General features: G+C 40.9%; 1 long non-coding RNA gene across 1 annotated transcript; it reads left to right on the top strand.

The window, feature by feature from the left end:
• The first annotated feature begins 22,874 nt into the window (after positions 1-22,874).
• On the top strand, positions 22,875-71,881 carry LOC129329591 (uncharacterized). Its single transcript, XR_008596996.1, has 3 exons — positions 22,875-22,947; positions 60,722-60,904; positions 71,693-71,881. It is a non-coding gene; the product is annotated as an uncharacterized LOC129329591 (long non-coding RNA).
• The last annotated feature ends 208 nt before the right edge of the window (positions 71,882-72,089 follow it).

Here is a 72,089-nt window from a genome sequence, read left to right as displayed (position 1 = left end):
GTTATCTCCTGTTTCCTATCTCTTTCAATCTCTAGCTATCATTTTCTCTCTTTTCTCTCTCTCTCTAAAGTTTTCCGTATAGTGTTCTCTAATTATCATCTATGTGTATCTATGTGTAAGTTTTTCTAATGTTTTTGTTTTTCTCTCCTTTCTAGCTATCTTTTTCTTTCCGACTCTATATGTATTCACATTCTTTCCCTTACTTTCCATTTGTTACTCTCTATCTCTTTTTTTCTAGGGCTTTCCACCACTATCTATCTAAAGCTATCTCTTTCTTTGTCTATCTGCCCTTTCCTATCTCTTTCTCTCTAGCTATCATTTTCTCTCTTTCTGTATCTATTTCGCTATAGTTTTATATCTATCGTTATATATCTATCTCTAACTAACTTCACTTATGTGTATATATGTGTATATATATCAATCTGAATCTCTCTCTTTCTCTTCCCTTTCCTATCTCTTCCCTATCTTTAGCTATCATATTCTTTTTCTACATCTCTCTATCGTTTTCTATATACCGTTCTCTCTCTTCATCTATGTGTATGTACGTTTATCTATCTTTTTCTAATGTATATGTTTTTCAAACGCTCTATCTGCCTTGTTCTACCTTGTTCTGTCCCACTCTATATGTATATGTATTTGTATATGTATTTTGTTTTCTTTCAATCTTTCTATCTATCATGTTCTGTCCGATTGTATGTGTTTGCATTTGCATTCTCTAGCACAGTTGATCTCTATGTAGCCTTTCTATCTGTTTCTCTTAGAGTCTATTTTCTACTTTCTATCTCTGTTTGTTTCTTCCTATGCCTTTCCACCACTATCAATCTGAATTTTATGTATATCTGCCCTTTCCTATCTCTTTAAAACAAAAACATTAGAAAAACTTACACATAGATACACATAGATGAAGACAATTAGAGAACACTATACAGAAATATTTAAAGATAGAGAGAAAAGAGAGAAAATGATAGCTAGAGATTGAAAGAGATAGGAAACGGGAGATAACCATAGATTCAATTTGATAGAGGTGGAAAGCCATTGAAAGAAAGACAGATATAGAAACAAAGTGACAGTAAGAGACATATACAGAGAAACAGACAGAAAAGGCTACATAGAGATCAACTGTGCTAGAGCTAGGAACACTGCGAACACTTTACATACATATAGAATCGGACAGAACAAGGGAGAGAGAAAGAGAGAGAGAAAGAAGGCGAGAATGCTACAAAGATACAAAGTCGGGAAGAACTAGATAAATAAAGACGGATTGGGGAAAAAAAGTGAACGCTACAAATACACAGCCATGAAAATGGAGATAGAAAATAATAGGAAGAGCTAGATACAGAGATACTAGCTCTAACAGTTTCTAGCTCTAACACAATTGATATCTTATGTAGTCTTTTCTAGCTTTCTCTCTATCTGTCTCTTAGTCTCTGTTACTTTCTATCTCTTGCTGGTTATGTCACTACTCTCTCTTTCTAGGTATATCTGCCCCACTCTATATCTGTCTCTTGCTCTTTCTATATCTATCTCTGTTTTCTATGTACCGTTCTCTATTCTCTATTTGACTATTCGACTATATTCCACTATTCTCTATTCTATGTTCCACTATTTACCATTCTCTAACTATACATCTATATGTACGTTTGTGAATCTCTTTTTCTAATGCTTTTGTTTTTCAATCCTTCTTTCATCTTTTTATCTACCGTGTTCTGACCAACTCTATATTTACCATAGAAAACAGATTTTTACAGATATATATATACACATAGAATACAAAGGTATCTAGAAAACAAAAGCGATCGATATAGAAAGAGACAGAAATAGATAGGAAAGGGCAGATCTACATAGAAAGAGATAGATTGAAAGAAGTGGAAAGGTACAGGGAAAGAGAGATAAAAAGTAACAAATAGTAAGAGACAAATACAGAGAAACAGATGGAAAAGGCTACATCGAGATCACCTCTATCCAACTGTGTTTGCATCCTCTTTCTAGTTCTAGCACAGTTGATCTCTATGTAGCCTTGTCTATCTGTTTCTCTGTATCAGTCTCTAACAGAATTTATCTCTTTCTATGTATAGCTGCCCTTTCCTGTCTCTTTCTATCTAGATCATTTTCTCTATCTCCATCGTTTTCTCTGTATCGTTCTCTATCTTCATCTATGTGTGTCTATCTTTTTCTAATGTTCTTGTTTTGCTCTCCTGTCAATCTTTCTATTTATCTATCTATCTATCTATCTTGTTCTGTCCAACTCTATATATTTGGAGCATTCGCATTCTGTTTCTAGCTCTAGCAGTTGCTCTCTGTAGCGTTTTCGATCTCTTTCTCTGAGTGTCTCTTCTTGTCTGTTACTTTCTATTTCTTTCTTTCTGTCTTTCTACCATCTATATGAATCTATTTCCTATCTCTTTCTGTCTCGAGCAATCACTTCCTCTCTCAATAGCTATACCGTTTTCTTTCTTCATCTATGTGTATCTATCTTTTTCTAACTTTTTTCTAGCTATCTTGTTCTGGCCGGCCCTTTTGCTTCCTGTCTATTCTCTATCTGTTTCTTACTATATTTTATATTTTATACTATATACTATACTATATTTTTCCACCACCATATACCTGAAACTATCGTCATCTATGTATATCGTCATCTTTTTCTAATGAAACTATCGTCATCTTTTTCTCATGTTTTTGTTTTTGTCAACTTCTCTTTCTATGTATATCTTCCCCTTCTAGCTTAAGCTATAATATTCTCTCTTTCTATATCTATCACTATAGTTTTTTATATACCTTTCTCTATCTTCATCTACGTGTACATGGTTCAAGCTCTGGCACAGTTGATCTCTAAGTAGCCTTTCCTTTTTGTTTCTCTGTATGTATTTCTGACTTTCTAGCCCTATGTTTCTTGTTTTTCCAGCACTATCTATCTGAATCTTTCACTTTCTATGCATATCTGCCCTTCCTTATCTCTTTCTCTAGCTATCATTTTCTCTAATTTCTCTCTCTCACGTTTTCTAAGTACATTTCTATCACTATCTTCATCTATGTGTAACTATCTTTTAAAAATGTTTTTGTTTTTCAAGCCTTTCTATCTATCTTGTACTCTCTGACTCTCTATGTTGCATTCGCACTCAGCTAGCTAGCTAGCTAGCTAGCTAGCTAGCTAGCTAGCTAGCTAGCTAGCTAGATAGATAGATAGATAGATAGATAGATAGATAGATAGATAGATAGATAGATAGATAGATAGATAGAAAAGAGATCAACTCTGCTAGATAAGAAATAGAATGCGAATGATACAAATACATATAGAGCACGACAGAACAAGATAGACAGATCTTGAAAGATGGAGAGAAAATCAAAAACAATAGAAAGTAGAAGCACATATATAGAAAATGATAGAGATAGATATAGAAAGAGAGGAAGTGATTGCTAGACATAGATAGAGATAGGAAAAGGCAGATGTACATAGAAAAAGATAGCTTCAGATTGATAATGTTGGAAAGACATAGAAAGAAAAAGCTAGAAAGTAACAAATAGAATGTAAGAAACCGATACAGAGAAAGAGAGAGAAAAGACTATGTAGCAATCAACTGTGCTAGAGCTAGAAAGAACACGAATACATGTAGCATTGGACAGAACAAGAACAAACCAGAAAGAAGGCGAGGAAAACAAAAACGTTAGAAAAAGATAGATACACATAGATACACAGACGAAATTAATTAGAGAAAGTGAGAAACAGAATGCGAAAAGCATTGATACAGAGTCGGATGGAACAAGATAGATAGGTCGATAGAAAGGAGAGAAAAACAAAAACATTAGAAAAAGATAGATACACAGATGATCATTAGAGAAAGGTATACAGAAAATGTTAGATATGGAATGAGAGAAAATGATAGCTGGAGATAGAAAGAAAAAGGACAGATATGTATAGATAGATTCAGATAGGTAGTGGTGCAAAGAAACAGATACATATTTAAAGGAAAAATAGACAGTAAGAGAGATACAGAGAAAAAGATATAAAAGGCTACATAGGGATCAACTGTGCTAGAGGTACAAACAGAAAGTGACGGTATATATGGGTATAGAGTCGGACAGAACAAGATAGATTGACAGATAGAAAGGAGGAGAGAAAAACAAAAACATTAGAAAATGATAGTGATAGATACAGAGAGAAATTGAGGGAAGATATGCATAGAAAAATACAGAGAGAAGAGATGTTTTAAAAGAAATTGAAAAGTCTACATAGAGAGCAACAGCTAGAAAGTGAATGCTAGAAATATATACAGAGAGAGATTAGTACAGATAGTGGTGAAAAGATTTAGGAAGAAAGATATAGATAGAAGTAACAAATAAATAGACAAATACATAGAAAAAGATGGAAAGGCCTACAATGTGAACAACTGTGCTAGAGCTAGAAAACATACATAAACATAGATGAAGATAGTTGGAGAAAGACGTGGGAAATGATAGAGATAGAAAAAGAAAGAGAGAAAATGATAACAAGAGACAAAGAGACAGGGAATTTTATACATAAAATTCAGATTGATAATGGTGGAAAGGCATAGGAAGAAACAGACAGAGATAGAAAGTAACAAATAGATTCGGACAAGAAGATAGATAGAAAGACAGAATGATAGAAGAAGCAATGAAAAACAAAAACATTAGAAAAAGATACCTTCATACACATAGACGATGATAGTTAGAGACAAGCATATAGAAAAAGGGAGAGACATACTGTATCTGGAGACAAAAAGAGATCGTATAGGGCAGATAGACATAGAAAGAGATCAATTCAGATAGATAGTGGTGGAAAGTAACAAACAAGAGTAAGAGACTGAGAAAAACAGATAGAGTAGGCTACATAGAGATCTACATATATAGAGAGAGTCAGACAGAACAAGGTAGATAGATTGAAAAACATGCGTTTGAAAAACATACGTTTAAAAAACATATACATTAGAAAAAAGATGAAGATAGAGAAAGGTATATAGAAAACGTTAGCGAGATGTAGAAAAAGAGAATATAATAGCTAAAGAAACAGAGATAGATATCTTCTCTTCGCTATCTCTTATTACTTATCCTAACCTCCCTATCTTATTCTTTACAAAATCAGTTCTAAATTTCACCCCTTTTCTACTATATTATAGTCCAAGCTTAGATTAAAATAGATATAAATTGGTATAATGGTAAAGTCACTTCTCTCTTCTGTTTAAAATGTCTTGTTTTAAAAATTCTCAAACTGCCACAGTTCTCCTTTCACCCCATTTTTTTTCAAAAATTGTTTCAATTTCGCCCAGTCCGCCAAATACTGTCCCGAATCCAGGTCTTTGAGTTTTCTTGTCATTTTATCCATCTCTGCCATGTACAACAATTTATAAATCCAGTCCTCTACAGTAGGTACTTCTTGCATTTTCCATTTCTGCGCATACAGTAATCTTGCTGCAGCTGTCATATAAAATAACAATGTTCTATTTTGCACTGGAACATTCTCCATTCCCAAGTTTAGTAGCAGCAGTTCTGGGTTCTTATTTATTTGGGTTTGTAACACCTCATTAATTACTTCTATTATATCTCCCCAGTACTTCTTCGCTACTTCACAAGTCCACCACATGTGGTATAATGATCCTTCGTGCTTTTTAGATTTCCAGCTCTTATCTGACATATTAGCGTTCCCCAGCACAATTTTCTTCGGTGTTAGGTACCATCTGTATATCATCTTGTATAAATTTTTCTAATATTCGTACACGTTGTAATCTTAATTGTATTCTTCCAGAAGTGCTCCCATGCCTCCATTGCTATTTCTTTATGAAAATTTATTGCCCACTTCACCACCTGTACTTTCAACTACTTCATCCAGTATACCATTTTAGAAGTATCTTGTAGACCTTTGAAATTTGTTGCTTATCTTCTTGTAGCATTACTTCTTCCAATTCTGAATTTTCCATTCTTATTCCTCCTCTTGAACAGTCCGATTTGTAAAGATCTCTAATCTGTCTGTATTGAAACCAGTTATAACAAGGAGACCATTCTTCTTCTGATTTTATTTTTGGCATTAAATATTGTATTTGTATTATCTCCTTGTAGGTTAAGCATTGCTGTTCGTTCTCAACAGTTCTCGGGTCTATTACTTCATACGGGACCACCCAAGAGGGGATTTGATCTTCCAGATACATCTTATATTTCTTGCAGATTGTGAAGAGGCTGCTACTAAACTTGGGAATGGAGAATGTTCCAGTGCAAAATAGAACATTGTTATTGTTTCTATATACCTTTCTATATACCATTTTCTATATACCTTCATCTATGTGTATCTACCTTTTCTAATGTTTTTGTTTTCCTCTCCTTTCTGTCTATCTATATATCTTGTTCTGTCCGACGCTATATGTATTTGTAGCATTCTCATTCTGTTTCTAGCTCTACCACGGTTGATCTCTAACGTAGCCTTTTCTATCTGTTTCTCTGTATCTGTCTCTTACTGTCTATTTGTTACTTTCTGTCTTTATCTGTTTCTTTCTAAGGCTTTGCACCACTACCTTTCTATCTGTCAATCTATCTTGTTCTGTACGACTCTGTACCCATTTATACCATCGCATTCTGCTTCTACCTCTAGCACAGTTGATCCCTATGTAGTTTTTTATATATCTCTGTATCTGTCTCTTACTGTCTATTGGTTACTTTCTATCTCTATCTGTTTCTTTCTGGCTTTCCACCACCTTTAGGTTACACAGCAGGGCGGCACACCAAAGGGCATGGCAGCAGTATCTTACACAAAAATAACACAACTCACTTCACATTAAAGAATCACCCGAAAAAATTGCTGTCAAAAGCACTTTATTTCTTTAACTGCTTTAGGTTACACAGTAGGAAAGCAGTGTACTACACAAAAATAACACAACTCACTTCACATCAGAGAATCACCCAAACACAATTGCTGTCAAAAATTGTGAAGTGGGTTGTATTCTCTACACTGCTATCATGCCCTGTTGTGTCCTCCTACTGTGTAACCTACAGCTGTTCAAGAAATAAAGTGTTTTTGAAAGGAATTGTGCTTTTGTGATTCTCTGAAGTTAAGTGGGTTGTGTTATTTTTGTGTAAGATACTGCTGCCATTCCCTTTGGTGTGCCCCCCTGCTGTGTAACCTAAAGCTGTTCAAGAAATAAAGTGTTTTTGACAGGAATTGTGCTTTTGTGATTCTCTGATGTTAAGTGAGTTGTGTTATTTTTGTGAGGTGGAATGTTAGAATAACCTTTGGTGTGCCCCCCTGCTGTGTAACCTAAAGCTGTTCAAGAAATAAAGTGTTTTTGACAGGAATTGTGCTTTTGTGATTCTCTGATGTTAAGTGAGTTGTGTTATTTTTGTGAGGTGGAATGCTAGAATGCCCTTTGGTGTGCCCCCCTGCTGTGTAACCTAAAGCTGTTCAAGAAATAAAGTGTTTTTGACAGGAATTGTGCTTTTGTGATTCTCTGATGTTAAGTGAGTTGTGTTATTTTTCGGTGTGGGGGACTGCTGGTGTAATGTGTCATAATGCTTTACCTACTTGTACTTTGAAAGGGAGAAAATAATTTCTTAAAAACTTTATTTTGTGTTGTTCGTGTTTTACTCTTTGTTGTGCAGTTGGTTCCCATCATAGGGAACAATGGGGCTGGCTGGCCAGCCATCTCTGTAGGTGGAGGGGGAATTTGAGGGAGGGTGTCTGTGGTTCAGGTGCTCTTTCACAGGGACCAGCTGGCACTCAGAAGTGTGCCCACCATTGTGGCACCCCTGGGCTGTGCAGAATTGCCCAGGGAAAGAGAGTTTAGAAGTTCCCAGCATAGGGGACAAAGGGAGAGGGCTGGCCTTTGCCAGCCTGTTCCTGGGGTTATGGGTGTGGGGCTGCTGGGGGTGGATTTGGGTCTGTGCGTGGCAGCTGGGGGGGGAATGGGATTGTGTGGGGCTGTAAGGGGTGGACTTTGGGGGCTGAGAGCACCTACTTGGGGAGGCCATGAAATGCCCCCCCCAAGTGGGAGCAGGCTGTGCCTTGGTGGGGGGTGGGAAGAAAGGTGGGAGAAGGGCCCCTGAGGGTAGGGGGGCATTTTGCATGCAAAATGCCACCCCTGGCAAGACAAGCCTCCCCCAGCTGTAAGTAGTAGAGAAAAGAGCACCTACTTGGGGAGGCCATGAAATACCCCCCCAAGTGGGAGCAGGCTGTGCCTTGGTGGGGGGTGGGAGGAAGGGTGGGAGAAGGGCCCCAGAGGGTTGGGGGGCATTTTGCATACATGCAAAATGCCACCCCTAGCAAAGAAAGCCTGCCTCTTCATTTTTTCCCCATAGGAAATAAGGAAGAAAAAGATGAGCAGCAGCAAGCTAACAATATGCTCACCCTTCTCTTTCTTATGCGAGGATAGGGGCCCCCCAAAGTCCAATCGGTCTGATTGGACTTTGGGGTTGTTAGAGAGGAGTTAGAGGAAGGTCCCCACCAATTTTGGCTTGATTCGGTGGGAATATGCCTCCCCCAGGCATCCGGGAAGACGGAGGCATTTTCCCATTGAAAAAACCCGAAAGAAACCCGAAACAACCCGAAACAAACCCGAAACGCTAAACCCGAAACGGCTAGCCGTTTCGGGTTTTGCTGTTTCCGAAACAGATTCCGAAACAGAGTGCCTTTGCACACCCCTAATATCTAGAGATAGGACTAGGGAAGGGAAGCTATGCATAGAAATATACATAGAGTCATTTTCAAAGAAATAGAAAAGGCTACAAAGTGATCAACTGTGCTAGACCTAGAAATTATGCGAATGTACTTATAGAGTCGGACAGAACAAGAGAGAGAGAGAGATAGGCCATTTCCACACATGTTGAATAATGCACTTTCAATGCACTTTCGTAGTCCTTTAGAAGTGGATTTTTTGTTCCACACATGGAAAATCAGTTTCAAATCTTCATGAAAGAAAGAGAAAATGATAGCTAGAGCTAGAGATAAGGACGGGCAGATACATTGAAAGTGAAAGAGTCAGATAGATAGTGCTGGAAAAACAAGAAACATAGGGATAGAAAGTCACAAATAGACAGGAAGAGAAATACAGAGAAACAGAAAGGAAAGGCTACTTAGAGTTCAACTGTGCCAGAGCTTGAACCAAAATGCGAATACTACAAATACATACAGAGTTGGACAGAACAAGATAGATAGATAGATACATAGATAGATAGATAGATAGATAGATAGATAGATCTATCTATCTATCTATCTATCTATCTATCTATCTATCTATCTATCTATCTATCTATCTATCTATCTATCTATCTATCTATCTATCTATCTATCTATCTATCTATCTATCTATCTATCTATCTATCTATCTATCATCTATCTGTCTGTCTGTCTGTCTGTCTGTCTGTCTGTCTGTCTGTCTGTCTGTCTGTCTGTCTGTCTGTCTGTCTGTCTGTCTGTCTGTCTGTCTGTCTGTCTGTCTAGCTGAGTGCGAACGCAACATAGAGAGAGAGTACAAGACAGATAGAAAGGCTTGAAAAACAAAAACATTTTTAAAAGATAGTTACACATAGATGAAGATAGTGATAGAAATGTACTTAAAAAACGAGAGAGAGAGAGAAATGAGAGAAAATGATAGCTAGAGAAAGAAAGAGATAAGGAAGGGCAGATATGCATAGAAAGTGAAAGATTCAGATAGATAGTGCTGGAAAAACAAAAAACATAGGGCTAGAAAGTCAGAAATAGTCAGAAAAAAGTCAGAAAATAGTCAGAAAAAGTCAGAAGAGACATACAGAGAAACAGAAAGGCTACTTAGAGATCAACGGTGCCAGAGCTTGAACACATAGATGAAGATAAAGGTATATAAAAAACAATAGTGATAGATATAGAAAGAGAGAAAATTATAGCTTAAGCTAGAAGGGGCAGATATACAAAGAAAGAGAAGTTGACAAAAACAAAAACATGAGAAAAAGATGACGAAAGTTTCATTAGACAAAGATGACGATATACATAGATGACGATAGTTTCAGGTATATGGTGGTGGAAAAATATAGTAAGAAACAGATAGAGAATAGACAGGAAGCAAAAGGGCCGGCCAGAACAAGATAGCTAGAAAAAGATAAAGATAGATACACATAGATGAAGAAAGAAAACGGTATAGCTATTGAGAGAGGAAGTGATTGCTAGAGACAGAAAGAGATAGGAAAGGGCATATATTCACAGAAATAGATTCATATAGATGGTAGAAAGACAGAGAAAGAAATAGAAAGTAACAGACAAGAAGAGACACTCAGAGGAAGAGATCGAAAACGAGATCGAAATGCTCCAAATATATAGAGTTGGACAGAACAAGATAGATAAATAGAAAGATCGACAGGAGAGCAAAACAAGAACATTAGAAAAGATAGACACACATAGATGAAGATAGAGAACGGTATAGAGAAAACAATGGAGATAGAGAGAGAAAATGATCTATATAGAAAGAGACAGGAAAGGGCAGCTATACATAGAAAGAGAAATTCAGATAGATATAGGAAGAAACAGAAAGACTGTTAGAGACTGATACAGAGAAACAGATAGACAAGGCTACATAGAGATCAACTGTGCTAGAACTAGAAAGAGGATGCGAACACAGTTGGATAGAGTTGATCTCGATGGAGCCTATTCGGTCTGTTTCTCTGTATCTTTCTCTTACTATTTGTTACTTTTTATCTCTCTTTCACTGTACCTTTCCACTTCTTTCAATCTATCTCTTTCTATGTAGATCTGCCCTTTCCTATCTATTTCTGTCTCTTTCTATATCGTTCGCTTTTGTTTTCTATATTCTATTTTGTTTTCTATATTCATTACAGATATGTATATATCTGTAAATCCTTTTCTAATGTTTTCTATGGTAAATATAGAGTTGGTCACGGTAGATAAAAATATGAAAGAAGGATTGAAAAACAAAAGCATTAGAAAAAGAGATTCACAAGTGTACATATAGATGTATAGTTAGAGAAAGGTAAATAGTGGAACATAGAATAGAGAATAGTGGAACATAGTCGAATAGTCAAATAGAGAATAGAGAACGGTACATAGAAAACAATTAGAGATAGATATAGAAAGAGCAAGAGACAGATATAGAATGGGCAGATATACATAGAAAGAGATAGTAGTGGAGAGAGACATAACCAGCAAGAGATAGAAAGTAACAGAGACTAAGAGACAGATAGAGAGAAAGCTAGAAAAGACCACATGATATCAATTGTGTTAGAGCTAGAAACTGTTAGAGCTAGTATCTCTGTATCTATCTCTTCCTATTATTTTCTATCTCCATTTTCATGGCTGTGTATTTGTAGCGTTCACTTTTTTTCCCCAATCCGTCTTTATTTATCTAGTTCTTCCCGACTTTGTATCTTCGTAGCATTCTCGCCTTCTTTCTCTCTCTCTTTCTCTCTCTCTTGTTCTGTCCGATTCTATATGTATGTATAGCGTTCGCAGTGTTTCTAGCTCTCTATGTATGCCTTTTCTGTCTGTTTCTCTGTATATGCCTCTTACTGTCACTTTGTTTCTATATCTATCTTTCTTTCAATGGCTTTCCACCTCTATCAAATTGAATCTGTCTCGTCTATGGTTATCTCCCGTTTCCTATCTCTTTCAATCTCTAGATATCATTTTCTCTCTTTTCTCTCTATCTCTAAAGTTTTCTGTATAGTGTTCTCTAATTATCTTCATCTATGTGTATCTATGTGTAAGTTTTTCTAATGTTTTTGTTTTTCTCTCCTTTCTAGCTATCTTTTTCTTTCCGACTCTATATGTATTCACATTCTTTCCCTTACTTTCCATTTGTTACTCTCTATCTCTTTCTTTCTAGGGCTTTCCACCACTATCTATCTAAAGCTATCTCTTTGTTTTTCTGCCCTTTCCTATCTCTTCCCTATCTTTAGCTATCATATTCTTTTTCTACATCTCTCTATCGTTTTCTATATACCGTTCTCTCTCTTCGTCTATGTGTATGTACGTTTCTCTATCTTTTTCTAATGTATATGTTTTTCAAACGCTCTATCTGCCTTGGTCTACCTTGTTCTGTCCCACTCTATATGTATATGTATATGTATATGTATATGTATATGTATATGTATATGTATATGTATATGTATATGTATATGTATATGTATATGTATATGTATATGTATTTGTATATGTATTTTGTTCTTTCTTTCACTCTTTCTATCTATCATGTTCTGTCCGATTTTATGTGTTTGCATTTGCATTCTCTAGCACAGTTGATCTCTATGTAGCCTTTCTATCTGTTTCTCTTACAGTCTATTTTCTACTTTCTATCTCTGTTTCTTCCTATGCCTTTCCACCACTATCAATCAGAATTTTATGTATATCTGCCCTTTCCTATCTCTTTCTGTCTCTTGTTATCATTTTCCCTCTTTCTTTATCTATCTCTATCGTTTTCCACATATCTTTCTCCAACTATCTTCATCTATGTGTATGTATGTGTATCTGTCTTTTCCCCCTCAATCCATCTTTCTATCTATTTATGTATCTATCTATTCTATCTATTTATGTATATTTCTATCTATTTATGTATCTTATGTCCAACTTTATATTTATTTTTAGCATTCACATTCTGTTTCTAGCTCTAGCACAGCTGATGTCTGTGAAGCCTTTTTCTATCTTTTTCTCGGTATCTGTTTCTTACTTTCTATTTGTTATTGTTTCTTTCTGTGTATTTCCACCACTATTGCTCTGAATCTAGCTCTTTCTATGTATATCTGCTTTTTCTTATCACTTTCTATCACTAGCTAACTTTCTACATCTCTCTCTCTTCTGTTTTCCATATACTGTTCTCTAAATATCTCTAACTATCTTTCTAACTAGAGATAGATATAGAGTTGGACAGAATTGACAGAGGATTGAAGAACAAAGGCATTAGAAAAAGATACACATACATATATATGGATCAAGATAGAGAATGATAGCAATGTATATAGAAAGTGGGGGAAATGACAGCTAGAGATAGAAAAAGATAGGAAAGGGCTGATAGAGATTGAGATAGATACAGATAGATAGTGGTGGAAACACATAGAAACACATAGCTGGAGATAGAAAGTAAGAAATAAACAGTAATACACAGATACAGAGAAACAGATAGAAAAGGCTACTTAGTTAGAAAAGGCTACTGTGCTACAGCTAGAAAAGAAAGCAAATGCTTCAAATAGATATAAAGTCAAACGGAACAAGAAAGACAATTCAAAATACAGAGAGGAAGCAAAAACATTAGAAAAAGATAGATCCACGTAGATCAAGATAGGGAAAGGAATATGGAAAATGATAGAGATATAGAGAGAATGATAGCTAGAGGCAGAAAGAGATAGGATAGGACAGAAATACATAGAAAGAGAGAGATTCAGATAGTTAGTGGTGGAAAGGCACAGAAAGATACAGATAGAAATACAAGGTAACAAAGAGACAGTAAGACAGATACAGAGAAACACAGAGAAAAGACTACATAGAGCTCAACTGTGCTACAGCTTGAAAAAGCATGCGAACACTACAAATAGATACAGAGCTGGACAGAACAAGATCCATAGATAGAATGTCGGATTGAAAAAAAATTAGAAAAAGATAGATACACAAATATACATAAAAATGAGTAAGGTATGTAGAAAACAATAGAAATAGGTATAGAAAGAGAGAAAAGGACAGCTAGAGATAGAAATAAGAAAGGCCAGATATACATAGAAAGAGACACATTGAGTGGTGGAAACATAGAATGACAGCTAGAGACTGAAAGTTACGAATAGACAGTGAGAGAGATACAGAGAAACAGAATGCGAATGCTAGAGCTAGAAACACAATGCGAACACTATAAATGGATATAGAATTGAACAGAACAAGATAGATAGATAGAAAGAAGGATTGGAAAACAAAAGCACTCAAAAAAGATACAAACGTATAGTTGCAGAAAGGTACATAGTTAGAGAATGGTACATAGAAAACGATAGAGATAGAAATAGAAAGAGAGAAAAAGACAGAGCTAGAAAGGGCAGATATACATAGAAAAAGAAAGTAAGACAGAGATAGAAAGTAACAAACAAGAGTAAGAGACTGAGAAAAAGCTACATAGAGAAAAGGCTACATAGAGATCAACTGTGCTAGAGCTAGAATCAGAAAGCAAATGCAAATATAAAGTCGGACAGAACATGAAAGATAAAAGGAAGGATTGAAAGAATGAACAAATTCATATACATATAGGGTCAGAACAAAGTAGATAGAAAGAGCGTTTGAAAAACATATACATTAGAAAAAGATAGATAGGTACGCATAGACGAAGTTAGAGAAAAGTATATAAAAAACGAAAGAAAAGAAAATGATAGCTAAAGATAGACAGAGATAGGAAAGGAAAGATATACCTAGAGAGAGATGGATTCAGATTGATAATGGTGGAAAGACAGAAAAAAACAGATAGAAAGACAAAGTAACAAATAAACAGTAAACAACAGATACAGAGAAATAGAAATGGCTATATAGACATCAATTGTGCTAGAACTAGAAAGCGAAAGCAACAAATAGATATAGATTCGGACGGAATAAGATAGATAAATTGATAGAAAGAAGGACTGAAAAACAAAAACATTAGAAAAAAATACACCTATATACACATAGATGAAGTTAGTGAAAGATAGGTATATAACGATAGAGATAAAACGATAGAGATAGATTCAGAAATAGAGAAAATGATATCTAGAGAGAGAAAGAGATAGGAAAGGGCAGATATACAAAGAATGAGATAGCTTCAGATAGAGAGTGGTGCAAAGCCTTCAGATAGAAAGTGGTGCAAAGAAAGATAGAAAGTAACAAATAGACAGTAAGAAGCAGATACAGAGAAACAGATAGAAAAGGCTACATAGAGGTCAACTGTGCTAGAGCGAGAAACAGAATGCAAATGCACCAAATAGATAAGAGTCGGATAGAACAAGATAGATAGGTTGATAGAAAGAAAGGAGAGAAAAACAAAAGCATTAGAAAAAGATAAATACACATAAATGATCATTAGAGAAAAGTATATAGAAATTGCTAGAGATGGATATAGAATGAGAGAAAACGATAGCTATAGAAAGAAATAGGAAAGAGCAGATATACATGGAAAAGGTAGATTCAGATAGGTAGTGCTGCAAAGACTTAGAAAGAAACCGATAAATACAGAAAGTAACAAATAGACAGTAACAGACAGATACAGAGAAACAGATAGAAAAGGCTACGTAGAGATCAACTGTGCTAGAGCCAGAAACAGAATGTGAATGCTTCAAATACATGTAGCGTTGGACAGAACAAGATATATCGATAGAAAGGAGAGTGACAGCTAGAGACTGAAAGTTACGAATAGACAGTGAGAGAGATACAGAGAAACAGAATGCGAATGCTAGAGCTAGAAACACAATGCGAACACTATAAATGGATATAGAATTGAACAGAACAAGATAGATAGATAGAAGGATTGAAAAACAAAAGCACTCAAAAAAGATACAAACGTATAGTTGCAGAAAGGTACATAGTTAGAGAATGGTACATAGAAAACGATAGAGATAGAAATAGAAAGAGAGAAAAAGACAGAGCTAGAAAGGGCAGATATACATAGAAAAAGATAGAAAGTAAGACAGAGATAGAAAGTAACAAACAAGAGTAAGAGACTGAGAAAAAGCTACATAGAGAAAAGGCTACATAGAGATCAACTGTGCTAGAGCTAGAATCAGAATGCAAATGCAAATATAAAGTCGGACAGAACATGAAAGATAGAAGGAAGGATTGAAAGAACGAACAAAATACATATACATATAGAGTCAGACAGAACAAGGTAGACAGATAGAAAGAGCGTTTGAAAAACATATACATTAGAAAAAGATAGAGGAACTTACATACACATAGACGAAGATAGTTAGAGAAAGGTACATAGAAAACAATAGAGCAATATAGAAAAAGAAAATGATAGCTAAAGATAGACAGAGATAGGAAAGGAAAGATATACCTAGAAAGAGATGGATTCAGATTGATAGTGGTGGAAAGACAGAAAAAAACAGATAGAAAGACAAAGTAACAAATAAACAGTAAGCGACAGATACAGAGAAATAGAAATGGCTATATAGACATCAATCGTGCTAGAAAAAGGTAGATTCAGATAGGTAGTGTTGCAAAGCCTTAGAAGGAAACAGATGAATACAGAAAGTAACAAATAGACAGTAACAGATACAGAGAAACAGATAGAAAAGGCTACGTAGAGATCAACTGTGCTAGAGCCAGAAACAGAATGTGAATGCTTCAAATACATGTAGCGTTGGACAGAACAAGATATATCGATAGAAAGGAGAGCTAGAAACAGAACGTGAATGCTACACATAGATATAGATTCGTAGAGAACAAGATAGATAGAAAGATAGAATGATAGGAAAGAATGAAAATCAAAAATATTAGAAAAAGATAGATACACCTTCATGCATATAAGGTGATGATAGTTAGAGATAAGTATATAGAAAAGGGGAGAGAAAACTGTATCTGGAGACAGAAAGACAGATGGGAAAAACAAAACATTAGACGGGAAAAGAAAAAAAGAATAAATAGACGCACATAGATATGCGATTGCGCATAGGGAGTAATGGAAATCATCCTTGCCCATAAGGAATAAGGCAAACAGCGATTGCCCATAGGCAAATAGATATAGATTCCCATCTGTCTTTCTGCCTGTAGAGAATAATAGAAAAAGTGACTGCCCCTAGGGAAAGAATGGAAAGCACGACTAGGAATAAGGAGTAATGCAAATTCTGCTTGCACATCGGGAATAATGAGGACAGAGATTGCCTAGGGGGAATAATGGAAGCCATGATTGCCAATAGGTAAAAAAGGAGACAGCGATTGCTCATAGAGACTAATGGAGACAGTGATAGCCCATACGGAATAATGCAAATCATACTTGCCCGTAGGGAAGAATGGAAAGCATTCTTTCCATAGGGAATAATGAAAAAAAGATTGCCCATAGGGTATAGTGGAAACCATGATTGGGTTCCATTAGGACCCTTAGGATATAAGGGAAACACTGATTGCTCCTAGGGAATACTGCAGAGGGAAAATGCCTATTGGGAACAATGGAAGGCACACTTGCCCAGAGGCAAGCGGAGAAAGCGATTGCCAATAGGGAATAATGGGAGCCACGCTTGCCGATAGGGAATAATGGAAACAGCGATTGCCTTTAGGGAATAATGGAGATCATGCTTACCCATAGGGAATAATGGAAATCGTGCCATTGAAAATAATGGGATTGCCCGTAAGGAATAATGGGAACAGTAATTGCCCATAAGGAGAAATGGAAAGCTCACCTGCCCATTGGAAATAATGGGAAAGCAATTGCCCATAGACAGCAATTGCCTTTAGGGAATAACCAGAATCAAGGTAAACCACCTTCAGATGCTGGTCTGACAGATTTTTACAAGCATCTGATGCTGCCTTATTTTGCATCAGACTATTCGTTTATCTGTCCAATTCAGTATTGCCTCCTCTGACTGGGAGGCACTTGTCCCTACAGGCACGGCCCATTCACGGAACCCTGGCAGCTTTCCCCCAAGGTTCCTCATGTCTGTTTGTAAAATGGATCTGGCTATCTTTCTGGGAGTGCACTTTCCCTGGTATTTTCTCTGCTGCGGGTTGACAGAGAGCGACTTTTGCATTCTTGTGCATGTTAAAGCGCTCTAAGGAAACCTCCGATCACCACCCGGCTCCTCCTCTGAAGCTCTCAGCATGTGATCGTGCATGAGCAAAGCAAAAAAAAAGATCTGCAAAGGAGGCGGGCGACAATGACGAAAGTGCCGGATCTCCCCTCCCAAGCCACTTTTTTTACGAGCTGCGGAGGCTATCCTGCAAGGTAAGCGCTTTTCGGGAGTGTGTTTAGAGGCTGAGTTTTCAGAGTATCTCACCAAAGACAATAAATGGGAAAAGGGCAAGAACGACCGACTGTGTGGAAAGGGCCTGGTAGTGACTTCCCAGAATATTTCAGGGGAAGATCTTTCAAATTACCTCGTGCCTGATCCATTTGTCTGGAGATGCCAGACATATATCACATTGGAGGAAGAGCAGCTGCAAGAGCCACTGTAGTTGACACCATTGGGTCCTATAATCACATTTCCTGGGCAGATATGAGGGCAGAGTTGGCATCTGGGTCTGTTGCAGGGTCTGGTAACTGTGTTGGTGACTCTGCTAGCCGATTCATGGTTGTTGACCAGGGCCAAAGCTTTTACATCCCTGGAAGGCTTAAATGTAATGAAGAGCCCACATGTGTCTCATGAACCAATTCAGTCAAAGAACTGCTCCAATTCTGATTTAGGTCTAGATATTTGCAAACCCGTGCCTAATAGGTCAATTTCAGATTCCTGGTCAGAAGTCAATACAATCTTAAAACATATAACGGGGGGAAATCCACAGATCAGTCCCAGGCTTACTGTACTCAGACCGTACAAATGTGGCTGCTGTTTTTGTTAAATGGTTGTATTTCGTTAATATTTCATCTTGACGAGAATCAATGAGCCCTTTCCCTATTGCTTTCCCTATTGTTCTTTATGGGCAAGCATGGTTTCCATTATTCCTTAGGGGCAATTGATATTTTCATTATTCCCTGTGCGCAAGCATGCTTCCTATGATTCCCTATGGGCAATTGCTGTCCCCATTATGCTCTTTGGGCAACCGTGGTTTCCAATTTTCTCTAAGGGCAATAGCTGTTTCCATTATTCCCTATGGGCCCTCAATGTTCTTGTTATTCCCTATGGGCAAGCATGCTTTCCTAAATCCCCTATGGGCAATCGCTCTCGCCATTCTTCCCTATGGGCAAGTATGGTCCCCATTATTCCCTATGGGCAATTGCTGTCTCCATTATCCCCTATCTGCAAGCATGCTTTCCATTATTTCCTATGGTCGAACGCTCTCTCCATTATTCCGTAAGGGCAATCGCTATCTCCGTTATGCCCTATGGGCAATCGCTGTTCCCATTATTCCCTATAGGCAAGCATACATATTGCCTATGGGCAATCGCTGTTTGCCTTATTCCCTATGGGCAAGGATGATTTCCATTACTCCCTATGGGCAATCGCATATCTATTTATGTGCGTCTATTTTTTCTAATGTTTTTGTTTTCCCGTCTAATGTTTTGTTTTTCCCGTCTGTCTTTCTGTCTCCAGATACAGTTTTCTCTCCCTTTTTCTATATACTTATCTCTAACTATCATCGTCTATATGCATGAAGGTGTATCTATCTTTTTCTAATATTTTTGATTTTCATTCCTTCTTTCCTATCATTCTATCTTTCTATCTATCTTGTTCTCTACGAATCTATATCTATGTGTATATCCATTTATAGTGTTCGCATTGTGTTTCTAGCTCTAGCATTCGCATTCTGTTTCTCTGTATCTCTCTCACTGTCTATTCGTAACTTTCAGTCTCTAGCTGTCATTCTATGTTTCCACCACTCAATGTGTCTCTTTCTATGTATATCTGGCCTTTCTTATTTCTATCTCTAGCTGTCCTTTTCTCTCTTTCTATACCTATTTCTATTGTTTTCTACATACCTTACTCATTTTTATGTATATTTGTGTATCTATCTTTTTCTAATTTTTTTTCAATCCGACATTCTATCTATGGATCTTGTTCTGTCCAGCTCTGTATCTATTTGTAGTGTTCGCATGCTTTTTCAAGCTGTAGCACAGTTGAGCTCTATGTAGTCTTTTCTCTGTGTTTCTCTGTATCTGTCTTACTGTCTCTTTGTTACCTTGTATTTCTATCTGTATCTTTCTGTGCCTTTCCACCACTAACTATCTGAATCTCTCTCCTTCTATGTATTTCTGTCCTATCCTATCTCTTTCTGCCTCTAGCTATCATTCTCTCTATATCTCTATCATTTTCCATATTCCTTTCCCTATCTTGATCTACGTGGATCTATCTTTTTCTAATGTTTTTGCTTCCTCTCTGTATTTTGAATTGTCTTTCTTGTTCCGTTTGACTTTATATCTATTTGAAGCATTTGCTTTCTTTTCTAGCTGTAGCACAGTAGCCTTTTCTAACTAAGTAGCCTTTTCTATCTGTTTCTCTGTATCTGTGTATTACTGTTTATTTCTTACTTTCTATCTCCAGCTATTTCTTTCTATGTGTTTCCACCACTATCTATCTGAATCTATCTCTATCTCTATCTGCCCTTTCCTATCTTTTTCTATCTCTAGTTGTCTTTTCCCCCTCTTTCTATATACATTGCTATCATTCTCTATCTTCATCCATATGTGTATCTTTTTCTAATGCCTTTGTTCCTTAATCCTCTCTCAATTCTGTCCAACTCTATAGCTATCTCTAGTTAGAAAGATAGAAATATTTAGAGAACAGTATATGGAAAACAGTAGAGAGAGAGATGTAGAAAGTTAGCTAGTGATAGAAAGTGATAAGAAAAAGCAGATATACCTAGAAAGAGCTAGATTCAGAGCAATAGTGGTGGAAATACACAGAAAGAAACAGAAAGAAACAATAACTAATAGAAAGTAAGAAACAGATACCGAGAAAAAGATAGAAAAAGGCTTCACAGACATCAGCTGTGCTGGATCTAGAAACAGAATGTGAATACTAAAAATAAATATACAGTTGGACATAAGATACATAAATAGATAGAAATATACATAAATAGATAGAATAGATAGATACATAAATAGCTAGAAAGATGGATTGAGGGGAAAAAGACAGATACACATACATACACATAGATGAAGATAGTTGGAGAAAGATATGTGGAAAACGATAGAGATAGATAAAGAAAGAGAGAAAATGATAACAAGAGACAGAAAGAGATAGGAAAGGGCAGATATACATAAAATTCAGATTGATAGTGGTGGAAAGTGGTGGAAAGGCATAGGAAGAAACAGACAGAGATAGAAAGTAGAAAATAGACTTTAAGAGAAACTGATAGAGAAACAGATAGAAAGGCTACATATAGAGTCGGACAGAACAAGGTAGAACAAGGTAGATATAGAGCGTTTGAAAAACATATACATTAGAAAAAGATAAACATACATACACATAGATGAAGAGAGAGAATGGTATATAGAAAACGATAGAGAGATGTAGAAAAAGAATATGATAGCTAAAGATAGGGAAGAGATAGGAAAGGGAAGAGAAAGAGAGAGATTCAGATTGATATATATACACCTATATACACGTAAGTGAAGTTAATTAGAGAGAGATATATAATGATAGATATAAAACGATAGCGAAATAGATACAGAGAGAAAATGATAGCTAGAGAGAAAGAGATAGGAAAGGGCAGATATACAAAGAAAGAGATAGCTTTAGATAGATCATATGGAAAGCCATAGAAAGAAAGAAAGAAAGAGATAGAAAGTAAATGGAAATGGAAAGTAAGAGAAAGAATGTGAATACATATAGAGTCGGAAAGAAAAAGATAGCTAGAAAGGAGAGAAAAACAAAAACATTAGAAAAACTTACACACAGATGTACACATAGATGAAGATAATTAGAGAACACTATACAGAAAACTTTAGAGATAGAGAGAAAAGAGAGAAAATTATAGCTAGCGATTGAAAGAGATAGGAAACGGGAGATAACCATAGAAGAGACAGATTCAATTTGATAGAGGTGGAAAGCCATTGAAAGAAAGATAGATATAGAAACAAAGCGACAGTAAGAGACATATTCAGAGAAACAGACAGAAAAGGCTACATAGAGATCAACTGTGCTAGAGCTAGGAACACTGCAAACGCTATGCATACATATAGAATCGGACAGAAAAAGAGAGAGAGAAAGAGAGAGAGAAAGAAGGCGAGAATGCTACAAAGATACGTCATTTTTACTAATAAAATCCTCCATTTCCTGGCCAGATCTCATGCTCTTTCTTACTCCACCAAACTCAAATGTCAGTCCCTCTGGTATTTCCCATTGGTATTTTACTTTCATTTCTTTTAACATCTGGACTAGCTCTCTGTATTTCTTTCTTTCCAACAACACCGATCTGGGCAGTTCCTTCATAATTCTTACCGCCTTTCCATCAACTTCTAGTGGATCCTGAAACTGTTTGGTCACAATTAGTTCTCTTGTATTTCTTGTCGTAAATTGCACAATCATATCCCTTGGTAACTTCCTCTGAGACGCAAATTTTGAATTAATTCTCTACACCACATCTATGAGAGCTGCAATTTCCTCTTCCTCCTTCCCCAGGTACTCTGCCAAAATTTCTGTAATCTGCTCTCGGGCGGTCTTTTCCTCTGTTTCCAGGATCGAACTAAATCTTAGCTGTTTTTCCATTTGTTTACTTTCCGTGATGGTCACTCTCGCTTTCACTCCTCTCATCTCTGTCCTCTGCAGATCCATCATGTTTTCTACTACCTTCACTCTCTGCTGCGTATCTGATACGTCTTTTACCAGTTCTGCCATTTCCGATTTAAGTGTCTCTTTAAAGTCTCTAAAGTCTTTTGCCATCTCCTGTATCATACCTTTGAGCTCTTTATTGCCTTCTGTAACTTCAGAAACTTTTTTATCCAGATTCTCCATCGCAGCTTGCCACTCCTTCTTCGACATCGAGGGGCTAGATTTACCATGCTCCCACGAGTCTGCCCTTTTCCTTAAATCCGTGGTGCTGATTTATTACTACCAATTGCTTTAAAAAGTCCCAATTTACTGAGTTTTTGTTAAAAGTTGTTTTGCTCAGTCCAAAATGTCGGGCGTTTTTTCTCTATGATTTTAACTTGAAGCAAACGCCCTTACCTTCTTCCAAGATGTCCTACTTAATGTTTCCTTGAAGCCAAAACTTTGCCCTTCTCTGAAATGGCGAACTTCCACTTCCTGTATTAACACAGAGCGCCTCTTGCCAGTCTCTTTATGGTCCTGACGTATTTCCTGTTTTTTTAATGTTTGCAGCAGTTCTCACGATATTCAAGCTTTCCCACAGTCCAGTATCTCTTCCCACCTCAGGTATGTAAACAATATCCAATTTTCCACCTTAACTACTGTTTAAAATGTCACTTTTTAGATTTTCCCTTGCCGGAATCTTCCCCTTCACTAAATCAGTCTGTTGCAGCTTTTAAGTAGCGTTTTAAACTTCATTATTTGCTTAAATCTATCCCGGTTTGAGAGATAGCAATCTTTACCTTCTTAAACGTCTTTTCTTGGTTTGTAATCTCTGCTTCTTTTAATCAAACTAATCCGTTTCCCTTGCTGCTTAACGAAGCTCGGGCATGCAGCTCGGGCATGCAGGTCAATACAATTGACTCCTGAGCCGCTGCAGAGATCTTAGCAAATCTGTCTTCGGGTGGGACCTCCAGGGCGGGAGGGAGCTCGTTGCTTAGAGCCCCCCACCACCCAAGATCGACGCGCCCTCAGATGCAGTGCGTACTTGCCTGTTCTCCGCCTGAGAACAGGGGGCCGCGGGCAATCTGTGCCCCTCCAGCCTCCACAAACAGCGGCACGGACAGTTCAGCTCTTAGAGCTGCTTTAGACCTTCATGGATCCCGAACCGGAAGTCTCTCTATCGTTTTCTAAGTACATTTCTATCACTATCTTCATCTGTGTAGCTATCTTTTAACAACGTTTTTTTCAAGCCTTTCTATCTTGTACTGTCTGACTCTATGTCGCATTTGCACTCAGCTGAGAGAGATAGATGAGAGAGAGAGAGAGATAGTAACAAATTAAGAGACATATATAGAGGAACAGATAGAAAAGGCTACATTGAGATCAACTGCTAAATAAGAAACAGAATTCGAATGATACAAATACTTATAGAGCAGGACAGAGCAAGATAGACAGATAAATAGATTGAAAGATGGAGAGAAAAACAAAAACATTAGAAAAAGACAGATACAGAGAGATGAATATCATTAAAGAAAGGTACGTAGAAAATGTTAGAGATAGATATAGAATAAGAGAAAATGATACATATAGAAAGATAGGAAAGAGCAGATATACATGGGAAGAGATAGATTCAGATAGGTAGTGGTGCAAAGCCTTAGAAAGAAACCGATAAAGACAGAAAGTAACAAAAAGACAGTGAGAGACAGATACAGAGTGACAGATAGAAAAGGCTACGTAGAGATCAACCCTGCTAGAGCTAGAAACAGAATGAGAATGCTACAAATACATATAGCGTCGGACAGAACAAGATATATAGATAGACAGAAAGGAGAGGAAAACAAAAACATTAGAAAAAGATAGACGAAGATTGTGAGAGAAACGTATAAAGAAAACGACAGAGAAAAAGAGAGATGATGATATCTAGAGAGAGATAGGGAAGGGCAGATATACAAAGAAAGAGATAGATTCAACTCGATAGTGGTGGAAAGCCAGAAAGAAACAGATAGAAAGACAAAGTAACAAATAAACAGTAAGCGACAGATACAGAGAAACAGATAGAAAAGGCTACGTAGAGATCAACCGTGCTAGAGCTAGAAACAGAATGCGATGGTATAAATGGGTACAGAGTCGGACAGAACAAGATAGATTGACAGACAGAAAGGAGAGAAAAACAAAAACATTAGAAAAGGTAACACATAGATGAAGGTATATAGAAAATGGTATAGAGAAAGGTATATAGAAAGTGATAGATACAGAGAGAAATTGATAGCTAGAGATAGGACTAGGGAAGGGAAGATATGCATAGAAATATACATAGAGACATTTTCAAAGAAATAGAAAAGGCTACAAAGTGATCAACTGTGCTAGACCTAGAAAGTATGGGAAAGTACCTATAGAATCGGATGGAACAAGAGAGAGAGAGAGATAGGCCATTTCCACATACGTTGAATAATGCACTTTCAATGCACTTTCGTAGTCCTTTAGAAGTGGATTTTTTGTTCCACACATGGAAAATCAGTTTCAAATCTTCATGAAAGAGTATTGAAAGTGGATTCTCCAACGTGTGTGGAAGCAGCCAGAGAGATACTTGCTACTGTCTATCTCTATCTTTCTTTCTATAGCTTTCCACCACTATCAAGCTGAAGCTATCTCTTTCTTTGTATATCTGCCCTTTTCTCTCTCGTTCTCTCTAGATATCATTTTCTCTATTTCTGTATCTATCTCTATTGTTTTATATCTATCGTTATATATCTGTCTCTAGCTAACTTCACCTATGTGTATACATATATTTCTAATTTTTTTTGTTTTTCAGTCCTTCTTTCTATCTTCTGTCTATGTATCTATCTTCTTCTATCCGAATCTTTTGCTTTCGCTTTCTGTTTCTAGTACAGTTGATGTCTATATAGCCTTTTCTATTTCTCTGTATCTGTCTCGTACTGTTTATTTGTTACTTAGTCTTTCTATCTGATTCTTTCTTTCCACCACTATCAATCTGAATCTCTCTCTCACTATCTAGCTAAAGACAGAAAGAGATAGCGAAGGGAAGATATCTATCTCTGTTTCTTTAGCTATTATATTCTCTTTTTCTACATCTCGCTAACGTTTTCTATATACCTTTCTCTATCTTCATCTTTTTTCTAATGTATATGTTTTTCAAACGTATGTTTTTCAAACGCATGTATATGTTTTTGAATCTATCTACCTTGTTCTGTCTGACTCTATATGTATATGTAGATCTCTATGTAGCCTATTCTATCTGTTTTTCTCAGTCTCTTACTCTTGTTTGTTACTTTCCACCACTATCTATCTGAATTTATCTCTTTCTATGTCTATCTGCCCTATACGATCTCTTTTTGTCTCGATACAGTATCTGTCTCTCCCTTTTTCTATATGCTTATCTCTAACTATCATCGTCTATGTGTATGAATGTGTATCTATCTTTTTCTAATGTTTTTGTTTTTCATTGCTTCTTCTATCATTCTGTCTTTCTATCCGACTCTATCCGACTTCTTCTGTCCGACTCTATTTGTTACTTTCTATCTGTCTGTTTCTTCCTATGCATTTCTACCATTATCAATCTGAATTTTATGTACAAAATTCCCTATCTCTTTTTCTTTTGTTATCATTTTCTCTCTTTCTTTATCTATCTCTATCATTTTCCACATCTTTCTCCAACTATCTTCATCTATGTTTATGTATGTCTTCTAGCTGTAGCACAGTTGTTCACATTGTAGCCTTTCCATCTTTTTCTATGTCTTTGTCTTTGTCTATTTGTTACTTCTATCTATATCTTTCCTCCTAAATCTTTCCACCACTATCTGTAATAATCTCTCTCTGTATATATTTCTAGCATTCGCTTTCTCTTTCTAGCTGTTGCTCTCTATGTAGCCTTTTCGATTTCTTTTAAAACATCTCTTCTCTCTGTATATTTCTATGCATATCTTCCCTCAAGTTCTCTCTGTATCTATCACTATCATTTTCTAATGTTTTTGTTTTTCTCTCCTCCTTTCTATCTGTCAATCTATCTTGTTCTGTCCGACTCTATACCCATATATACCGTCGCTTTCTGTTTCTACCTCTAGCACAGTTGATCCCTTATGTAGCCTTTTATATCTTTTTCTCTGTATCTGTCTCTTACTGTCTATTTGTTCCTTTAAATATGTATCTTTCTTTGCACCACTACCTATCTGAACCTTTCCTTTCTCTTTCTATCTCTAGCTATCATTTTCTCTCATTCCATATCTAGCATTTTCTATATACCTTTCTCTAATGATCATCTATGTGTATCTTTTTCTAATGTTTTTGTTTTTCTATCCTTCTTTCTATCGACCTATCTATCTTGTTCTATCCGACTCTATATCAATGCTTTTCGCATTTTGTTTCTCTAATTAATTTCATCTGTGTATCTATGTGTATCTATCTTTTTCTAATGTTTTTGTTTTCCTAGCCTTCTTTCTGGCTTGTTCTTGTTCTGGAAAGGAAAGGCTACTTAGAGATCAACTGTGCCAGAGCTTGAACCATGTACACGTAGATGAAGATAGCAAAAGGTATATAAAAAACAATAGCGATAGATATAGAAAGAGAGAAAATTATAGCTTAATCTAGAAGGGGCAGATATACATAGAAAGAGAAGTTGACAAAAACAAAAACATTAGAAAAAGATGACGATAGTTTCATTAGAAAAAGATGACGATATACATAGATGACGATAGTTTCAGGTATATGGTGGTTGAAAGATATAGTGAGAAACAGATAGAGAATAGACAGGATGATCAAGATAGGGAAAGGTATATGGAAAATGATAAAAGATATAGAGAGAATGATAGCTAGAGGCAGAAAGAGATAGGATAGGACAGAAATACATACAGAGAGATTCAGATAGTTAGTGGTGGAAAGGCACAGAAAGATACAGATAGAAATACAAGGTAACAAAGAGACAGTAAGAGACAGATACAGAGAAACAGAGAAAAGACTACATAGATCTATCTATTGCCTATGGGCAATTCCTTTCTCCTTTATTCTTTATGGGTAGTCGTGCTTTCCGTTATTCCCTAAGAGCAATTTCTCTCTGCAGTATTCCCTGTGGGCAATCGGAGTTCCCATTATTCCCTAGGAGCAAACGAGCTTTCCATTCTTCCCTATGGGCAATGACTCTCTCCATTCTTCTCTATGGGCAATCACTGTTTCCATTATTCCATACGGGAAAGCGTGCTTTCCATTATTCCATGTGGACAATCACTGTCTCCAGTATTCTGTAAGAGCAATTGGTGTTTTCAATATTCCCTATGGGCAATCGTCATCTCCATTGTTGTGTATGAGCTATCGTGGTTTCCATTATTCCCTACGGGCAATAGCTGTTTCCATCACTGTTTTCAGAATTCCCTAAGGGCAATCACTGTACCTATTATACCCTATGGGCAAGCATAGTTTCCATTATTCCCTATGAGCAAGCATGGTTTCCATTATTACCTATTAGCAATTGCTTTCCCTTTTTTTCTTTATGGGCAAGCATGGTTTCCATTATTACTTAGGGGCAATTGATATTTTCATTATTCCCTGTGCGCAAGGATGCTTCCTATGATTCCCTATGGGCAATTGCTGTCCCCATTATGCTCTTTGGGCAACCGTGGTTTCCAATATTCTCTAAAGGCAATAGCTGTTTCCATTATTCCCTATGGGCCCTCACTGTTCTCATTCCTTATGGGCAAGCATGCTTTCCTAAATCCCCTGTGGGCAATCGCTCTCGCCATTCTTCCCTATGGGCAGGTATGGTCCCCATTATTCCCTATGGGCAATTGCTGTCTCCATTATCCCCTATCTGCATGCATGCTTTCCATTATTTCCTATGGTCAAATGCTCTCTCCATTATTCCGTAAGGGCAATCGCTATCTCCGTTATGCCCTATGGGCAATCGCTGTTCCCATTATTCCCTATAGGCAAGCATACATATTGCCTATGGGCAATCGCTGTTTGCCTTATTCCCTATGGGCAAGGATGATTTCCATTACTCCCTATGGGCAATTGCATATCTATTTATGTGCGTCTATTTTTTCTAATGTTTTTGTTTTCCCGTCTAATGTTTTGTTTTTCCCGTCTGTCTTTCTGTCTCCAGATACAGTTTTCTCTCCCCTTTTCTATATACTTATCTCTATCATCATCTATATGCATGAAGGTGTATCTATCTTTTTCTAATATTTTTGATTTTCATTCCTTCTTTCCTATCATTCTATCTTTCTATCTATCTTGTTCTCTACAAATCTATATCTATGTGTAGCATTCAAGTTCTGTTTCTAGCTCTTCTTTCTATCGATATATCTTGTTCTGTCCAACGCTACATGTATTTGAAGCATTCACATTCTGTTTCTGGCTCTAGCACAGTTGATCTCTACGTAGCCTTTTCTGTTTCTCTGTATCTGTCTGTTACTGTCTATTTGTTACTTTCTGTATTCATGTTTCCTTCTAAGGCTTTGCAACACTACCTATCTGAATCTACCTTTTTCTAGCACGATTGATGTCTATATAGCCATTTCTATTTCTCTGTATCTGTCGCTTACTGTTTATTTGTTACTTTGTCTTTCTATCTGTTTTTTTCTGTCTTTCCACCACTATCAATCTGAATCCATCTCTTTCTAGGTATATCTTTCCTTTCCTATCTCTGTCTATCTTTAGCTATCATTTTCTTTTTCTATATTGCTCTATTGTTTTCTATGTACCTTTCTCTAACTATCTTCGTCTATGTGTATGTAAGTTCCTCTATCTTTTTCTAATGTATATGTTTTTCAAACGCTCTTTCTATCTGTCTACCTTGTTCTGTCTGACTCTATATGTATATGTATTTTGTTCGTTCTTTCAATCCTTCCTTCTATCTTTCATGTTCTGTCCGACTTTATATTTGCATTTGCATTCTGATTCTAGCTCTAGCACAGTTGATCTCTATGTAGCCTTTTCTCTATGTAGCTTTTTCTCAGTCTCTTACTCTTGTTTGTTACTTTCTATCTCTGTCTTACTTTCTATCTCTTTGTGTATATATCTTTTTCTAATTTTTTTTCAACCCAACTTTCTATCTATGGATCTTGTACTGTCCAGCTCTGTATCTATTTGTAGTGTTTGCATGCTTTTTCAAGCTGTAGCACAGTTGAGCTCTATGTAGTCTTTTCTCTGTGTTTCTCTGTATCTGTCTCTTACTGTCTCTTTGTTACCTTGTAATTCTATCTGTATCTTTCTGTGCCTTTCCACCACTAACTATCTGAATCTCTCTCTTTCTATGTATTTCTGTCCTATCCTATCTCTTTCTGCCTCTAGCTATCATTCTCTCTATATCTCTATCATTTTCCATATACCTTTCCCTATCTTGATCTACGTGTATCTATCTTTTTCTAATGTTTTTGCTTCCTCTCCATCTTTCGATCTATCTTTCTTGTTCTGTTTGACTTTATATCTATTTGAAGCATTTGCTTTCTTTTCTAGCTGTAGCACATAAGATACATAAATAGATAGAAATATACATAAATAGATAGAAAGATGGATTGAGGGGCAAAAGACATACACATAGATAAACATAGATGAAGATAGTTGGGGATTATGTGGAAAACGATAGAGATAGATAAAGAAAGAGAGAAAATGATAACAAGAGACAGAAAGAGATAGGAAAGGGCAGATATACATAATATTCAGATTGATAGCGGTGGAAAGGCATAGGAAGAAACAGACAGAGATACATAGACTGTAGAAAGCCATAGAAAATAGACTGTAAGAAAAACAGATAGAAAGGCTACATAGAGATCAACTGTGCTAGAGAATTTAAATGCAAACACATAAAATCGGACAGAACATGATAGCTAGAAAGATTGAAAGAAAGAACAAAATACATATATAAATACATATACATATAGAGTGGGACAGAACAAGGTAGAACAAGGCAGATAGAGCGTTTGAAAAACATATACATTAGAAAAAGATAGATAAACGTACATACACATAGATGAAGAGAGAGAACGGTATATAGAAAACGATAGAGAGATGTAGAAAAAGAATATGATAGCTAAAGATAGGGAAGAGATAGGAAAGGGAAGAGAGAGAGATTCAGATTGATAGTGAATCTATCAGATTGATATATATACACATATATACACATAAGTGAAGTTAGTTAGAGATAGATATATAACGATAGATATAAAATGATAGTGAAATATATACAGAAGGAGAGAAAATGATAGCTAGAGAGAAAGAGATAGGAAAGGAAAGAGATAGGAAAGAAAGAGATAGCTTTAGAAAGATAGAGGTGGAAAGCCATAGAAAGAAAGAGATAGAGAGTAACAAATGGAAAGTAAGGGAAAGAATGTGAATACATATAGAGTCGGAAAGAAAAAGATAGCTAGAAAGGAGAGAAAAACAAAAACATTAGAAAAACTTACACATAGATACACATCGATGAAGATAAGTAGAGAACACTATACAGAAAACTTTAGAGATAGAGAGAAAAGAGAGAAAATAATAGCTAGAGATTGAAAGAGATAGGAAACGGGAGATAACCATAGAAGAGACAGATTCAATTTGATAGAGGTGGAAAGCCATTGAAAGAAAGATACATATAGAAATAAAGCGAAACAGACAGAAAAGGCTACATAGAGATCAACTGTGCTAGAGCTAGGAACACTGCGAACGCTATACATACATATAGAATCGGACAGAACAAGAGAGAGAGAAAGAGAGAGAGAAAGAAGGCGAGAATGCTACAAAGATACAAAGTCGGGAAGAACTAGATAAATAAAGACGGATTGAAAAAAAAGTGAACTCTACAAATACACAGCCATCAAAATGGAGATGGAAAATAATAGGAAGAGCTAGATACAGGGATACTAGCTCTAACAGTTTCTAGCTCTAACACAATTGATATCTTATGTAGTCTTTTCTAGCTTTTTCTCTATCTTAGTCTCTGTTACTTTCTATCTCTTGCTGGTTATATCTCTCTCCACTACTATCTCTTTCTATGTATATCTGCCCATTCTATATCTGTCTCTTGCTCTTTCTATATGTATCTCTAATGGTTTTCTATTTACCGTTCTCTATTCTCTAATCGATTAGTCCACTATTCCACTATATTCAACTATTCTCTATTCCATGTTCCATTATTTACCATTCTCTAACTATACATCTATATGCACGTTTGTGAATCTATTTTTCTAATGTTTTTGTTTTTCAATCCTTCTTTCATCTTTTTATCTACCTTGTTCTGACCAACTCTATATTTACCTTAAAAAACATTAGAAAAGGATTTACAGATATATATATATATATATACACATAGAATACAAAGGTATATAGAAAACAAAAGCGATCGATATAGAAAGAGACAGAAATAGATAGGAAAGGGCAGATCTACATAGAAAGAGATAGATTGAAAGAAGTGGAAAGGTACAGGGAAAGAGATAAAAAGTAACAAATAGTAAGAGACAGATACAGAGAAACAGATCGAAAAGGTTACATCGAGATCAACTCTATCCAACTGTGTTCGCATCCTCTTTCTAGTTCTAGCACAGTTGATCTCTATGTAGCCTTGTCTATCTGTTTCTCTGTATCAGTCTCTAACAGTCTTTCTGTTTCTTCCTATATCTATCTGAATTTATCTCTTTCTATGTATAGCTGTCCTTTCCTGTCTCTTTCTATCTAGATCATTTTCTCTCTCTATCTCCATCGTTTTCTCTATACCGTTCTCTATCTTCATCTATGTGTATCTATCCTTTTCTAATGTTCTTGTTTTGCTCTACTGTCGATCTTTCTATTTATCTATCTTGTTCTAACTCTATATATTTGGAGCATTCGCATTCTGTTTCTAGCTCTAGCAGTTGATCTCTGTAGCGTTTTCGATCTCTTTCTCTGAGTGTCTCTCCTTGTCTGTTACTTTCTATTTCTTTCTGTCTTTCTATCATCTATGTGAATATTTCTGTGAATATATGCCCTTTCCTATCTCTTTCTGTCTCTAGAAATCACTTCCTCTCTCAATAGCTATATCGTTTTCTTTCTTCATCTATGTGTATCTATCTTTTTCTAACTTTTTTCTAGCTATCTTGTTCTGGCCGGCCCTTTTGCTTCCTGTCTATTCTCTATCTGTTTCTCACTATATCTTTCCACCACCATATACCTGAAACTATCGTCATCTATGTATATCGTCATCATTTTCTAATGAAACTATCGTCATTTTCTAATGCTTTTGTTTTTGTCAACTTCTCTTTCTATGTATATCTGCCCCTTCTAGCTTAAGCTATAATTTTCTCTCTTTCTGTATCTATCGCTATTGTTTTTTATATACCTTTCGCTATCTTCATCTACGTGTACATGGTTCAAGCTCTGGCACAGTTGATCTCTAAGTAGCCTTTCCTTTCTGTTTCTCTGTATGTCTCTTCCTATCTATTTCTGACTTTCTAGCCCTATGTTTCTTGTTTTTCCAGCACTATCTATCTGAATCTTTCACTTTCTATGCATATCTGCCCTTTTCTCTTTCTTTCTCTAGCTATCATTTTTTCTCATTGCTCTCTCTCTCGTTTTCTAAGTACATTTCTATCACTATCTTCATCTATGTGTAACTATCTTTTAAACATGTTTTTGTTTTTCAAGCCTTTCTCTCTATCTTGTACTCTCTGACTATGTCGCGTTCGCACTCAGATAGATAGATAGATAGATAGATAGATAGATAGATAGATAGATAGATAGATAGATAGATAGATAGATAGATAGATAGAAAAGACTACATAGAGATCAACTCTGCTAGATAAGAAATAGAATGCGAATGATACAAATACATATAGAGCAGGACAGAACAAGATAGACAGATCTTGAAAGATGGAGAGAAAATCAAAAACAATAGAACGTAGAAGCACATATATAGAAAATGATAGAGAGAGATATAGAAAGAGAGGAAGTGATTGCTAGACAGGAGGAGATAGGAAAAGGCAGATGTACATAGAAAAGGATAGCTTCAGATTGATAATGTTGGTAAGACATAGAAAGAAAAAGCTAGAAAGTAACAAATAGACTGTAAGAGACAGAGACAGAGAAAGAGAGAGAAAAGACTATGTAGCGATCAACTGTGCTAGAGCTAGAAAGAACACGAATACATGTAGCATTGGACAGAACAAGAACAAGCCAGAAAGAAGGCGAGGAAAACAAAAACATTAGAAAAAGATAGATACACATAGATAAACAGACGAAATTAATTAGAGAAAGTGAGAAATAGAATGCGAAAAGCATTGATATAGAGTCGGATAGAACAAGATAGATAGGTCGATAGAAAGAAGGAGAGAAAAACAAAAACATTAGAAAAAGATAGATCCACATAGATGATCATTAGAAAAAGGTATATAGAAAATGCTAGATATGGAATGAGAGAAAATGATAGCTAGAGAACGGAAAGGTCAGATATGCATAGATAGATTCATATAGGTAGTGGTGCAAAGAAACAGATAGATATTTAAAGGAACAAATAGACAGAAAGAGACAGATACAGAGAAAAAGACATAAAAGGCTACATAGGGATCAACTGTGCTAGAGGTACAAACAGAAAGCGACGGTATATATGGGTATAGAGTTGGACAGAACACGATAGATTGACAGATAGAACGGAGGAGAGAAAAACAAAAACATTAGAAAATGATAGTGATAGATACAGAGAGAAATTGAGGGAAGATATGCATAGAAATATCAGAGAGAAGAGATGTTTTAAAAGAAATTGAAAAGTCTACATAGAGAGCAACAGCTAGAAAGAGAAAGCGAATGCTAGAAATATATATATAGAGAGATTATTACAGATATTGGTGGAAAGATTTAGGAAGAAAGATATAGATAGAAGTAATAAATAGACAAACAAATACATAGAAATACATAGAAAAAGATGGAAAGGCTACTATGTGAACAACTGTGCTAGAGCTAGAAGACATACATAAACATAGATGAAGATAGTTGGAGAAAGATGTGGAAAATGATAGACATAGATAAAGAAAGAGAGAAAATGATAACAAGAGACAAAGAGATAGGGAATTTTATACATAAAATTCAGATTGATAATGGTGGAAAGGCATAGGAAGAAAGACAGAGATAGAAAGTAACAAATAGATTCGGACAGAAGAAGATAGAAAGAAAGACAGAATGATAGAAGAAGCAATTAAAAACAAAAACATTAGAAAACGATAGATACACCTTCATATACATAGACGATGATAGTTAGAGATAAGTATATAGAAAAAGGGAGAGACGGATACTGTATCTGGAGACAAAAGAGCGTATAGGGCAGATAGACATAGAAAGAGATAAATTCAGATAGATAGTGGTGGAAAGTAACAAACAAGAGTAAGAGACTGAGAAAAACAGATAGAGTAGGCTACATAGAGATCTACATATACATATAGAGTCAGACAGAACAAGGTAGATAGATTGAAAAACATATACATACAGGTAGATAGATTGAAAAACATACGTTGCAAAACATATACATTAGAAAAAAGATGAAGCTAGTTAGAGAAAGGTATATAGAAAACGTTAGAGAGATGTAGAAAAAGAGAATATAATAGCTAAAGAAGCAGAGATAGATATCTTCCCTTCTCTATCTCTTTCTGTCTTTAGCTAGATAGTGAGAGAGAGATTCATTGATAGTGGTGGAAAGACAGAAAGGATCAGATAGAAAGACAAAGTAACGAATAAACAGTACGAGACAGATACAGAGAAATAGAAAAGGCTATATAGACATCAACTGTACTAGAAACAGAAAGCGAAAGCGAAAGATTCGGATAGAAGAAGATAGATACATAGAAGATAGAAAGAAAGACTGAAAAACAAAAAAATTAGAAAAATATATATACACATAGGTGAAGTTAGCTAGAGACAGATATATAACGATAGATATAAAACAATAGAGATAGATACAGAAATAAAATGATATCTAGAGAGGAAGAGATAGAAAAGGGCAGATATACAAAGAAAGATAGCTTCAGCTAGATAGTGGTGGAAAGCTATAGAAAGAAACAGAGATAGAAAGTAGCAAGTATCTCTCTGGCTGCTTCCACACACGTTGGAGAATCCACTTTCAATCCTCTTTCATGAAGATTTGAAACTGATTTTCCATGTGTGGAACAAAAAATCCACTTCTAAAGGACTACGAAAGTGCATTGAAAGTGCATTATTCAACGTGTGTGGAAATGGCCTATCTCTCTCTCTCTCTTGTTCCATCCGATTCTATAGGTACTTTCCCATACTTTCTAGGTCTAGCACAGTTGATCACTTTGTAGCCTTTTCTATTTCTTTGAAAATGTCTCTATGTATATTTCTATGCATATCTTCCCTTCCCTAGTCCTATCTCTAGCTATCAATTTCTCTCTGTATCTATCACTTTCTATATACCTTTCTCTATACCATTTTCTATATACCTTCATCTATGTGTTACCTTTTCTAATGTTTTTGTTTTTCTCTCCTTTCTGTCTGTCAATCTATCTTGTTCTGTCCGACTCTGTACCCATTTATACCATCGCATTCTGTTTCTACCTCTAGCACAGTTGAGCCCTCTGCAGTTTTTTATATATCTCTGTATCTGTCTCTTACTGTCCATTGGTTACTTTCTGTCTCTATCTGTTTCTTTCTGGCTTTCCACCACTATCGAGTTGAATCTATCTCTTTCTTTGTATATCTGCCCTTCCCTATCTCTCTCTAGATATCATCATCTCTCTTTTTCTCTGTCGTTTTCTTTATACGTTTCTCTCACAATCTTCGTCTATCTTTTTCTAATGTTTTTGTTTTCCTCTCCTTTCTGTCTATCTATATATCTTGTTCTGTCCGACGCTATATGTATTTGTAGCATTCTCATTCTGTTTCTAGCTCTAGCAGGGTTGATCTCTACGTAGCCTTTTCTATCTGTCACTCTGTATCTGTCTCTTACTGTCTATTTGTTACTTTCTGTCTTTATCGGTTTCTTTCTAAGGCTTTGCACCACTACCTATCTGAATCTATCTCTTCCCATGTATATCTGCTCTTTCCTATCTTTCTATATGTATCATTTTCTCTTATTCTATATCTATCTCTAACATTTTCTATGTATCTTTCTTTAATGATATTCATCTCTCTGTATCTGTCTTTTTCTAATGTTTTTGTTTTTCTCTCCATCTTTCAATCTATTTAGCTGTCTCTCTCTGTCCTGCTCTATAAGTATTTGTATCATTCGAATTGTTTCTTATGTAGCCTTTTCTATGTTCCTCTATATATGTCTCTAAATGTGTTACTATCTCTCTCTCTCTCTCTCATTCATTTATCTAGCTGAGTGCAAATGCGACGTAGAGTCAGACAGTACAAGATAGAAAGGCTTGAAAAAAACGTTGTTAAAAGATAGCTACACAGATGAAGATAGTGTTAGTAATGTACTTAGAAAATGATAGAGATATAGAGAGAAAATGATAGCTAGAGAAAGAAAGATAAGGACGGGCAGATATGCATTGAAAGTGAAAGAGTCAGATAGATAGTGCTGGAAAAACAAGAAACATAGGAATAGAAAGTCACAACTAGATAGGAAGAGAAATATAGAGAAACAGAAAGGAAAGGCTTCTTAGAGATCAACTGTGCGAGAGCTTGAACCAGAATGCGAATACTACAAATACATACAGAGTTGGACAGAACCAGATAGATAGATAGATAGATAGATAGATAGATAGATAGATAGATAGATAGATAGATAGATAGATAGATAGATAGATAGAGAAAGGTATATACAAAACAATAGAGATAGATATAGAAAGAGAGTAATAAATGGCTTAAGATAGAAGGGGCAGATATACATAGAAAGAGAAGAGATAGATCGAAGGAAGGAGAGAAAAAAATTAGAAGATAGATATACATAGATGAAGATAGAGAGAGGTATTTAGAAAATGATATAGATATTGAAAGAGAGGACGTGATTGCTAGAGACAAAGAGAGAGGAAAGGGCATATATCCACAGAAATAGATTCATATAGATGACAGAAAGACATAGAAAGAGAGAGAAAGTAACAGACAAGAAGAGACACTCAGAGAAACACATGGAAAATGCTACAGAGATCAACTGTGCTATAGCTAGAATCAGAATGTGAATGCTCCAAACATATAGAGAGAGTTGGACAGAACTAGAAAGATAAATAGAAAGATCGAAAGAAGGAGAGTAAAACAAGAACATTAGAAAAAGATAGATACACATAGATGAAGATAGAGAGTATATAGAAAACGTTGGAGATAGAGAGAAAATGATAACTAGAGATAGAAAGAGATAGGAAAGGGCAGATATACATAGAAAGAGATAAATTCAGATAGCTATAGGAAGAAACAGACAGAAAGTAACAAACAATGTAAGAGACTGATACAGAGAAACATAGAAAAGGCTACATAGAGATCAACTGTGCTAGAGCTAGAAAAAGAATGTGAACGCAACAAATACATACAAAGTCAGACAGAACAAGATAAAAAGGTAGAGAGATCGTAAGAAGCAAAGAACAACAAAAACATTAGAAAAGATAAGATACACAAAAGTATACAGAAAACGATAGACATAGAGACGAAAGTAATTGCTAGAGGTAGAAAGCGATAGGAAAGGGCAGATATAAATAGAGAGAGAGATTCAGAGAGAGAGTGGCAGAAAGACATAGAAAGAAACAAATAGAAAGTAACAACTAGACAGTAATAGAGATATGCAAGGAAACAGAAAAGGCTCCATAGAGCACCTGTGCTAGAGCTAGAAAGAGGATGCGAACACAGTTGGATAGAGATGATCTCTATGTAGCCTTTTCAATCTGTTTCTCTGTCTCTTACTATTTGTTACTTGTTATCTCTGTTTCTTTGTACCTTTCCACTTCTATCAATCTATCTCTTTCTATGGATATCTGCCCTTTCCTGTCTCTGGCTCTAGTTACATATTCTCTCTTTCAATATCGATCGCTTTTGTTTTCTACGTACCTTTCTCTATCTTAGTCTATGTGTATATATATCTGTAAATCCTTTTCTAATGTTTTCTAATGTAAATATAGAGTTAGTCAGAACATGGTCGATAGTGGAATATAGAATAGAGAATGGTACATAGAAAACAATAGAGATAGATATAGAAAGAGCAAGAGACAGATATAGAACGGGCAGATATAGCTAGAATACATAGAAAGAGATAGTAGTGGAGAGAGACATAAAGAGCTAGAGACAGAAAGTAACAGAGACTAAGAGACAGATAGAGAGAAAGCTAGAAAAGACTACATATCAACTGTGTTAGAGCTAGAAACTGTTAGAGCTAGTATCTCTGTATCGATCTCTTCCTGTTCTTTTCTCTCTCTATTTTCATTGCTGTATGATTATCTTTTTCAGTCCTTCTTCCTATCTTTCTACCTCTCTTGTTCTGCCAGTCTCTATATATTTGTAGTGTTCAATGCGTCTTTTTATTTCTCTAGGTCTGTCTGACTCTGTATCTTTGTAGCATTCTCGTCTTCTCTCTCTCTCTCTTCTCTCTCTCTCTCTCTCTCTCTCTCTCTCTCTCTCTCTTGTTCTGTCCGATTCTATTTGTATGTATAGCGTTCGCAGTGTTTCTAGCTCTAGCATCTATGTAGCCTTTTCTATCTGTTTCTCTGTACGTCTCTTACTGTCGCTTTGTTACTTTCTATATCTATCTTTTTCTTTCAAAGGCTTTCCACCTCTACCAAATTGAATCTGTCTCTTCTATGGATATCTTCCGTTTCCTATCTCTTTCAATCTCTAGCTATCATTTTCTCTCTTTTCTCTCTATCTCTAAAGTTTTCTGTATAGTGTTCTCTAATTATCTTCATCTATGTGTATCTATGTGTAAGTTTTTCTAATGTTTTTGTTTTTCTCTCCTTTCTAGCTATCTTTTTCTTTTCAGCTCTATATGTATTCACATTCTCTATATGCATTCACATTCTGTTTCTAGCTCTAGCACAGCTGATGTCTATGAAGCCTTTTTCTATCTTTTTCTCTGTAGCTGTCTCTTACTTTCTATTTATTGTTTCTTTCTGTTTCTTTGCTCTGAATCTAGCTCTTTCTATGTATATCTGCTTTTTCTTATCACTTTCTATCACTAGCTGTCTTTCTACATCTCTCTCTACCATTTTCCATATACCTTTCTCTAACTATCTTTCTAACTAGAGCTAGATATAGAGCTAGATATAGAGTTGGACAGAACAAGATAGAAAAATAGAACGATGATTGAAAAACAAAAACATTAGAAAAAGACACATACATACATAGGGATGAAGATAGAGAATGATAGCAATGTATATAGAAAGAGGGGAAAAGACAGCTAGAGATAGAAAAAGATAGGAAAGGGCAGATAGAGATAGATTCAGATTGATAGTGGTGGAAACTCATAGAAAGAAATAGCTGGAGATAGAAAGTAAGAAATAAACAGTAATAGACAGTAATAATAAACAGTAATAGAAAGAGAAAGCAAATGCTTCAAATAGATATAATGTCGAAGAGAACAAGAAAGATAGATAGAAAGACGGAGAGGAAGCAAAAACATTAGAAAAAAATAGATACACGTAGATCAAGATAGGGAAAGGTATATGGAAACTGATAGAGATATAGACAGAATGATAGCTAGAGACAGAAAGAGATAGGATAGGACAGAAATAGAAAGAGAGAGATTCAGATAGTTAGTGGTGGAACGGCACAGAAAGATACAGATCGAAATACAAGGTAACAAAGAGACAGTAAGAGACAGATACAGAGAAACACAGAGAAAAGACTACATAGAGCTCAACTGTGCTACAGCTCGAAAAAGCATGCGAACGCTACAAATAGATACAGAGCTGGACAGAACAAGATCCATAGATAGAAAGACGGGTTGAAAGAAAAATAGAAAAAGATAGATACACAAACATACATATAGATGAAGATAGTTAGAGAAAGATATGTAGAAAACAATAGAAATAAGTATAGAAAGAGAGAAAAGGACAGCTAGAGATAGAAATAAGAAGTATCAGATATACATAGAAAGAGACACATTGAGTGGTGGAAACAGAATGACAGCTAGAGACTGAAAGTTACGAATAGACAGTGAGAGAGATACAGAGAAACAGAATGCGAATGCTAGAGCTAGAAACAGAATGTGAATGCTATAAATAGATATAAAATTGAACAGAACAAGATAGATAGATAGAAAGAAGGATTGGAAAAGAAAAGCATTCGAAAAAGATACAAACATGTATAGTTGCAGAATGGTACATAGTTAGAGAATGGTACATAGAAAACGATAGAGATAGAAAGAGAAAGGGAGAAAAAGCCAATGCTAGAAAGGGCAGATATACATAGAAAGAGATAGAAAGTAAGACAGAGATAGAAAGTAACAAACAAGAGTAAGAGACTGAGAAAAAGCTACATAGAAAAGGCTACATAGAGATCAACTGTGCTAGAGCTAGAATCAGAATGCAAATGCACATATAAAGTCGGACAGAACATGAAAGATAGAAGGAAGGATTGAAAGAACGAACAAAATACATATACATATAGAGTCGGACAGAACAAGGTAGATAGAGAGAAAGAGCGTTTGAAAAACATACACATTAGAAAAAGATAGATAAACGTACATACACATAGATGAAGATAGTTAGAGAAAGGTATATAGAAAACAATAGAGCGATATAGAAAAAGAAAATAATAGCTAAAGATAGACAGAGATAGGAAAGGAAAGGTATACCTAGAAAGAGATGGATTCAGATTGATAGTAGTGGAAAGATAGAAAAAAATCAGATAAAAAGACAAAGTAACAAATAAACAGTAAGCGACAGATACAGAGAAATAGAAATGGCTAGAACTAGAAACAGAAAGCGAAAGCAACAAATAGATATAGATTCGGACAGAAGAAGATAGATAAATTGGTAGAAAGAAGGACTGAAAAACAAAAACATTAGAAAAAAATATACACATATGTACACATAGATGAAGTTAGTTAAAGATAGGTATATAACAACAGAGATAAAACAATAGCGATAGATTCAGAAATAGAGAAAATGATATCTAGAGAGAGAAAGAGATGGAAAGGAAAGATACAGGATTATAGGGCAGATATACAAAGAAAGAGATAGCTTCAGATAGATAGTGGTGCAAAGCCTTAGAAAGAAACAGATAAAGATAGAAAATAACAAATAGACAGTAAGAGACAGATACAGAGAAACAGATAGAAAAGGCTACATAGAATCAGCTGTGCTAGAGCGAGAAACAGAATGCAAATGCTGCAAATAGATAAAGAGTCGGATAGAACAAGATAGATAGGTTGATAGAAAGAAAGAAGGAGAGAAAAACAAAAACATTAGAAAAAGATAGATACCATATATGATCATTAGAGAAAGGTATATAGAAAACGCTAGTGATTGATACAGAATGAGAGAAAACGATAGCTATAGAAAGAGATAGGAAAGAGCAGATATACATGGAAAAAGGTAGATTCAGATAGGTAGTGCTGCAAAGACTTAGAAAGAAACTGATAAATACAGAAAGTAACAAATAGACAGTAACAGACAGATACAGAGAAACAGAAAAGGCTACGTAGAGATCAACCGTGCTAGAGCCGGAAACAGAATGTGAATGCTTCAAATACATGTAGCGTTGGACAGAACAAGATATATCGATAGAAAGGAGAGCTAGAAACAGAATGTGAATGCTACACATAGATATAGAATCGTAGAGAACTAGATAGAATGATAGAAAGAAGGAATGAAAATAAAAAATATTAGAAAAAGATAGATACACCTCCATGCATATAGACGATGATAGTTAGAGATAAGTATATGGAAAAAGGGAGAGAGAGATACAGAAAGAGAGAAAACTGTATCTGGAGACAGAAAGACAGACGGGAAAACAAAAACATTAGAAAAAATAGACACACATAAATAGATATGCGATTGCCCATAGGGAATAAGGCAAACAGCAATTGCTCATAGGCAATACCTATACCTATAGGGAATAATGGGAACAGTGATTGCCCATAGGGAATAATGGAGACCGCAATTAGCCATAGGGAATAATGGGAACCATTCTTGCCCGCAGGGAAGAACGGGGAGAGCGATTGCCCATAGGGGATTTAGGAAAGCATGCTTGCCCATAGGGAATAACGAGAACAGTGAGGGCCTGTAGGGAATAATGAAAACAGCTATTGCCCTTAGAGAATATTGGAAACCACAGTTGCCCAAAGAGAATAATGGGGACAGCGATTGCCCATAGGGAATCATAGGAAGCATGCTTATGCACAGGGAATAATGAAAACATCAATTGCCCCTAAGGAATAATGGAAACCATGCTTGCCCATAAAGAACAATAGGGAAAGCAATTGCTAATAGGGAATAATGGAAACCATGCTTGCTTATAGGGAATAATAGAAACTATGCATGCCCATAGGGTATAATAGGTACAGTGATTGCCCTTAGGGAATACTGAAAACAGTGATTGCCCACAGGGAATAATGGAAACCACGATAGCCCATAGGCAACAATGGGGACCATGATTGCCCATAGGGAATATTGAAAACACCAATTGCTCTTACGGAATACTGGAGACAGTGATTGTCCACATGGAATAATGGAAAGCACGCTTTACCGTATGGAATAATGGAAACAGTGATTGCCCATAGAGAAGAATGGAGAGAGCCATGGCCCATAGGGAAGAATGGAAAGCTCGTTTGCTCCTAGGGAATAATGGGAACTCCGATTGCCCATAGGGAATACTGCAGAGAGAAATTGCCCTTAGGGAATAACGGAAAGCACGACTACCCATAAAGAATAAAGGAGAAAGGAATTGCCCAAAGGGAATAATGAGAACCCTGATTGCCCATAGAGAATAATGGAAACAGGGAATAACGGGAACAGTGATGATCCTTACAGTATAATGGAGAGAGCATTTAAACCATAGGAAATAATGGAATGTGCTTGCAAATAGGGAATAATGGAGACTGCAATTGCCTATAGGATATAATGGGAACCATGCTTCCCCATATGAAATAACGGAGACAGGGATTGGCTTTAGGGAATAATGGTAATCATACTTTCCTGTAGAAAATAATTCAATTAGCGATTTCCCATAAGGAATACTGAAAAGGACACTTGTCCAAAGGGAATAATGGGAACAGCAATTGCCCATACGGAGTAAGGGAATGCCCAGCTGCCCTTTGGGAATAATGGAGACAGTGATTGCCCATAGGGAATAATGAAATGTTTGGTTGTTGTGGTGCTACACCTCTAAAGATGCCAGCCACAGCTGCTGGCGAAACGTCAGGAACTACAATGCCAAGACCACGGCAATACAGCCCGGAAAACCCACAACAACCATCGTTCTCCGGCCGTGAAAACCTTCGACAATACAATGGAATGTTTGCTTGCCCACAGTTAATAATGGAGACAGTGATTGCCAATAGAAAATAATGGAGATAGCGATTGCCCATACAGAATAATAGAAACTATAGTTGCATTTAGGGAATAATGAAAACAACGATTGCCTGTAGAGAATAATAGAAAAAGCGACTGCCCGTAGGAAAGAATGGAAAGCATGCTTAGGCATAGGGAGTAATGCAAATTGTGCTTGCCCATTGGGAATAATGAGGACAGAGATTGCCCAGAGGGAATAATGGAAACCATGATTGCTAATAGGTAAAAAAGGAGACAGCGATTGCTCATAGAGAATAATGGAGACAGTGATAGCCCATATGGAATAATGCAAATCATCCTTGCCCGTAGGGAAGAATGGAAAGCATGCTTGTCCTTGGGAATAATGAAAAAAAGATTGCCCATAGGGTATAGAGGAAACCATGATTGGTTTCCATTAGGACCCTTAGGAAATAACGGAAAGACCGATTGCCCCTAGGGAATACTGCAGAGGGAAAATGCCTATTGGGAACAATGGAAAACACACTTGCCCAGAGGCAAGCGGAGAAAGCGATTGCCAATAGGGAATAATGGGAGCCATGCTGGCCGATAGGGAATAATGGAAACAGCGATTGCCTTTAGGGAATAATGGAGATCATGCTTTCCCACAGGGAATAAAGCAAATAGCGATTGCCCTTAAGAAATCATGGAAAGCACGCTTGCCCAAGGGAATAATGGGAACAGTAATTGCCCATAAGGAGAAACGGAAAGCAGACCTGCCCATTGGAAATAATGGGAAAAGTGATTGCCCATAGGGAATAATGGAGAGAGCCGTTACCCTTAAGGAATAATGGAGACAGAATTTGACCATAGGAAACAATGGAAAGCACGTTTGCCCATAGGGAATAATGGAGACAGTGATAATGGGGAAATCGATTGCCCATATGGAATAATGGAAACTATACTTGCCCATGGGAAGCAGGGAAAGTACCCTTGCTCATAGGAAATAATGGGGACACCGATTGCCCATAGGGATTAATGGAAAGAATGTCTGCGGATAGGGAATAATGTAGAAAGCGATTGCCCATAGGGAATAATGGGGAAAGCAATCGCCCACAGCGAATACTGGAGATAGCGATTCTCCACAGAAAATAATGGAAAGCATGTATGCCCTTAGGGAATAATGGAGACAGTGATTGCCCACAGAGAATAATGGAGACAGCGATTGCCTTCAGGGAATAATGGAAATCATCCTTTTCCATAGGGAATAATGCAGATAGCAATTTCCAGTAAGGAATAATGGAAAGCACACGCGTCCAAAGGGAATGATGGAATAGAAATTGCCCATGGGGAGTAATGGAAAGCGCACTTGCCTGTTGGAAATAATGGGAAGAGAGCTTGACCATCGGCAATAATGGAGACAGCGATTGTCCTTAGGGAATAATGGAAAGCATGTTTGCCCATAGGGAAGAATGGAAAGCCTGTAGGAAAGAATGGAAACACCATAGAGAAGTACTGTCCATAGGGAGTACTGCAGAGAGGAAACGCCTATAGGGAATCATGGAAAGCACGCCTGCCCAGAGGGAATAATGGAGAAAGCGATTGTCCATGGGGAATAATGGGAACTATACTTGCCCTTAGGAAATAGTGGAAACAGTGATTGCCTTTAGGGAATAATGGATATCATGCTTTCCCATAGATAATGATGCCAATAGCGATTGCTCATAAGGAATAATGGAAAGCACGCGTCTTCAAAGAGAATAACGGGAAGAGGAATTGCCCATAGGGAGTAAAGGAAAGCACATCTGCCCATAGGAAATAATGGGAACAGTAATTGTCCATAGGTAATAATGGAGATGGCGATTGCCCTTCGGGAATAATAGGAACGGCGATTGCCCATAGGAAAGAATTGAAAGCACGCTTACTCATAGGGTATAATGGAAATCGTTCTTGCCCTTTGAGAATAATGGGGACAGCGATTGGCATTAGGGAATAATGGTAAACATGCTTGCCCATAGCAAATACTGGAGACAGCGATTCTCCACAGGGATTAATGCAAAGCACGTATGGCCGTAAGGAATAATGGAGACAGCGATTGCGCATAGAGAATAATGGAGACAGCAATTGCCTTTAGGGAATAATGGAAATCATACTTTCCGATAGAGAATAATGCAGATAGCGATTTCTAATAAGGAATAATGGAAAGCACATGTGTCCAATGGAAATAATGGGAACAGAAATTGCCCATAGGGAGTAATGTAAAGCACACTTTCCCGTTGGAAATAATGGGAAGAGAGCTTGACCTTCGGGAATAATGAGGACAGCGATTGTCCTTAGGAAAGCATGCTTGCTCATAGGAATTAATGGGAAGGAACACCGATTGCCCATAGGGAATACTGCAGAGAGCAATTGCCCATAGGAAATAATGGAAAGTACGCCTGCTGATAGGCAATAATGTAGAAAGCGATTGCCCATGGGGAATAATGGGAACCACGCTTGCCCTTAGGGAATAATGGAGACAGCGATCGCTCTTAGGGAATAATGGAAACCATGCCTGCTCTTAGGGAATAATGGAAACCATGCTTGCCCATAGGGAATAATGGGGACAGTCATTGTCTGTAGGCAATAAAGGAAAGCATGCTTCCCCTTAGTGAATAATGAGAACAGTGATCGCCCATAGGGAACAATCAAACCAGCAATTGCCCATGGCGAATACTGGAGACAGCGATTGCCAACAGGGAATAATAGCAACCTCGCTTGCCCATAGGGAAAAAAGGAGACAACGATTGCCCATAGAGAATAAAGGAGACGGCGATTGCCCTTAGGGAATAATGGAAAGCTCTCTTGCTCATAGGGAATAATGGGACGTCAATTGCCCATATGGAAACCATCTGTGCCCATAGAGATGAATGGAACACATGCTTTCCCATAGGAAATAATGAAAACACCGATTGCCCATTGGGAGTAAAGCGGAGAGCAATTGCCCTTTGGGAATAATGGAAAGACAACTGCCCAAAGAGAATAATGGAGAAAGGAATTGCACATAGGGAATCATGGTAACCATGATTGCCCTTAGGGAATAACGGAGACCCTGACTGCCTTTAGGGATTAATGGAAATCATACTTTCCCCTAGGGAATAATGCAGATAGCGATTGCCCATAAGGAATAATGGAAAGCAAGCTTGTCGAAAGAGAATAACGGGAACAGAAATTGCCCATAGAGAGTAATGGAAAGCACACCTGTCCATTGGAAATAATGGGAAGAGTGATTTGCCCATAGGGAATAATGGAGACAGCCATTACCCATAAAGAATAATGGAGACAGTATTTGCCGTTAGGAAATAACGGAAAGCACGCTTACCCATAGAGAATAATGGAAATCGTGTTTGCCCTTAAGGAATAATGAAAACAATGATTGCCCATAGGGAATAATGGAAACCATGATTGCCCATAAGGAAGAATCAAAACAGCAATAGTCCATAGCGAATACTGGAGACAGCGATTCTCCACAGGGAATAATGGTAAGCACGTATGCCCACAGGGAATAATGGAGACTGTAAATACCCATAGAGAAGAATGGAGACAGCGATGGCCAAAGGGAAAAATGGAAAGGTCACTTGCTCATAGGGAATACTGGGTACAGCAATTGCTATATGGAATAATGGAAAACATTCCTGCCTGAAGGCAATCTTGGAAAGCAGGCTTGCCTATAGGATATAATGGGAACACTGAGAGCCCATAGGGAATACTGCAGAGAGCGATTGCACATAGGGAAAGCACGCCTGCCCAGAGGGAATAATGGAGAAAGCGATTTCCCATAGGGAATGATGGGAACCATGCTTGCCCTTAGGGAATAATGGATATCATGCTTTCCCATAGGGAAGAATGTCAAAAGCGATTGCCGGTAAGGAATAATGGAAAGCACACTTGTCCAAAGGGAATTGTCATGGCCCAGTCCGAGGGCAAGGTCTCCTCAGGAGGAGAGGAGGCTCGTGTAGCTCGCTAGGTATCCTTAGGAGAAGTGGAGTTCTGTGTAACCAGCCCTAGCCCTGACTCAGCAGAAGCCGGCGATCAGGAGCAACAGCTGCTGGCCGATCAGAGCTTACAGCCAGCAGCTGAGACACCAGCACCCTCTGGCCCCAATATCACAGGGGAAGCTCAGCCAGGGACATCCCAGGCTACAGGTGCAGCGCAGCCAGGGGCCTCCACCCCCCCAGGTTCGCCCACTCCCAAAGAATGCCGCAGACAACGCCAGAGACTGGAACTGCAGAAGTGACAGCGCAGTGCTCATCTCCGAAGCTGACACCAGCTGCTGGAGAGCGATGATGAGTAGCATCAGGATGGAGGCCCAGCAGCTGGCTGAAAACCATGCCTGGCTACAAAAGCCAGTCTGGAACAACTGCCAGGTGTGGAAGCAACATGTCGATTATCTTCAATTGCTCCTTGAAATCTTGTATCGTGTTCTTGCCTGCATCTCGACTGGATACTCACGTGCTCTGACCTCTGGACTGGACTGGGTTTGGTTTTTGGACTGCGGATACAGCCCTGGCATTTAACTTGTGTTCTGACTACGGACTGGACCTGGCTTTTGACTCTTGGAAACCCCTTTGGCTTGTATTGCTACTTGGACTATCACCTCCGACGGGCCCAGGTCTTGACAGGAATAATGGGAACAGCAATTCTCCATATGGAGTAAAGGAAAGCACATCTGACCATTGGAAATAATGGGAACAGTAATTGCCAATAGGGAACAATGGATTCAGCGATTTCCCCTAGAGAATAATAGGAACAGCAATTGCCCTTAGGAAATAATGGAAAGCATGCTTACCCATAGGGAATAATGGGAATGCTTAGGAACACATTCTGCTCCCGTCGACCGGTTTCTGCTGATAAGTCATCAACTCATCAACTCCTAGTAGGGAAGGAAAAGATTGGCATACTCGAGTGCAATGCAAAATAAGTAGCCCTATGCACAGAGCACATTGTGACTCATCAGATTTCATTTCCCTTTTTAGGCCTTTGATGGCCCCAAATCCACGATGCGTTTCACCCCTGCACGCTTGGGCTTATAATTGATCTACAATTCACAAAGCAGATATCTGCCCTGATGTGTCAGAGTGGATTGATAAGATCTATGAAGATGCATCAATGGCCAAATTAACTACTTGAGTACATAATCCCGTCATTTCCCCAAACAGGCAGATCTAAGAATTAAAGTGGATTGTTTTATCGAAAAGCGACTCATTCATGGCTGGAGCACTAGTCTTTGCTGAGATCAATATGATCTTTATTGTTTCTATTATATAAAAGTCCTGTGGTGCAGAGTGGTAAGCTGCAGCACTGCAGCACAAGCTCTTCTCACGACCTGAGTTCGATCCTGGCAGAAGGTTCATGTAGCCAGCTTAAGGTTGACTCAGCTTTCCGTCCTTCTGAGGTCGGTGAAATGGGGGTTCTTGGGGGTAAAGTGTAGACGACTGGGGAAGGCAATGGCAAACCACCCCATAAAAAACATCTGCCAAGAAAACGCTGTGATGCAACATTCCCCCCCATTGGTCAGTAATAAGTTGGTGCTTACACACCAAGCACCACTTATTCGGCACAATCCTGGACACAGGGGGTCCCTCTCACCCCCGGCTAAAGTTCGTTCTTCCACTGCAAGCAACAGTCTCCTGGAGGCAGAGGATTGAAAGTCTCTCTCTGCCCACGCTGCGGACAGTTCTCTGCAGAGCAGGGCAGTTTGAAGGAGGCAGGTGTTGGTAAAGGGGTCCTGGCACACAGGATGCTGGGCTGAGAGGCTGGTCTCTCTCTGCCCAGGCTGGAGACAATTCTCGCATGGCAGGGCAGTTTGAAGGAGGCAGGTGTTGGTAAAGTTTGAAGAAGCCAGGTGCTCCAGGCACAGAGGATGCTAGGCTGAGATGCTGGTCTCCCTCTGCCCAGTCTGGAGATAATTCTCTGCACGGCAGCACAATTTGAAGAAGGCAGGTGCCCCAGGCACAGAGGATGCTGGGCTGAGATACTGGTCTCTCTCTGGCCCAACTGGAGATAATTCTCCACATGGCAGCGCAGTTTGAAGAAGGTAATTGTTCCAGGTACAGAGGATCCTGTGAAGAGATGCTGGTCTCTCTCTGGCCAGACTGGAGATAATTCTCCACATGAAAGCACAGTTTGAAGAAGGCAAGTGGTCCAGGCAACAGAGGATGCTGGGATGAGATGCTGGTCTCTCTCTGCCCAGGCTGGAGAAAATTCTCTGCAGAGCAGCTCAGTTTGAAGAAGGCAGGTTCTCCAGGCACAGAGGATGCTGGGCTAAGATGCTGGTCTCTCTCCCCCCAAGCTGGAGACAATTCTCCACATGGCAGTACAATTTGAAGAAGGCAGGTGCTCCAGGTAGAGAAGATGCTTGGCTGAGATGCTGGTCTCTCTCTGCCCAGGCTGGAGACGATCCCCTGCACAGCAGCACAGTTTGAAGAAGGCAGGTGCTCCAGGCAACAGAGGATGCTGGGATGAGATGCTGGTCTTTCTCTGCCCAGGCTGGAGACAATTCTCTGCACAGCTGCTCAGTTTGAAGAAGGCAGGTGCTTCAGGCACAGAGGATGCTGGGCTGAGATGCTGGTCTCTCTCTGCCCGGGCTGGAGGGAGCAATATCCTACGGTTGAATAATTGATGTTTTGAGTGGCATTTATTGAAGATATTTGAATCTTGCCGGATTGCCGTCCATCTTTGAGAAAGGGGCAGAAACGAGACCTTCTCATTGAACCGGTCAGCTCATTAAAGATTGTCGACTCTACTCTGCTCAGACGCACCTATACTTTGTTAGGACCTGCTGAATTCATTGGACTGAACTACAATATTGGCTGTAATGATTTTTGTGCAATATATGTATTGGTCATAGGAATTATCATTCACCATATGTGTGTCTTTTTAGCACTTTATGCATAGCTGCAGACGCTAGGTCTGCATGGTGTTACAACTATTGAAGAAGAACACTGTCAAAATAAAAAATAATAGGGTTATTATTAGTCCCTATGGGCAGTTGCTGTACAAAACGGTACAGTTCAGTTTAACTGTGGTTAGTTTATCAAGCCAGGATTCCGCTCATATCGAGATCTATACAAGTAGTGGTTTGCCTCAACCAATGCAGTCTTCATTGCCTTCTCTCTGTAACCAGGGAGGGCACTGGCAGGGAACAACCCAAATTAAGGCAGGGTGTTTGCATTCAAATGTCACGCACAACCAGAATCAAGATAAACCACCTTCAGATGCTGGTCTGACAGATTTTTACAAGCATCTGATGCTGCCTTATTTTGCATCAGACTATTCGTTTATCTGTCCAATTCAGTATTGCCTCCTTTGACTGGGCTGTTTCCACTTCCATGCACAAGAATGTGACTTCTGCATTCTTGTGCATGTTAAAGCTCTCTAAGGAAACCTCCGATCACTGCCCGGCTCCTCCTCTGAAGCTCTCAGCATGTGATCGTGCACGAGCAAAGCAAAAAAAAAGATCTGCAAAGGAGGCGGGCGACAATGACAAAAGTGCCAGATCTTCCCTCCCAAGCCACTTTTTTTACGAGCTGCGGAGGCTATCCTGCAAAGTAAGCGCTTTTCGGGAGTGTGTTTAGAGGCTGAGTTTTCAGAGTAACTCACCAAAGACAATAAATGGGAAAAGGGCAAGAACATCCGACTGTGTGGAAAGGGCCTGGTAGTGACTTTCCAGAATATTTCAGGGGAAGATCTTTCACATTACCTAGTGCCTGATCCATTTGTCTGGAGATGCCAGGTATTGAAACTGGGCCTTTCAGCATGCAAAGTGATGCCCTACCCCTGAGCCACAGCTCTAACGTATCTAGTAGAGGAGCATTCAGACAAACCATATTAATTTAATTAAACCATAGTTGTGCATGATGCCTGAACGAAACCATAGTTAAAGCACTATAACGTGATGCAGAGCGTACCATATTTCCAGATAGGGAAGGCCCTATTCCTTGACCCCAGTTCTGCTGTCCAGAATCCAATCATCTCAGAGTGAGCCGTGTGAACATGAATGTGTCTATTGACCCATTCCAGGAATTCTTTGCTCTTTGCCGGCTTTATGTCATACATACGGAGTTCAAAGATTGTGCCAACCTCCTGATTGGGCCCTGGGGCAAAAGGCGAATGATGGGCCCAATGTAGAATGGGCTTGGAAGAGAGAGAGAGGCAAACCCAGCGGTCAGAAGATGATACAGGAGCTTTGTTTCCAGCCTTGCAGTCATGATGTCAACTGCTCAGACCAGTGAAACGTTCCGTATCAAGGTTCAGGTTTAGTAAATGTAACGGTCTGAGATCTGGATTTTTTCTGCTGCTTTTAGCACAATGAGCCTGACTAGGGTTGGTCCGAGGTTTGGGGCAAGAGAGTAACTGGGGTCTCTCCCCTCCCCTGCCCCCCACGCCCTGCACTTACACCTCCCATCCCATCCACCCGTCTGTGTGTCCTTCCTCTGCCCCCTCCCATGAGCCCTGCCATCGCTGACGGGCAAGGAGCACCACCCAAAGCACCATCCCCACGCCCTTCCCCAATGAGGTTGGGTGGTACATAAGACAGGGAGCGTGGGCGGTGGAGTCCTAAACAGATGAGGGGAATGTCTCACCAGAGGGGAGCAGGGTGATCATACACACAAGCAGGAAGGGGCAGTGGGCCCACCGGAAGCTTCATGCCCCGGTAGCTGGCCCACCTCTGGGAATGCTCCTGATTGATTGGAAGTGATATACACATTCGCAGCACGAAAAGCTAGTTAAGCAGATGCATTTATTTAGAATCCACCATGCCAAGCAGAGGGGAGGGGGGTCAGGCTTGGCTCCTTCAATTGGTACTGCAGCCTTTTCTCTTGCCTTCACTGCTAGGCACTTTCACTCATGCAAGCCCTGTGTCTTTTGACGACCTGAACAATGACTACGAAGCCTGCTGTGTAAGGGAAGGACCGCCCTTACAATTTATGGGCCAGGGCCAAAATGCAGGCAAGGCTTAGGCTCCAAGCCAGCTAAATAGACGTGTATCAAGCACAATATTTTCCACTTTTCCCTGATTTTCCTGAGTTAGGAAAAACCTGACGAGAAGGTGTGTTTCTCAGCGCTTTCTTATGACTCTGACAAAGATGCAAAGAAGGAAAGTTCCCTAACTGGAGCAGCGGTGAGAGTCATCAAGAATCTCTCTTTTGAACTCCTGCCTTTGCTGTCTGACTCACAGATGGACTTGGGAAAGGGACATCCTCAGCGGATCTCAGAAATCATAATGAGATCTATCTAGAAGCTTTTATCCTGCCCTTCCTCCAGAGCAGGTGGTTCTGCCCCTACCATTTTGTCCTGACAACAAACCAGTGGGACAGATTATCCTGAAAGCCCAAGGACACTGCATGAGCTTCGTGGCTGAGTGGGATTTACACCCAGGAGGCATGTTAGGCCTAAGCCTCTCAGGGCTTTGCAGGTTGGAATCAGCACCGTAAATCATTTCAGGAAGAGGACCAGGGAGTATGATCTTCAGATCATGTTCCACTACAAGAGCAGCAAGTCCAAGCAGGACTGAGTAGACATGTCCAGCAGTGCAATTATGACTTCATGAACTCCTGAGGATCAGGTGTTTGCAGAAGACAGGTCTAGAAATAAATATATGTGGATCAGTGGGGGTCTTCTGCACACAAGCAATTGTTTAAGCTACAACCCTAAAGAAGTCAATCTGAAAGTAAATTCCTTGGAGATCCATAAGACACAAGTACAAATGAAAGATTTTGGGGTTGAGGCGGTATTGTTTATTCTGTTCCAGACACATAAGGAGCAAAGATCCAGAGGAGTTAGCCGTGTTAGTCTGTAGTAGCAAAATAGCAAAGAGTCCAGTAGCACCTTTACGACTAAGCAACTTTGCTGTAGCATAATCCTTCGAGAAGCACAGTTCTCTGTGTCAGATGCATGGAGGGTATGAGGAAACTGGCCAGATATATACAGGTGGTGAGGGGAGGGGGGAGTAGATGCAAATCAGTTGCAAACGTCATGAAAGAGGTGGAGTGCACAATCCAGGCTGGGTGTGACTCCTCCCCTCCATAGCGGAATCGGAACAGAATGCCTGAAAGGCAGTTACTTCTGATAATGAGATAACCATTCATAGTCTCTATTCGATCCAAGTCTGACTGAGTCAAATTTACATATGAATTCCAATGCAGCAGCTTCCGGTTGGATGTGTGTCCATTTATTCTTTTGCGCAGAAGTTGGCTGGTTTGTCCAATGTACAGAGCAGATGGACAGTGTTGGCACATGAGGGCACATATCACATTGGAGGAAGAGCAGCTGTAAGAGCCAGAGATAGTGTAGTTAACACCATTGGGTCCTATAATGACATTTCCTGGGTAGATATGAGGGCAGAGTTGGCATCTGGGTTTGTTGCAGGGTCTGGTAACTGTGTTGGTGACTCTGCTAGCCGATTCATGGTTGTCGATCAGGGCCAAAGCTTTTTCAGTCCTGGAAGGCTTAAATGTAATGAAGAGCCCACATGTGTCTCATGAACCAATTCAGTCAAAGAACTGCTCCAATTCTGATTTCTGTCTAGATATTTCCAACCCCGTGCCTAATGGGTCAATTTCAGATACAATCTTTAAACTTATAACGGGGGGGGGGGGTGGAATCCACAGAACAGTTCTAGGCTTACTGTACTCAGACCGTACAATTGTGGCTGCTGTTTTTGTTAAATGGTTGTATTTTGTTAATATTTCATCTTGACGAGAATCAAACAGGATTTCTCCATAAGAATAATTACTTAATTTTGATCCAGAAGTCAGTGTATCAACTGTTCTAGTTTTTGACGCTGGGAAAAGAATAGAGTGGGTCTTCTGGAGAGCTGTTATAATGTCTTCTGGGAAAGTATTCCAAAACTCTGCTCACATGCTTGAGGGCACACCTCTGCTCCATCATAATAAAAGCATCTCCCTATCTATCCATCTGTGGCAGGCGCAACTCATCAGAAAATGAATCTAGGAGCCTCAAAACTGTCCACCAGCAAGAGGACTGTGGGTGTCACAGTGGCCAAAATGAGGGGCCCTCAGGGCCAGACCTGTAAAGAATTCTTCCTACCTGGTGTGCTTTGACCCTGCGGGAGAAGAGGCAGAGCAGGAGTGGCACACTCCAGAGCACCCTAAGCCCATGGAAGAAGGGGGAAAGAAGGCGGGAGAGTCCTAAGGGAGGGCATGTCTATACCTGCAGAGCATACTCCAATGTCTTTTCCTCAGTTGGAATCCTTTTTTCCTCCCGTCTAAGTGGCTCGGCTCCCATCTCACTTTCTCTTGAAATTCCAGAGCCCTTAATCTGTCCTGCTCTTTCAAAACGTCGGTCTGTCCGTGTGCTCTGAGAGCTTGCTGAAGTCCTTTACCAGTCCCCTTTATCCCCTTCACATCTCCACAGATTTTCCTTCATGAGGGATTCCCAGCTCTATACACTTTTCAATTCGTCTTTTTTCCTTCCGATGAACTCGCCCTTTCTTTCTTTACTCATAATACATTTCTCTTCCTTTTCTCCTCATGATGTTCTCCCACCGCTAAAAGGCTTTCCTGTGGTAACGCCTGTGTTTTGAACATTTGGTTTTCAGAAACAAGACCTTGGCCCTCTAAGGGTGCCTATACTGGGGCATCCCTCAAAACAAACACATGAGCAGAACAAATGAATAAGCAGAAAGGGAGGCAGCTGCACCCCAAAAAAGGTTTGGATCACCCCAAATCACACAGCCCTGACATCCAGAGACTGTCCCCGAGTAGAGGACACGTGCTGGTGCTGATCCAGTCACTGGATCTGGAGTTATGTCCTCCTATTTGGCCTGACTCCCAGAAGCTTGTAGTGGGAATTGATGTGAATAAGGAACTGGGACAGGTAAAAGCCCTCTGCATCTCAAAACAGTCTTTGTGTAACCTGTTTTGTTCAAGGAACAACATCAAAAAAATAGATATATCTAATCTGAGAACTGGGAGAGTTCATGTCTATGACAGTGTGATCCCACCATACGACACTTGCATTTATAAAAAATAACAATGAACAAACTTGAAAAAAGAAAACATCTTATTTGGAACAATACACCCATGTAACCAACAGGCCTGTTTTGCTCAAGCAGACCCAGGTCTCAGTCTTTCTGACATCTACTGGCCACCCCGCCCCTTGAAAGATTAATATACCATATGGACAGCTGCTCCGTATCAAACGAAATGCTACGGCACATTCAGAATACATATGTGAATCTAAAAATGTTCTGCAGTCTTTCTATAATAGGGGATACCCAAAGAGAGCTCTATATAATGCACATAGATGTGCAGAGTTGGCACCCCGGGATGGATTGTTCCAAATTAAAAACCAGACAAAGAGCAACTGTATTAGATGGGTGCTAGACTTTACAGCCAAAGCTCAACAAGTGAGGCGTATCATACATAAGTACTGGCCATTACTGAACGACTTCAAGGGGTGTGAACTGCCCCCTTCGGTGGGTTTTAGATGTACAAAGAATGTGAAGGACTTGATCGTCCATTCTGATTTTAAAACAGCAAGTGACGATTCTCAATTACCAAGGGGTCATCATAAGTGCGGTCACTGCCGCCTTTGTTGTCTTGCCATCACGGGAGAAGAAATAGTAATTCCCTCCCATAATAGTACCCTTAAACGTAAGTTTTTCACTACCTGTCAATCTTCTGGAGTTGTGTACCTAATTGTATGCAAATGCAATAAGCTGTATGCGGGGTGTACAGTTAGACCTTTAAAGACACGTTTATTGGAACATATGTCCCGCATACGTCTTAAGGTAATGGAGGCTCCTATGTTTGAACATTTTGTTAATAACAATCATAAAGAAGATGACTTGAACTTCCCAGTTCTATTTTCAGACCCGAGAGTGTCAAAACGGGACTTGCAGAAGGTGTTACTCAAACAAGAGGCTCAATGGATCTTTAATGTAAAGAGCCTAAAACCTTTAGGTCTTAACAGTGAAATAGATCTCACCTGTTTCCTATGAGTCTTAGATTATAGGCAATGTAGAGACCTTAGGTGCTAATAAGAAAATAGACCCCACCTGTTTCCTGCGAGTTTTCAGGTTACAGACACTTTGAGACTTAATTCTTTACAGAAGCTTCTCTATTGTGCTTAAGACTATGTATTTCTGCCTGGGTATGTTGGTCAGTGCGTACGGACGCCGTGTGAGACTCAGTACTTGACTTTGGCATGTTGGAAGTATGAATTAATTTCTGGTAAGTCTGTATTGATTGTCAGGCTTTTACTTTTGATTTTTGTATATTTCCTGTATAGTTACAGTTGTGATATGTTCTTGGTTTGTTTCTTTACAAGTTTAAGGTGGTTAAATATTGCCCCTGATGACGTGGGAAACACGAAACAGCGGAACTCAGCCGGCACAGTCTGTCGGGCATCGTGGGCTTCTTTGCAGCAGCTTCTGAACACAGCTCCACCTGAAAGAAAACGCGTATTATCAAGCTTGATTGACTTTATTCAGATACTTGGAATCTCTGGACTTACCTGTTGGATGTCTTCCTGTTGGATTTCTTATATCATATATGTTAGTCAGCTGCACATGACTCTGGTGCACCTGTCTTTGTATTCTTACCTGACGCATGTTACTGATTGGATTTACTATTTATGAGAGTTGTACTCCATTATAGTATTTTTGATACATTTTGTGATTACTTTGTCCCTACAGGTGTGTTTTCACCTTGCTTAGATACCTTTACCTTTGCCAGTGGGTTCCTCTTTTGTTTTTGTAGTAGCAAAATAGCAAAGAGTCCAGTAGCACCTTTAAGACTAACCAACTTTACTGTAGCATAAGCTTTCGAGAAGCACAGTTCTCTCCTCATGATGTTCTCCCACCGCTAAAAGGCTTTCCTGTGGCAATGCCTCTGTTTTGGACATTTGGTTTTCAGAAACAAGAAGGTTTTCATGGGGGCTGATCTGTGCGGGTTCAGATGACAGTTAAAAATGTGGCTGGTTTGCCTGTTTAAAGCCCATAAAGTGATTCTTGTGTTCATTACTACATCCTCCCGTAGAGAATCCCCCAATTTAATAATTCATTGAGTAAAGAAGGTCCTTAAGCACTTCCTCGATATGTTTCTCACGAACTCCATTGTGTGCCGCCAAGTTCTTGAATTTTGGGATGAGGAAAAGCTATCTCTGGTCAGTCTCCCCATCCCCTCTGTAATTTTATAAACATTTGCTAAATAAACATTAGATTCTTGTTAAATGAGAAACCCTATACATGTTTAAAAAAAGAGACTCTTGAGAGGACAGTCTGAAGGCAAAGGTTTCGAAGCATCTAATGTTCTACACTAGCAAGAGAGCTGTGGGTACAAACACATCTTTTAACAAAGGTCTTTCCCGCTTGGAAGTGATAAAGCTGTTTCTGGCTGAGAACACGTCAGACTGTACGGACTGACCCATGTCAGCCCTCTTCCCTCACTGTCTCTGATTCTGAAGAACTGGTCCAGTGGGGGGGGGGGAGATGGCGCTGGAATCAGGTGGATGGCAGACAAAGGTACCTGCATGTCAAGGGCCAACCCTACATATTAGACTTTTCTGCCTGTTTCAGATTATGCTCCTCAATAGAAAGGAAGTTTGGATTTCTCTGCATATGTGGGTGTTCCCCTCAGATCTACGACAGTACCAAGACTTGCGAATCAAATTTGGTTTCATAATGTACAGTCTTGCAGTTTTCCCAAGAAGATGGGAACCAAATTGGATAAAGAGAAATATAAACTGAGGCGCAGATCCTAAACCTTTCTCCCATTTGCCCACCCCCACCCCTTTTCTCCCTTTATAGGCAGGGCTTTCCTCTGACGCTACGTGTTCCTCAGCTCATTGAGGGACGTCTGGGTAGAACCGCTTTGTGCCGGAGGAAAAGGTTCTGCATCAGAGGAGAGACCTTGTAACTGGGGTGGTCTTTGTGTTTGCCGGGCCACGATAGGGCCCAGATTCACTACCATCCAAGTGCTCCCACCCCCCCACCCCATCCCTCCTGGGTCTGAGCAAGGGGTAGCCCTTATGCATTAGGTGAATGAGAACCACTGCTGCCAATAGATGCCCAACTTCCCCAATCCTAGATGGGGTGGCAGCAAGGCCACTCTCGCCGGCCATACCACTGGTCCACCACCCATGCAGGAGCTCATAAGTGTGGTGCAGGGCATGATGTAAGAGCCAAGCCTTGTGCCTAAAATGCTGTATTTTAATATTTATTCCACCAGTCAAGAAATTCTATTGTACATAGTGTTTTAATGTTTGGAATAGTGTTTTAATGTTTATTTATAATATTTTTATAGTTTTTCAAATGTATGTTACAAATTGTAAGCTGTTACACCGCCCTGAGCCCGTCTGATGGGGAGGGTGGTTTAGAAATGCAATAAATGCGATAAATAAATAAAGAGACTGCTCTTCTCGAACACACGAAGCTGCCTTGTGCCGAATCACAGCGCCTGTCAAAGCCCGCACTTTTACTCAGACGGGGACGGGCTCTCCACAGCTTCAGGGAGAGGCAATTCACATCACCTCTTAACTGCTCCTGTTTAATTGACCATGTTGGGGACTGACGTTGAGAACTTCCATCCCTCATCCAAGCACTGAGGAGGATGCAGGGAACACCAGTCAGATACTTCTTAACGTTTCAGAAGCCACCGTGCAATTCTGAAAGCCCCTCTAGGCTATGAGCATTGGTTAATCCAGATAAGGTTAAAAAAAATCCCTGGAAGGTGAATCATACCGTTCTGCGTTATGACTTCAAAAGGAACACGTGAAGAAATGGGGAAATACAATCCACACGGACACAGACACACCAAGACACACAACAAGGAAGTGTATTTTTATTTGGAAAATAATCATAACATTCGATTTATATACCCCCCCTCAGGACAACTTAACACCCACTCAGAGCAGTTTACAAAGTATGCTGCTATGAGTATTAGTAGTATTCTTATCGGGAGAAGGCTAGGGATTGTTTGTATCTTAAACATCAGGGAAAAATGGCCTTAAGGTGGCAATTTGAGAACAGCCTAAAAATGCATCCTTCTGGAATGTACCTGAGGAATGTTGACCACACCTTCAAAGGGGAGATGTCTCCTCCCATCACGATCACCTGCAGCACCAGGAAGATTGGTGGGGAAAGGTGACGTGTCTTGAAGTATATTACTAATCTGCAGGCAATACTGGGTCCTTCATTAGGTCTTCTTAATTTTTGTGTCCAAAGTCTTTACACCAAATACACATGATCCACTGCCTAGAACTGCTCCGAGCACCAAAACCCTGGGATGTGTGTGGGGAGGGCTTGTGGCTCAATGGAAGAGCCTCTGCATTATATGCACAAGGTCCCAGGTTCGATCCTCAGCATCTCCAGTTAAAAACGGGCCCAACCCAGGCAGTATATAAATAGAATCAGCAAAACTGTACTAAGAACACCCATGACGAGCCCTGGAGGAACTGAATCGGCACAATCCTGGACAGAGGGGGTCCCTCTCACCCCCGGCTAAAGTCCATTCTTCCACTGCAAGCAACAGTTTCCTGGAGGCAGATGGATCTAAAGTCTCTCTCTGCCCACGCTGAGGACAGTTCTCTGCAGAGCAGCGCAGTTTGAAGGAGGCAGGTGTTGGTAAAGGGGCCCTGGCACAGAGGATGCCGGGCTGAGAGACTGGTCTCTCTCGGCTCAGGCTGGTGACAATTCTCCTCACACCAGGGCAGTTTGAAGAAGGCAGGTGCTCTAGGCACAGAGGATGCTGGGCTGAGATGCTGCACTCTCTCTCTGCCCAGGCTGGAGGCAATTCTCCGCATGGAAGCCCAGTTTGAAGGAGGCAGGTGTTTGGTAAAGGGGTCGCACAGCAGTGCAGTTTGAAGAAGGCAGGTGCTCCAGGCACAGAAGATACTGGGCTGAGATGCTGGTCTCGCTCTGGCCAGTCTGGAGACAATCCTCCACACGGCAGCCCAGTTTGAAGGAGGCAGGTGTTGGTAATGGGCTCCAGGCCCAGATGACGCTGGACTGAGCTGCTGGTCTCTCTCTCTCTGCCCAGGTTGGAGGAAATTCTCCAAACACTGCAGCACAGTTTGAAGAAGGCAGACGTTGGTAACGTGCGTCAAGCACTGAGGAGGCTGGGCTGAGATGGAGGTTGCTGCCTGCCCGGGCTGGAAATGGCTCTCCTACGGCCTCCTCTCTGATGGAGCCCGACAGAGGGCGCCGAGGAGTAAAGGCAGAGGTGAGTAGCTAGTATCTCTCAGCAGAGGCGTGAGGAACCTCTCTCGATGCCTCCCAGAGAAGCTCCCTTTCAAGTGCTTGTGGTATGTGAAATGGCTTCTCTGCGCATCCTTGTGTGGCCTACGAAAAGCAAACCAGAGACAGAAGTTTTTAGTGCGCTGGTCCAACCTTCTGCATGCATGTTCCTTCAGAGAACCACGCCCCTGTGAAGATGCCTACAGTCAAAGGAAATGGTACCAGAGCATGGGCCGGTCTAGGAAGGAATGAGGGATTGCCTTCCACTCCACAACTTGTCCGTCAGGATCAGCCCCACATGGCTTTAGTTCATGCAGGTCAGCATTGTCTGGAGTAACTGGCCAACAGGGAAGGGTTTTTGGGAAGACCGGCTTCCGGAGCTCTTTCAGGAGAAAACCTGGGCTTGAACCCGGGGCAGCAATCATGGCTCTTTCCTCCTTCTTTCCCCCCATCACAATTACTCAGTGAGGCAGAGCACAGGGAGAGATGGGCAGATTCCAGACAGCCCTCCCCATCCCGAAACGTCGCGCGTCGTTGCACCGAAAACGCGAAGTATCGAGTTTTCTCGTGCAAGTTTTGCGCGACGTCGCACAAAATTCATGCGAGAAAACGCGATATTTTGAGTTTTCCGTGCGACAACGCGCGATGTTTAAGGATGGGGAGGGCCGTCTGGAATCGGCCAAGGTGTGACTGGCCCAAAGTCACCCCATGTGCTTCTCCATTGCCGGACTGGCAAACTAAGCCCTATGCCAGAGTCAAAGGCAGGCAGCAGCCTTTCCCTGTTCCTGCACCCCCCGTTCCCTTCTTTGTTCCCTTTCTTGGGGTTTCATGGTTGGGAAAGGTTTTGTTTTAAGTAACAACAACAACAAAAATAGCTCTCAGCTTCAGATCAGGGCAGGACCTGCCGGAAAGATGCTCTTTCTATCTCTTTCCTTGTTTTCAGGGGGAGAGAGGCAAAGGGCCATGGCTCAGGTTGCCGACGGTTTGGAGGGGGGGGAGCCATTTTCTCCAGTCGTGTTGGCAACCCTCCTCAGCAGCTAAGCCCCAGCTTTGCATGCAGAGGCTGGGATCACTGTTGGGATCTCCACTCGAAAGGAGCAGGTGGTGTGCCGCCCTCCCTTCCCTCCCTTGCCTGAGTCCCTGCAGAGCCCATGCCAGGGAGGGCCCAGACCAAGGGTCTCCTTTCTCAGGAGAGGCCAGCTTCTTTCTTCCTTCCCACCTCTCAGAGGGAGAAAACAAAGAGCCTCAAGCTCAGGGAGCCAGGCAGCACCGAGAGACCCCTTTCTCAAGGGCGCGCTACACTGAGGACCATTTTTCTGACAGAAAACAAAGCAGATCCATCTTTGGCCTGGGCAGGGCTGTTGTGTCAAGGGTTGGTTTCAGCCATCGGGCCGAAGTGAGGGAAGGGGGCTCCCGTGGACCAAGGAAAACTTCCAGAGAGGGCCTTGCTGGGGAGCAGCACTCCTTTGGGCTGTCGGGGCTGTCTTCAGCCCCACCCACCCATTCTGTGGGGAAATGGCCTTACCTGCTGGTTAGAGGAGGAGGCGGAGTACAAGGGGGACATCAGTGCCATTACGGTAGTCATAAGTGACTAGCGCAAGCCCCGCCCTGAGTTTTCTTTCCTGTAGATGTGAACCAAAAAGACCCCGAATTATCCCAATTCTTCTTTTTCCATTGCATCAGGAGGGGGCTGCTTCCACTCCCCCCTTCCACCCCCAAGGCCCCTCGCCCTTGCTCACCTCCTCCTCCTCATCCAAAACTGCCTGGGCCTGGCCATGGAGGGCCAGGCCACGTAGGCGGCTCCCTCCCTCACCCAGTCCTGGCTCAGGCAGACGATGAAGTCCCAGCAGGCCAGGAGGCATTGGGAGAGCTGCTCCTCACTCAGGCAGGCCCGGAAGTGCTGAAAACAGAAGTCCCGCTCAGTGGCGGCTCTCTCCTGGACATAAGGGAAGCTGCCCTGACGCCTGACCCTGTGGAGCCCCACCCCCGTGTCTTTTGCCTAACCCCATTTCAACAGAGAAACCAGAAGCTCTGCCTCTCCTCCTGCTACACTCTTAACGGCAAGGTAAAAGGATGGTGACATGCCCTCAAAATGTTAATAAGCATGTAGAGGGTGAGTCCTAACTGCAAGCGAGGAGAGGCCAGTGTCTCTTTGCACCACTGGCTAAAGAATTCTTGCCCATGGCTGCCCTGCTTTCTGGAGGGGAAGGGAATAAGGACACCTTTTGCCTGAGAGCCTCGCTACAAGTGACATCTTCCACGCGAAGGGCACTTGATCATTTTCGCAAGTCTTTCTGGGTACTGAAGTCCCTCTCCCACACCCCTTTTCCTTCTGTTCCTTCCCGTCTCCGTTAGCACGGCTGCCTGAAGAGACGGAGAAAGCCTACGAGAGCAGCTTTTGCAAATCGTCTTGCTGGGGGGTGGGGAATGCTCTAGAGAAAGCTGACATGTGAAGTCCTCCCCTCTCTGTTAGAACTGTTAGGATCGCTGCCTTAAAAGTCAGAGAAAGCCTGCGTTTGCAAATTGTTTCTCTAGTCGCAAGCCTGCTCTCAATGATCTTTGGGGGCGGGCAGCTGCAACTTTCTAAGCTTTCTCTAGAGTATTTCCCCCCCTCCCCGAGCAAGACGATTAGCAAAGTTGCAGCGGGCAGCTCGGGGAAGGGGGGAATACTCTAGAGAAAGCTTAGAAAGTTGCAGCTGCCCGCCCCCAAAGATCATTGAGAGCAGGCTTGTGACTAGAGAAACGATTTGCAAACGCAGGCTTTCTCTGACTTTTAAGGCAGCGATCCTAACAGTTCTAACAGAGAGGGGAGGACTTCACATGTCAGCTTTCTCTAGAGCATTCCCCACCCCCCAGCAAGACGATTTGCAAAAGCTGCTCTCGTAGGCTTTCTCCGTCTCTTCAGGCAGCCGTGCTAACGGAGAGGGGGAGGAACAGAAGGAAAAGGGGTGTGGGAGAGGGACTTCAGTACCCAGAAAGACTTGCGAAAATGATCAAGTGCCCTTCGCGTGGAAGATGTCACTTGTAGCGAGGCTCTGAGACCCTCCCTTCTCAAGAGAGCTGGCTTGGAAAAGAAGCCCTTCCAGCACTGCCAGAACCTTCTCCTTACCTTTCCCATACAGATGACATTCTGGTACTGGCGCTTCCAGGCCTGCCCATCCTTTGCCTTCTACCTCAGGTGGCGGCCACTCCCTCCAAGCCCTGGCAGGAAGAAAGCACAAGTTCAGGCTTGGCTGCCCTGACCGGCACAGCTTCCCCTCTTTCTCCTCCAGGGCTCTCTCTCTTTCTCCCCCCTTCAGAGCCTCCGTCCCTCCAGCCCCCCTTTCTCCCTGACCCCCTCCTGCATAGCTGTGGCAGTGCTCTGAGGCAAGAATTGAGAAATGAGGCACGGATGAGGGAAAGGTCAAGGCTGCGGGGAGGGGGGTGCGCGATGGTCCCCCGTCCGTTTGGGCTCAAAGGATGGGGTCTTGGGAAGAAGCGCGTTGGGGAGGGGCTGGACTCAGCTACAGTAGATGAACAGAGCCACATTTTCAGAAGACGCATTCTTGCAGAAGGGGCATGAAGTCCATGGACATGAAAGGAAACTGCATGCATATTTGGTGGAGCCCTGGGCTTGACTCTGAGGTCCCGCCTGGCGGGCCTTTGAGGGTCTGAATGGGGCCCCAGTTCTTAGCACTGAGCACACCCATCCTGTCGAGGCAGCCCAGGGACAAGGCAGGGGCCTCTGTCTTCTTCCAAGCCTAAGAGAGAGCAAGAAGTGGGCCTGGCAGCTGCCTCTGTCCCTTTGGGCGCCTGCCTTGGCTTTGGGCTGCTGAAAGCTCTGGGCCTAGCAGGAACTGGCTGGAAGGATCCTGGAAGTGTCATGTGGATGGGCACCTCAGGGGCACCTCGACTCTGGGCTTTCCCAGGCGCTTCTGGGTGCCCTCTGTTCGGGGTCTGAGGCACAGCCCCCGGCCTCAACAAGAGGAAGCAGGGGGAGGCAGCCAGGAGACAGCAGTCCTGCCACCTCAGCCAGCAGCCAGGGCCAGAACCTGCCTACACCAAAGGGAGAGGGCAGAGGCAGGAAGAATTGGGACCCAGCAGCAGCCCAAACAGGGCCCTTACCTGCAAAGGGGGAGAAGCAGCCACAGCAACTCAGAGCCATGCCCCAGCATCCACCCCAGCTTGAAGATGGCAACCTGACTCAGGAGGTGCTCAGAAGCCAGCCCCTCCGGGTGGAGCTGCTGAGGGCACTCTGTGGGAAGAGCTGGGCAGCCAGCCAAGGGGCCACAGCTGGGCCCACCTTCCCTAATCAGCTCAGCCAGAGAAGCCCAGTAGCCAGCCAACATGGTGTAGCTGTGGCTGATCCCAGCAGCCCAGCCAGCTACCCCTGCTGCAGCAGCTTGAGACAGCCCAGGGCCACGCCAGGGCTAGAAGACAGCAGCCTGGCTCAGGAGTTGCTAGAAGCCAAGCCTCTACAGGGGGGGCTGCCACAGGCATTCTGGGGGAGGAGATGGGTAGCCCCGCCCAGCATTGCCAAGCAGGCAGCACGGAAGCTGGCTAAGGCAGCTCCTCGTGAGCAAGGCCAGGCAAGCTCAGTAGCTCAGAGGCTGGCTGGGGCAGCCCCTCGTGAGCAAGGCCAAGGAGCCCTCAGCTGGGGATGGCTCACACTCAACCCCACCCTGCCAGCTAGGCAAAGGAGCCCAGAAGGGATTAGTGGTTGGAGGGAAACACCTGGGGGAACGCACAGCTGGGCCCGGTCAGGAGAAGGAACAAGCCTGGAAGGAGGGCGGGGTGGAGATAGGAAGCCCTATAAAGGGTGGCTGGGAAGAGCTCTGGGGTGGTGGGTGTGAGTGAGGAGTGATGATGTGGAGTGAGAACGGTGCAATGCAAGAGTGGAGGTTTGGAGGAGAGTTCTGGAAGGAGGGGATGAAGAAGGACACAGGGGGTAAGCAGGCCAGGTTGAGCAGGCCAGCGAGTGGACTGAGAGGGAGTCTGGGTGAGGTATACCACCCCTCCTTCCACAGAGCAGGGTCCTGCAGCATCCCTGGCCCCCCTATGACATCAGGAGCAGATTGCCCAGCGCCCCGCCCAGTGGCGGCTGCTGCTAGCCCTGACACCCTCGTTCTGCACGGGGGAGGGGGCAGCTTTCCCTTCCCCTGGGCTAGGATGAAGGAAGTTCGGTTTCTACTCCTGCTCCACTGTGCTCTCCCCTTCACAGCCGTGGCCTGCTTGCAGCACGCCCTTCTGTCTCCTGCTGCTTCACCTCCTCTCTTCTGCCTCTTCCTCTATACCAACTCCTTGCAGAGCCCGTGAGGCATTCTCAATCCCAGTTTGGTGCAATTATTGTTCACTGATTGATTTGCTTCATTTATACCCCACTTTTCTTTCTGGGAGGGATCCAAAGCGGCATACATCTTCTCCCGCTTGTGCTTACAACTTTGTGAGGCAGCTTAGGGTGGGAGAATGTGACTGGTCCAATGGCCAGCAGATGCGAGAGACCTGTGAGCATTCAACCCTAAGTGCTTCCCAGTCAGCGTTCCTAACATCAGCCTTGAAACATAGGCCTGTGTGGGTCCTTCCCCCCTCCCCCCGCCCATGGCTCCGAAGGGGAATGCGAAAGGGGAATTGGTGTCTGAGGAGGGATTTTGACCCACCATTCCCCAGATCACGTCAGCCTTTCTGCTGCAGCAACTGCTTTGAGCAGCTCAGGGTCCCATTGCTCACCGAAAACTCTCTGAGAGCAATTCATCTTTCCACTGGCTGACTGCCAGGAGTGAAGGGAGGTGCGCAATGTAGGCAGATGAGCCACCCCATCTCATAGCTTGCCCGAGGGCAATGGGGCAGTTGTGTGCGTGGAGGAGCATCCCAAGCACAGCTTTTCTCCCCTGCCTAGAAGAGCTGGAGGTTGCCCGGGCTGGAGAGCTGGGGGCCCCTTCTGGGTTGGCGGGAGGAGGAGAAACCCCTTCCAGGGCAGAAGGTCTGGCCAGGAGGCCCTGATATCCTCATTGGGGGCCTGAATATCCCTTTGCTGAGATCCATCCCTGGCTGCGGGAGAAAGGAAAGGAGGTAAACTGAGAAATGGGAGCGAATCTCACTTACATCAACAGGTGTTTGCTCCTTGAGGAAGAAGCCATCTGGAAGAATATCAAAGAGTAGAAAGGCTATTAGTACCAAACAGAGAAGAATGGCTCGTAAGCCACAGTCGCTAAATTACAGCCTAGAAGCCATACAGAAGCAGAAACAGAAGGAATAGAATCAGCATTGCTGACTGATGTCTCCTTCAAATCCTCTGGAGGAGGAGAACCCACCTGAGGAACTGCTTCGACTCTCCGGAAGTGCTTCTTAATGTTTAGCCAAACACTTTACTTGCATTTTCACCCACTGGTTCTGGTCCAACCCTCTGGGGCAACAGAAAACAATTCAACTCCCTTCTCTATGTGACAGCCCTTCAAATACTAGAAGAGGGCTGTCGTTTTACCTCCTCACAGTCATCTCCACTCCAAGAGAAACAGACCCAGCTCCTTCAACCTTTCCTCTGAGGATTTGGGCTCCAGACCCCAGACCATCTTTTTAGCTTCCTTCTGACACATGCTGGCTTGTCCACAGCCTTCCTAAATGGTGTTGCCCCAAACGGAACCCAGTACTCAAAACGAGGTCTAACTAGAGCAGAGCAAAGGGAAACTGCTACTCCACGTGATCTGGACAGCAGATGTGTGTTGCTGCAACCGCAAACTGCATCACACTGCTTCCGAGCTGCTGCATCTCACTGCTGACTCATGTTTAGGGGATGGTCTACTAAGGCCCCTTTATCTTTATTGAAATGCATTTGGTTCATTTTAGCCCAGCCCAGCTTTCCAACCTGTCAAGATCTTCCTGAATCTTCTACTAGATTAGCTTCCCTCCTGATCTAGTATTGTCTGCTTATTTTAATGAGCATCCCCTCCATTCCCTCATGTAAGTCATTGAAAAAGATGTTAAAGAATACAGGGCCCAGGACAGGGCCCTGAGGCCCTCTGCTTCCACGAGGAAGAGGAACCCTGCAAGTACTCTTGGAGCGTGATGTGGCCACCAATGGCAAATCCACCTCACAGTAGCACCATCCAAAGCACATTTTACCAACTGGTCAACAAGATCATGTGGAATCCCATCCAATTCCTTACTAGAGTCAAGAGAATCTCTGTCCACCGCATTCCCTGCTCCACCAAAGGAGTGGGAATTCTGTCCAAAAAGGAGATAAGGATAGTGCAATGTAACTTGTTCTGGAGGAACCCACGCTGTCTCTTAGCAACCGCAGCCTTCTTTTTGAAATGCTGAAGGAGCGACTGTTGGATTTGTCTAAAACCTTTGCTGGGGTGGATGCCAAGTGGACAGGGCGGTGGGGTTGTATCTTGAACACCAAGACAAGCCAGCTTCATAGACAAGAAACAGGTTTTTATTCAGCTCTCACTGTGGCTTAGCTTGCAGTTTAGCCAGCCCTCCAGTCCAGACTCAGCAGCCACCTTCAGGGACCCAAAGGGCCAAGACTGAAGACAAACCGAGCGGAAAGCTGCCCCCAGAGGCTGCTTTCCCCCCTTCTCCATGACACTGGAGTAGCTTTCCTTAGCTCCATGGATTGTAAAAGGGAGAGCTCAAAAGAGGTCAGATTCTTGTCTACATGGCTCATCTGAGTTAAACTAAAACAACAACAACAACAACAACTATAATAGAGCGGTCGCTCTGTCCTCTGGCTAGGACTGCCTGCTCCAAGTTGGGAAATTCCTGGAGATCTGGAGGGTGAAACCTGGGGAAACCTGGAGAAAGTGGGGTTTGGGGAGGGAGAGTCCACCCCCCAAAGTAGCCATTTTCTCCAGGTGAACTGATCTCTGTGGCCTGGAGACCAGTTGGAATTCCGGGAGATCTCCAGCCATTACCTGGAGGCTGCCAACCCTACCTCTGGCAGCGCATCCCGCACTAGGCAAACCAGCCACATTTTTAACTGTCACCTGAACCTGCACAGATCAGCCCCCATGAAAACCTTCTTGTTTCTGAAAACCAAATGTCCAAAACAGAGGCATTGCCACAGGAAAGCCTTTTAGCGGTGGGAGAACATCATGAGGAGAAAAGGAGGAGAAATGTATTATGAGTAAAGAAAGAAAGGGCGAGTTCCTTGGAATGAAAAAAGACTAATTGAATAGTGTATAGATTTGGGAATCCCTCATGAAGAAAAATCTGTGGAGATGTGAAGGGGACAAAGATTGGACTTCAGCAAGCTCTCAGAGCACACGGACGGATGTTTTGAAAGAGCAGGACAGATTAAGGGCTCTGGAATTTCAAGAGAAAGTGAGATGGGAGCCGAGCCGCTTAGATGGGAGGAAGAAAGGATTCCAACTGAGGAAAAGACATTGGCGTATGCTCTGCAGGTACAGACATGCCCTCCCTTAGGACTCTCCCGCCTTCTTTCCCCCTTCTTCTACGGGCTTAGGGTACTCTGGAGTGTGCCACTCCTGCTCTGCCTCTTCTCCCCCAGGGTCAAAGCACACCAGGTAGGAAGAATTCTTTACATACTACACTGATTAATCTACCATGCCATGCTGAAGTAAGTACTTGCCTCCTGTCCACTAGTCCGGAGCGTCATACATAAAGTTGCCCATATGCCAAGGAAGGGTTCTGCACAGCTGGACACTTCATTTCAGTACTTTCAGTATTTGATTAATTTCATCTTAGTATAGAGAAAAAGAGACTTACATTCTCATCTCAACAACAGCCCTGTGAGGTAGATTGGGTGCAGGGAGGGACAGTGATTGGCTCAAGGTCACCCGGCAAGAGATAACATGGGCCAGTATATTCCAACCCCCTTTGGTTGCAACACCCACGTTCACCCCCAAGACAGGGCCATCCAAAACGCCTCGCTTTTCTGGATGAGTTTTGCAACAGACAACCTTAGCATCTCTTGCAACTACAGCGGGGGCTGGGTAGGGTCCAGAGATCAGATGGGCCAGAAAATTCCCATTATTTTCATTTTTGGCACTGCAACTCCACAATCATCCTAAAGTGTGTGAAGGGGGAAGGGCTTTTTGAATGCCTGCTCTCTCTTTTCCTAGTCATGTCAGCCATGAACAACAACCCTGTGAGGTACGTTAAGCTGAGAAAGAATGACAGCCCCAAAGTTACCCAGTGTACTTCACAATGGGTGGATGGGACATGTCTTACTTTCTCTTTTCCTAGTTATGTCAGCCATGAACAAAGAATCTTATTTTACGTTGCCAACAGTCCGGACCTGAGGGCCCCTCATTTTGGCCACTGCGACACCCACAGTCCTGTTGCTAGTGGACAGTTTTGAGGCTCCTAGATTCATTTTCTGATGAGTTAAGCCTGCCACAGATGGATAGACAGGGAGATGCTTTTATTATGATGGAGCAGAGGTGTGTCCTCAAGCATGTGAGCAGAGTTTTGGAATACTTTTCTGGAAGATGTTATAACAGCTCTCCAGAAGACCCACTCAATTCTTTTCCCAGCATCAAAAACTAGAACAGTTGATACACTGACTTCTGGATCAAAATTAAGTAATTATTCTTATGGTGGCAACCTTGGAGAAATCCTGTTTGATTCTCGTCAAGATGAAATATTAACGAAATACAACCATTTAACAAAAACAGCAGCCACAATTGTACGGTCTGAGTACAGTAAGCCTAGAACTGTTCTGTGGATTCCACCCCCCCCCCCCGTTATATGTTTAAAGATTGTATCTGAAATTGACCCATTAGGCACGGGGTTGGAAACATCTAGACAGAAATCAGAATTGGAGCAGTTCTTTGACTGAATTGGTTCATGAGACACATGTGGACTCTTCATTACATTTAAGCCTTCCAGGGATGAAAAAGCTTTGGCCCTGGTCAACAACCATGAATCGGCTGGCAGAGTCACCAACACAGTTACCAGACCCTGCAACAGACCCAGATGCCAACTCTGCCCTCATATCTGCCCAGGAAATGTGATTATAGGACCCAACGGTGTCAACTACACTGGCTCTGGCTCTTACGGCTGCTCTTCCTCGAATGTGATATGTGCCCTCATGTGCCAACACTGTCCATCTGCTCTGTACATTGGACAAACCAGCCAACCTCTGCGCAAAAGAATAAATGGACTCACATCCAACCGGAAGCTGCTGCATTGTAATTCATATGTAAATTTGACTCAGTCAGACTTGGATCGAATAGAGACTATGAATGGTTATCTCATTATCAGAAGTAACTGCCTTTCAGGCATTCTGTTCAGATTCCGCTTTGGAGGGCAGGCGGTCACACCCGGCCTGGATTGTGCACTCCACCTCTTTCATGACGTTTGCAACTGATTTGCATCTACTCCCCCCTCCCCTTACCACCTGTATATATCTGGCCAGTTTCCTCATACCCTCCATGCATCTGCTGTAGAGAACTGTGCTTTTCGAAAGCTTATGCTACAGTAAAGTTGTTTAGTCTTAAGGTGCTACTGGACTCTTTGCTATTTTGCTACTACAAAAAAAAAAGAGGAACCTACTGGCAAGGTAAAGGTATCTAAGCAAGGTGAAAACGCACCAGTAGGGACAAAGTAATCACAAAATGTATCAAAATTATTATAATGGAGTACAACTCTCCAATCCAATCAGTAACATGAGTCAGGTAAGAATACAAAGACAGGTGCACCAGAGTCATGTGCAGCTGACTAACATATATGATACAAGAAATCCAACAGGAAGACATCCAACAGGTAAGTCCAGAGATTCCAAGTATCTGAATAAAGTCAATCAATCTTGATAATACGTGTTTTCTTTCAGGTGGAGCTGTGTTCAAAAGCTGCTGCAAAGAAGCCCACGATGCCTGACAGACTGTGCCGGCTGAGTTCCGCTGTTTCGTGTTTCCCACGTCATCAGGGGCAACATTTAACCACCTTAAACTTGTAAAGAAACAAACCAAGAACATATCACAACTGTAACTATACAGGAAATAAACAAAAATCAAAAGTAAAAGCCTGACAATCAATACAGACTTACCAGAAATTAATTCATACTTCCAACATGCCAAAGTCAAGTACTGAGTCTCACACGGCGTCCGTACGCACTGACCAACATACCCAGGCAGAAATACATAGTCATAAGCACAATAAAGGAGAAGCTTCTGTAAAGAATTAAGTCTCAAAGTGTCTGTAACCTGAAAACTCGCAGGAATCAGGTG

Source organism: Eublepharis macularius, chromosome 5 (assembly GCF_028583425.1).
Source record: "Eublepharis macularius isolate TG4126 chromosome 5, MPM_Emac_v1.0, whole genome shotgun sequence".
Classification (NCBI taxonomy): Eukaryota; Metazoa; Chordata; class Lepidosauria; order Squamata; family Eublepharidae; genus Eublepharis; species Eublepharis macularius.
The sequence above is the reverse complement of the archived record's forward strand: the minus strand, read 5'-3'. Positions and strand labels throughout refer to the sequence as shown.